The sequence below is a fragment of the Clarias gariepinus genome, chromosome 15 (assembly GCF_024256425.1).
Source record: "Clarias gariepinus isolate MV-2021 ecotype Netherlands chromosome 15, CGAR_prim_01v2, whole genome shotgun sequence".
NCBI classification, from domain to species: domain Eukaryota; kingdom Metazoa; phylum Chordata; class Actinopteri; order Siluriformes; family Clariidae; genus Clarias; species Clarias gariepinus.
The window spans coordinates 13,274,277-13,346,365 of NC_071114.1; the positions used below are offsets into that span (position 1 = coordinate 13,274,277).

At 37.5% G+C, this 72,089-nt stretch overlaps 2 protein-coding genes across 2 annotated transcripts; one reads left to right on the forward strand and one right to left on the reverse strand.

The window, feature by feature from the left end:
- Positions 1–1,069: 1,069 nt before the first annotated feature.
- Positions 1,070–32,583, reverse strand: LOC128542703 (guanine nucleotide-binding protein G(q) subunit alpha-like). Its single transcript, XM_053512664.1, has 7 exons — positions 31,404–32,583; positions 12,858–13,042; positions 10,251–10,405; positions 9,659–9,787; positions 7,035–7,164; positions 6,616–6,769; positions 1,070–5,112 (listed from the first exon to the last, which is right to left on the reverse strand). Exons 1-7 carry the CDS (start codon positions 31,537–31,539, stop codon positions 4,922–4,924), a joined length of 1,080 nt encoding a protein of 359 aa, XP_053368639.1. The 5' UTR covers positions 31,540–32,583; the 3' UTR covers positions 1,070–4,921.
- Positions 32,584–37,390: 4,807 nt separating this feature from the next.
- LOC128542948 (guanine nucleotide-binding protein subunit alpha-11-like) lies at positions 37,391–51,396 on the forward strand. The gene is made up of 8 exons (XM_053513164.1): positions 37,391–37,742; positions 38,883–39,038; positions 40,093–40,277; positions 41,479–41,633; positions 43,840–43,968; positions 45,119–45,248; positions 48,130–48,283; positions 49,288–51,396. The coding sequence occupies exons 2-8, from the start codon at positions 38,888–38,890 to the stop codon at positions 49,488–49,490; spliced, it is 1,107 nt and encodes a 368-aa protein (XP_053369139.1). The 5' UTR covers positions 37,391–37,742; positions 38,883–38,887; the 3' UTR covers positions 49,491–51,396.
- Positions 51,397–72,089: the final 20,693 nt, after the last annotated feature.

Genomic DNA, 72,089 nt, shown 5'->3' on the forward strand with positions numbered 1-72,089 from the left:
TATAGTAACTACTGTATGGAAATTAGTTGCTTCAAAAGCGCACACATTTCCAACATTTGGCTGTTTTAATTAACTTTAAGGTATTTACCCTATAACAAAAACTTTGCATAAAGTAGCCTGTAGTCATGATTATGCAATTTCATTATACAGTGTACAAACATTTTGATTTCACTGTCTGTTCTTATATCATATATTCTATTTTCACAAGGATCGCATTTTAAAACCTTTGCAAATTCAAAAAAAAAATAAATAAAAAATCAACCAATCACAGTCCTTGAATTGCTGCATCATCCCTAGCAACGGGATCAACCACACCTCCTCACTAAGATAAAGGTTTTTGTACTTTCCTTACTTAGAATTCCTCTCAGAAGTTTCCTAAATCACTTTTAGTCTAATACTCTCAACTGAGACTTTTTGGGTTAAGATAGGCGCTCTCTGAGTGAATTCTAAGAAACATTGTAAATACAGGCCCCGATATGTAAGCTGGAAAGGCAAAAAGTCTCACAGGGCTCCAAAACCACTTCCTAAAAGTTTATCTACAGTACTTAACGTTTGGTGAACTGATTTCGAATTGGCACCAATGTAATACAGATATTTAAGCACAGGGCTAGCACCACTGACATCTTTCATACATCCATCATCGACACCACTTATCCCGTGTTGTGGAGTCTATTCACTGGCAGTCGGTTATGCATTCAGTGATAAATAATATGCAACACACCAAGCTTTATTTTTAAAAGACCAAGTTTTTAAAAACTGCAAATATTATTGTAGTTGTTGTTTCCGACACAGCTAATGTTAGCCTTTTAAGCTCTTCACCCTGGTCAGGGCTGGGAAAGATCCAGAGTCCATACCAGGAACACAGGGCACAAAGTGGGTACACACCTCTAATGGGATGCCAATCCACTGCAGGGCACAATGCACAAACACCTAGTGGTAATTTCTGTTTATTTTCCAAGTGAAACTTAAAAGTGCAGTATGGTCTGTCACATATATATTGCACATTATATATCTGAGGAATTAAGACCAAGTAAAAAAAAAAAAAAAAAAGTAGACAAAGCACACCAAATATAGGAACAAAGTTTATTCCAATTTAAAACAGATAGGTTTTTTTTCTTTTAAGGAGAAGGTTATGAAAATTGTTTCCATGTTTGAATGAGCTTCAGGCAACAGTGGCTGAAATGAACCATAGAAAAGAGAAATATGGCTAAAACACTGTAAATGAGCAAGAATTAGGCCCCCCATGTTTCCTCACCCACCAAACCCCAGCAAATCAGACACACATGCATTTAAGATGGAATTTCAGTTAAAAGAAGTTTAGCGTCTTTCACCTTAAATATGCAATAGAAGTGTCCTTTATCTGTTTAACTTAATCACATACTTGGTGTTTGTTTCAAAAACAGGACCATAAAATACATTGACCAAGTCCTTTTTTTTATGGTTTTACACAATATTGGCACTTGTTAAAAGTCTGGCTCTACAAAGAAAGGGGATTGGCACACATTATAGTACATCATTTACATTTGGTATGCTTAAAAAAAAAAAAAAAAAAAAGCTAATCGAACAAACAAACAAATTACTTCAATTTTATACACCGCTTCATTTTTTTAACCTGTTATCAAAAAAGCAACAACAACATAAAGTCATTTCTAATAAGTGGTCCTACGTACAGGTAAATTATTTGAAATAGGAAAAAAAAAAAAAGTTAGCTTCATATTTCCTGTATCCGTCACTTCAGTATGGACCTCAAGCAAAAGCATCCATTCCGTTAATTAGTGTTCACATCTCCAAGTACCAGGAATGTGCTTGACCAAACAGAAACGGCAGCCATTAGTGCTAAGCAGGTTTGTTGCACTGACCCAAGGAGAAACAACTCAACATCGAAAACTCGGCAGATGGACCAAATGTCCCTGCTGCCCTTTGGACAATTATGAAAGAATAATGCTTACATGTGATAGAAAATCTGTTTTTGCAATACATGACCTACAAGAATATCTGTAGTGTTTCCTGTTAGTGAGAAATGACAGGATCTAGTGTATGCAGCTTCCATATAATGCAGTCAAACCTTAGCGTTCATATCGATATAAACAAGTACAAGTACATTTCATATAATCAGAGATGCATGGCTAAATATGGTGGGTCTTGATATTACCGTTATGTTGGCACAAAATGCCCATACACGTAAGAAGTACAACTGATAGAGTTTGAGTGAGCTAAAAGTTTAATCTTATCATAAACCGCACATTTTATGGAAGTTAAAAATAAAAATACAGCAGCAGTGGCCTGGCACCTGATTCCATCACCCACCCATGTGATGTTAAAGTATTCGATGAACATGGTCATCGTTAGCCTTTTAGGTCTAAATGCAAGTCAAACGTAGACAGGGTTTACAATCTATAAATACTCAAAGAACAGCATGTGCAGTGCAAAACTGAAAGACTGAAGTATTCTGTAATACAGGTGAAATAATAATAATTATTTTAAAAAAAAAGCATCGTGTGATTTGTGGCACCAAAAAAAAAAATAAAATAAATTGCACTGATGCTGTTCTCAAACTGCACAACCTTTGTTTTGGTAACAAATATAAAAAAAAACATGTACATCACAGATGATAGGGAATATAATACAAAGCAAGATGTTTTGGTAATGGCACATACATCTCCACTATATAATTATCAAAGAAAGGTGCCACCACTGGGGAAAACAAAAGGGGGGAAAATGTTCGTCCTAACAGGGCCCGAGCATGATGCAGAGATCAGAGTTTTATTGTTGTACCAAACCAAAAAAAAATTGCATAAATATGCCAGATGCTTGTGAAAAATCTAATGGTGTAGCATGCTCCTCTATGCAACTTGAACACATCCTACACTAATCCCACAATTCATCCTACATCACACCACAGCACATGAAGCAGAGGGGGACAGGAGGGGAATAATGAAATAACTTTTCTCTCAAGTCTAGAATTACCCAAAGCTTTCCAATGCATGTAGTCGAACATATGATTTCTCAGATGTACCCCTGGCACATTTTAAACGCTAAATCTGCAGTCGCGATAATCATCCCATCATCCACACATGAACACACCGTCACCCCGATTCAGCTACTCGCTTCATTGCACCTATTGCTGTTTCAGACTCAATAGCGCTCTTGCATCCCGTCAATGTCACCCATAATTAGCCCTTATAATGAAAGTATGAAAACTCACCTGAATTACATGGCAAAGAAAAAAAAAATCAACTTAATCAGCTCCTTACCACAACAGGTATGACACCTAGAGTTGACAAGCAACAACTAGGAAATGGTACTAAAACTGATACCGATCGTAAACCTCTAAGGCTACAACTGACAGCTGACTAAGGATTTCCTATTTGCATAAAGCATATCTTTGAAATGGCAATTCAACTTTACCAATCTTACAAAAAAAAAAAAAGTGACAAGCATGTACAAAATACTGAAAGAAAAGTATATCAATAGCCTATAGATTTTACAGCAGTATGGACTCCTCCCCTTTCATTTCAAACAATCATTTGAGGGGAAACAAGTCCTATTAACATTATTTATATATCTGGTCCATAAATTACATAAATAGAAAAGATTGATTTCACGTTTGTACAGCACGCTTGTGTAGTAGAACAATGTCGGCCAAAGAAACATTCTTCATGGAACCAGCAGTTTGAACACTACGGAATCGTACTGCTTTTAGAGTCTACTTCAAACCAAACTGTTGTCACACAAACATCACCTATTGAAATGATCTTGGATTTTACCATGAAGTAAGCATGATGCACTCCATAACAACAGTATTTAGTTACCATATCACATTGTTGAAATAAAAGATACTATGTGGCAAAATAACACCTGGGTTATACTGAAACTAATGATTCGTAACAATGCATGTAAACATACAGAAAATACAATTTAGTTTTGCAAACTTCTAAATACATCGTTGTAGATTATTTCTTTTTAAATCCCTTCAAACTGTACCAAGTAGGCAACCAATACTGGCAAAAACGTAGCAAACAAATCAACTTCAACGTAGCTGAATAATAATTTGTTAAACGGTACAGACGGAGAAGGAAACCCACTGCGAGTTATGCTGTTTTGTTTACAGAGGACCTCTAAATCTACATATGAAATCATGGCAAGGTATCGACACGCACTGATCTAGCCCATTCATTTGGAAGGAATCTATTTTCACATAACTCACCACTAACCTTTTGTTTGCTACAGCAGTAGGGCTGTGTGAAATGTTTAAATTACTCCTAATATACAAAAAAAAAAAAAATCAAATCCACACGGTCTCTGCCGTTCTGCAAGAAATGTCTTAACAACTGGTTAGATGTTAATCAAACCAAGTTACATTCAAATATGTAAGGTGAGGTTCAGCCTTGGTGAGGCACACAGAAAAAAAAAAAAAAAAAAACCTGCACTCAATGCCCTGCTAGAACGTTGCCGTGTCAAGAGCTCGGCATTTCACATTGAGCTACCAGTTAGACCTCCATACAGATCAAGGACAGGTTCTCCTCTACTAAGGTCTTACATCAATTCTTACTCATCTGGAGCAACTCTGCTGCCCCTTTTGAGCACCACCACACGCAGACTAAGTGCCCTAACTCTCTCATTTGAGAGGCAATCAGGAGGGACAAGCAGTGGAGTTATCAGCTGATGGGATAAGGCAAGACACTGCCTGCAGCAACTGATAACGCCGTCAGAAATTAAACAAAAACGAAAACCTGGTCGAGTAATAATAATAATAAGAAGGAAAAACAACAAACAAATATCTGTGCCTGAAAAAGAGCAGAGCTGTGTCAGTCTAAATCTTGATTATGTTATGAGCGTGGATGTATGTGGGATACATTAAAAACTGTTGTGCCTGGGCTGCAGGTGTCCCTCTTTCTCACTCCTCCTCTCCCTCCCTCCCTCACACCAGGTTGTACTCTTTGAGGTTCAGCTGCAGAATGGTGTCTTTGACGGCGGCAAAAACGAAGCGGATATTCTCGGTGTCCGTGGCGCAAGTGAAGTGAGAGTAGATGATCTTGTCACTGTCAGGGTTCAGCTCCACAAACATCTTCAGAATGAACTCTCGTCCTGCCTGGGCATCTCTCTGTGGACCTGGAAGACAGACCAGGTTGGTCATTTTTTTATTTTTTATTTTTTTTTATTAAATGCTGACTTACAGAAATATCAAACAAGATACATCATAAAACCAGAGGTTAAGGCCAACATCCTGCAATTATCAGCAATTATTCAGCTCTGAGTAATAACGGCTTATCATTTAGGAAAAGACCGCAATACATTTTATATTAAACACCATATTATATTGTAATAGTCACCGAAAGGCTCATTAGATGTTCGCTGTATTCATACATCTTGCCTAATTAGCTGGAACATTATATAAAAAATTTGATGTTTTTAATGGAGTCAGTATTAATTGTCCTTTTAAAAAGCATACAAGTCGCTGATGGAAATTGTAATTGAACATAAAATACAGAATCTTTGCACATCCTTGTATTACAAAAGGAAATAAAAAGATTGAATCCTTCAACTGTTCTTAAGATTGCCTTTTCCATAAAATCTCTTACATAATCATTGTTTACCGTTAGCTACTTCGCCAAAAATACAATTGTTTTATTTAGTTCTGGGTAGCAATGTCTCGTTAATTTGTGTTCTATGGCCTTTATTTACAATAAAGTTACTAGTAGAAATATTAATCTAACATCAAGTTCCAATGTTGGCTATTGAGTATTTTTTATACAGGTGCAATTATTAATCAGTAAATGATCAGTTGGCCCTCTAGTCCATAAATACATTTAGAACACTTAAGCCCAATCCCAATTCTATTTTCTACCCCTTTCCCTACCCCTCGCCCCTTCCCCTTGTCCCTTTAAATAAAGTGGAAAGGGAAAGGGTTAAAATATTTCCCCTAAGAAATGCGACATCACTACAACACTGTTGTACGTCATAATACGTATCCGTTAATTTACATGTACACATACATACGTAAGCAAAACAATGCGTTATCAAATGCTCGGCAAACTGCCATGCTACTGAACTTTCATATTTGTTTGTAGCATGCAGTAAAGTGTATATGACATAAAAATATATTTTTGTAATATCGTGCAATCTGTGCTATCCGCTAGCAAATTTTAGCGTTTTTTTTGAAAACATTTCTTTACAGATCACCATAAACACAAACAAGACTAAAGGTAATATACATATAATGAAAACTTGTCATAAAAATCCTTATTAATGGCAAAAATTAGTTACATTTATGGGTCTGCTTGCTCGACTGACAGCCATGTTGAAAATTTCGCTTAGCCCTTCGTTTAAAGTGAGGTCCCGAAAAATCTTCATTTGAAGGGCTATCTGGCCCTTCCACTTCCAACCAAAAGAGAAATGAGACACACCTACCCCTTCACGTGCACGCGCCAAACGGAGGGGTAGGGCTAAGTGTAGGGGTAAGGGGTAGAATTGGGATTGGGCTTAAATCACACACAGACCTTTAAACACTTGAATTATGTGGGTTGATAAGTTGTAATACACATCTTTACCACTTAGTGTCTCCTTTTTCAACTCAAATTATTAAATTCAAAGGGGGAGAGAAAGAGAATTTACCATCAAACTCTGGGAAGTAGTCAACCAGGTGAGAATACATGATCTTTTCCTCCAGCAGGTCCTTTTTATTGAGGAACAGAATGACAGAGGAGTTCTGGAACCAGGGGTAGGTGATTATTGTCCGGAAAAGGGCTTTGCTCTCCTCCATTCGGTTCTGGAGTGGCAGATTCAAATAAATAAATAAATAAATAAATAAATAAAGTTAAAAAGCATTTTCCAATAAAGGGTTCACCACTAGGAGTTAAGGTTTACTGGAAGTTATTTAACACACCAAATGATAATTAAAAATCCCTCAAAGGAACACATACGAAACAGGGTTGTTAATTTGTTAAAGAATTTTTTTTTTTTAAGAATATGTGTTTTACACAGACAAGTTAAGCTAATTCACATCACTGAGATTATTTTTTTTTTGCGTGTACCTCATTGTCTGACTCCACCAGGACCTGGTCATACTCGCTCAGGGCAACAAGGAACATGATGGAGGTCACATTCTCAAAGCAGTGAATCCACTTCCTGCGTTCTGAACGCTGGCCCCCCACATCCACCATCCTGAAATGGTTTTAAAAAAGAAAAAAAAAGGACAAGGTGAAGGAGAATAGGATATGATGGCAGACAATGGCACCTTACAAATTGCACCTGAGGTTTGATCAGGAAAATTTCCAGAGAATCTACATATTCACAAATTTTACTTTCATTACCCTACTTCCTGACTAGTTGACCAAGGGACTCTTACTTATTTAAAAGCTTGATAATACAAAATATAGGTCAATATTTGCTGCCTATTACATCAACGCAATACTATATCCATTTCACTAGAGATATTAGCAGGTCACATTTTTCATTGTGTTGATGCAAAGCAAGGATACTTCACTGAAAAATAAATTCATATCTATCTCTCTCTCTCTAGATATATATATATATATATATATATATATATATATATATATATATATATATATATATATATATATATATAGAGAGAGAGAGAGAGAGAGAGAGAGATGATGAAATTTATTGCCATCTATGTTCACTAAATTTTATGGATTTTGTGTATTAGTTGCTGCAGGCCTGGATGTGACATTCTGCTATTCTGGCAGCAGCCAGTACACGGAAAAAAAAGTACATCATGCTGGAAGGAAGGACCTTGAAAAACCTGCCAATCTGGGTGCATGATATGAGCCAAGAAAGAGCCAAGCAAGAGCGTGAACAAACCTTGGGAGTAATGAATGAACAGTGGATGGGAGAAAGGATGAAGGATACAGGAGAGATGGTAACCATGAAGGCCTCCAAACACCTATGGCTATAATCGAACAGTAAAGCCAAATTTGCTTTAATTATCTACATTTTGAACCAAACCCAAACAGCCCCCAATTTCTCATCCAATTTAAAGAAAATCCAGCAAATTAAAACAGTGCCAAAGAAGTTTTTTTTTTTTTTTGTTAAAACCACCCCTCCATCTTTCCACCGTCTCCCTGGTGAGAAGGCATACACAGGCTGATAAATGACTCCTCTAGGAGCATTAGCCTAAAATTAAAGCTCCATCATGTCAACCAACCTCCTTCCCAGCAGCTAGGATGACCGTCTGACCTACTTACAAATATAAGTGCTCCCAAGTAGATGAAGCTGTGGGAGACCGACAATTTCATCTGCTTCTAAACTACCTGCATCTCTGAGGCATTTTGGCATAATACGGTATAACCATTACAGGGTTCGAAACGGGCTTTGTTTTTAAATCAAAAGCTAGTATAAAGAAAATACCCTACGTACATTTAGAATTCTAAACAATGTTAAAATTAAATATCCAGTTTTTGCCTAGATTGGGGAAAGCATCAATGTTTTCTACCATGTATCTTAAGGACTGCTGCAGTAAAGAACGTTCATTCTGTGAGCATAGCGAGATGAGAAGGAACCTCTCGAGTCCAACCTCTTTGGGAGCCGAGCTATTTCTGTCGCTGGTCTGCGTAGGTGGGCTCAACACACTGGCTTCCTGTCGATCTGCTTGCTTTCGTAATGACTCCTGTTCAACGGCATCCTCTCTCTCCATCTCTCTCCCCTTCCTCTAATAGCAGGAGGATAAGTGTGTGCAGAGGGCTGCTGTACCCATCACAAAGCTACAGTTCTTAACAGAACACCTCTGCATGACCAAGCTTAGGCGACGGCTTTGTCAAATGCTGTAATGCTGTAGTGATCCTGGTAACTTAGCAATGGTATTGCATTAGTGGCAAATCCTGCTCTGCCGCATTTCATAGCCTGCCGGCGAGTGAGTCATACTCCACATTCCAATGGTTCTTGGTTCCGGTTAGGATCATGCCAACATTGCAAAATACTATACTTGAAAGGTAGGTTTGTACAACTTATTTTAAATAAAGCTTTTTGAATAGACACTGGCACCTGACCCTACCTGTTTAAGTTCAATGGAACAAAACCTTCATGCAATCATCTACCCATTCAAATCTTCAACCATGTGGGGAAAGGAAAATCCTGCAAATACAGGTCAAGAGCTTCGAGTACTACCACCAAACATAGGACTGAAGAAAAAAATGTGATCTATGTAATTTTGATCATGGATGTGGTAAAAGACAGGGTAGTCCAATTATTTTAGAAACTGCTGATTCTCCTGGGAATTTCACAGAACAATCTCTAGACTGTACACAGGCATAAACGTAACATTAAGTTGGCAAAATTCTGTGGGTAGAAACACCCTGTTGATAAATACAGGAAGAAGGAAAATTGGTTTGAGTTGCCAGGAAGGGTATAATAGATACATGCTGAGATGCTTTTCTGTTCGGGATGGCTGTAAAAATGGATTCCTATTGGATTTAGACCAGGTGGGTCATTCCACTTTAATAGTTAGTAGTATAATATTTGGAAATATATCAAAATATCAGAATGTTCATATAAATGTCAAATTATCTTAAAATAATTTCTTAGATACGAGACCTCAGATATAAAAAGCAAATAAAAGCAAACAAATATAATCGTAACCAAAAGATTAACCTGCATAATAAAAATTTTCCCCAAAAAACAACAAGAATAGTTGTACCTGAAAATTATGCTTTGCAAGTCAAAAGGGTATTCAATGATGCCTGTAGTTGGAACACGGACCCTAAGGACATCTTGTTGGGTTGGTAGATAGGATGAGTCTGCGATACGATCCAGATCACTTAGATAGCTAGATTTAAAAAAAAAAAAAAAAAAGAAGAAAAAAGGAAATTGAAACATGAGAGCAGATAATCAAATCCTTAATCTGTGAGTGAAGCAGGCCTTCTGAACAACAACAAATCTGGAATAGGAGCAGATATCCTCCAGCCTTCATCTGGTCTTCACCATATCTCAATTATCCAGAGCTCTGATAGCGTCCCACTGACCTTTATAAAATCTAGTTATTACAAAATAATGAAATATTTTATTCTGGGGCATTACACCATGAGCCAGTAGTATTAGCAGAGACTACAAGACATTTTATATATATATATATATATATATATATATATATATATATATATATACATATACATATATATATATATATATATATATATATATATATATATATATATATAAACCATAATACACAAGACAAAACAAATTACAGAAAAGAAACAATGGTTTCTGGTCAACATGGGTACACTCACTATTTTGTGGAGTCAGACAGCTGATACTCTCTCCTGCGATCGTAGGACTCCTGAATCCCTGGGTCGGCCCACAGCATCTTTATTGCGTTGATGTACGGCTGGTCAAAAGAGCACACTTTCTCCACATCTACCTCCCTCACCAGGAGAGCGTTGGCCTGTGGATGAACAGCAAATATAGGTGACTTCCATTTAGGGCTGGGCGATATGGCTAAAAACTATCACGATATCAGTGTTTTATATCGGTCGATATCGATAATTATTGATATTTTTTATGACCCATTTAAAATAGGGAGCAGGAGAAAAATATTACATTTAAACATTTTTATTTTAAACTTAACCTTCCTCTGATCATAGTCCCCTCAGTTATTAAGACAGGAATGTCAATAACCATGGAAAATAATTAAAATGTAAACATAAGTCTAAAGTCACAATGTAAACAATTATCACAATGTTAACAATTATCTCTTAACATTTAAGGTGCAAAATGAAAGAAAATGTAAGAAATGCTTCACAGGTAGAGATGCTCCGATCAGCATTCTTAGGGCCAATCATCAGGATCATGATTTGCCGATTGCCGATCACAGAATGGCAGGGGAATGGGAATCTTATCTACAATCTAGCAGAGTTTGCATCATTTGTAGAAATGAAACTAACACTAAATTAACTATATTGAAAAAAGAACTGTAGAAATAGGCTACAGTCAAGATCTTGAAGAACCACCAAGTGTTTATTTTAGAAAATTAGAACTTAAAGCTACTGTAGACCATCTTTCCCAAATAAGGCAGAGTAACTTAAAATTATAATTAAAAAAAAAAAAAAAAAAAAAGGGGTCAGGCAGACCAACACACATCAGATCAGCCTAATGGGATGTAGCCTCTTAATACACAGATTACATTTTATAATTGGCAGCAAAATGTAAAACTTGTTACACCAAAACTGGCTACTGCCACAAAGGACAAAACTATGGCATGCGTTTTTTTTTCTGTTATTATTATGAACGTCTGATGTAGTAGAGGAACAACTACATCAGCGAGCTGGGAAGATATTGCACGCGCATAGAGTGCTTTGTCTGCTCTTGTAGTGTAGACGGTAAACCGAAACGCGGAAATAGCTCAAACAGGCAGGATAACCACGAGAGTTATTGTAAGAACTTTCACACACCGAGAGCAAGAGTTTACACAATCCCGCATTCTAGCAACTCGCACTCAATTAGGAATTGGACCCAAAATTGTGAGTACTCTCATAAGATCCGGCGAAGCGTCGGAAACGGCATGGGCAGACTGAGCGATGTGAAGCGCCATCTTGTCTCCTTTTATGCTTCCTGAATCGTGACCGTACTACTTCAGAGTCCTAGTGCCGGTCACGGAGCGAGTGCGCATGACAGCAACGAAACTAGCTTCGCGACCTCTGTTTTCTTCCAACAAAAAATAAAAATTATTGAACGTTTAATCGAACACATTTTTTATTGATATCGATCATGTGTCTATCGCGATACATATCGTTATATCGCCCAGGCCTACTTCCACTTCCAATTTAATTTTTAAAATGGACAATGTCCTACAGAAGAAAATCGACTCAAACGATTGTCCGTTTCCGATTCTGGTGATAACCCCGGGTAAGGGTACGGATTAACGGTTTTCTCCACAGAGAATATTTGAAATTATTATGAACACTGGCACTGCTTTAACAGCAGCAAAGTCACATTACAGTAACTCTACAGTCATTGAGACATGATTGAACATTCAGATTTAATCCAATTTGGGCTCTTTTATGGCCATATCAGAGGACATTTGCTTCTAAAGCCTAGGGTTTATGGCTGTACAATTAAATTATCTAAATTGTGATCATAATTGTTGGCTCCAACAATTACACAAAACAGACTGCATACCAAGATTTAGACACTAGTTTTGTTGACTGTGGTGTGTTAAATCATACTTACCATTTTTATGGTCTAACCATATGATTGGGTAGTGTTGAGCATTTCATTTCACTTGATTATAACTGATGATCTTACTCAGTTTGACTATTTTCCCATTTCCACTAACTAAGTAGTACTAATAAAATTTTTATTCCAGGTAACAAATTTCTTTTAATTGCCCATGACCAAGTTATATTGATTAAAAAGAAAGTCAAAAACTAGAGTTTATAGAGATAAATCAGCCATTCTCAAAGCTTCAATATACACTAATCTGAGTTATTATCACTTAATTGAATTCTCAATTAATGTACTAGACTTAATACTAATTTAGCCATTGTTCTTTACATGCCCTAAACCTTGACCATCAACTTTACCAGCTAATGCTTAACACTAGCAAATTACATTACATGGTGGAATTATTGAAAATATTATCGATAATTTTATTTTTTAAAATTAACTAAATAAAAATCTAAATGATTGTTTTCTCACCATTTAATAAGATACATGCCACTTGAGGGTGTGCTATAGTGCTTTGCTCATGGGTGAAGAACAACGCCCTGTGATAAACTCACTGTAATAGATGTCCATAATTGTTTTATTGATTTACATCATTTCCCACTAGTCACATTTGTCTTTTTTTTTTTTTTTTTAACAACAGGTCTATGGGATAGTATGATCAAAGCCCGCACCTTATTCTGCTCGTACTTGTACAGGATCTTGAGGTGGTCCATGGCACGGATCATTGCCTGCATGGAGGTGAATATATTTTGGTAGACGAGCTTGGTGTAACTGCGCTTGTCCTCGTCGGTGTAGCCCGAGCCATGAATGATGCGCATCTGTTTGATGAAGGTGCTCTTGCCACTCTCACCTGTGCCTGGAGGGGGAAAACAAAAACACACACATAAGTAAGGTAGAAAACATAACACATGCAAAAGTATATGCAAATCGTACCATTATAAAGAAATAATAAATATATTTATATATATATATATATATATATATATATATATATATATATATATATATATATATATATATATATAAACGTTTATTGTGCCAAGCCAATAGCAGAATATTATTAGTGAGTGGTATTTTGCACCGCAGTTTTTTTCTTTTTGTAATTATTTCCTATAAATATTTTTATGACACTACATAGTGTATAGTGTATTTCATATAAATATTTTTATTTTTACTACACTACATAAGACTGAAACTCTAAACTATTATTTTCTGATTACTAATTTTATATCCAGTCTAAAGACATTTGGTCTGACATAAAATTACCCGCCTCTTCAAGAAATCTTCACTATAACCTGACAACACTAAATGACTTTGAATGGTACATGTAAAAAAAAAAAAAAAAAATAAAAAAAAAAAAACTCACATTGCAAAATGTCAGAGGTCCTTTAAGACCGTACGTTCCACATTTCAGTGGAAGCAAGTCGAACTACTGTTGTGATAAATGGGACGACTAAAATAAAAGGAGAAAAAACAGGTTGTCAAGCTGCACGCCATGCTGACCTCACCATCTCTCTCTCTCTCCCTCTCTCTCTCTCACACACACACACACACACAGCTGGCAGAAAGCTGATCAGGGAAACCCATTAAACAGCTAGGTTGCATAACCTTACTCATTTATAGAGCCATGTGGTGACTGCGAGTGAGAAATCCAACAATCTATGAAGTCATCACAGTCAATATCTAGTCCTTATCATCCACTACTTAGGTCAAACTACATTAATTTCCTGCTGAAATGGCATGTTAACTTGATGACCTGGGTATAGAGTAAATATAGATGGAGTAAATACAATAAGCAAACAGATGGGACCAAATGTGTTATCGTTTTTTGTGACTTATCTGAATTATTAGCCTTCCACAATTAAACTGCTAGTTTTTATTCTTTATTGCCATCAAGATTATTAAGCTACCTCATAAGTGTCGCTTAATCAAACTACTTCAAGGATAATCGTCTCTAGACTCTAACAGAAAATGGTTTAACTCAAATACATTATAAATAAAATAAAACATCCAGTGAGCGGCAGTCCCTTGCTGATGGCGACGTCAGAAGAGAACAATGAACAACATGTTTGTTTGTTTTTTAAATCTGCAGCTTTCCAATTTCAGCAAGCGTGCGTCCAATGCAGATTGCTGTTCTTGGACGACACGAGTCAGGGTTTCCCATAGTATTTGCTACTATTTTTGGGGGGTGGGTATTCAGACAAATTTGCACTCAGAGTTGAAACCAATTTAAAACTCTACTATTCACAAAGTATTTGAGTCTACGTACCGATCCGATAACATTTTCCTAAACATAACCTAGTTATGCCCGCTAGCTTTGCCTAACGCGGAAATCAATTCTTCTTCGCTGCTCAGAATGCAAACACAGGAAGTTGTGTCGTGTTGCCACAAGCAACCACTGTTTACGACAGTGAAGAAGTACAAACGTGCAAGAAGTATGTCCGCTGTTTGGCAGTATTTCAGGCTTGATCAACCAGCCAGTAAAACAGCGACATGTATTATGTCAAGCTGCAACTTTAACACAGCTATATATACAGATAAACACCCAGGTATCGGATCAGTACTCGGTATCGGCCGATACCCTAAGCCCAAGTATCGGAATCGGTATCGGAAAATGGTATCGGAACATCTCCATTGTTTTGAAAGATTTTAAAGTGTGAAAAATAGAATGCAAACAGGAGTGCATAATTTTCTGAAATACTCAATCCAGCATATCTGGAAAAGTTCCTGCAGAACAAAAAGTACATGGGAACGAGTAATCCCTGATCTAGTTCCTCCAATCTGCACAGAGTTAAGCCAAAACAGCTTGTATGTTTCAGACCAAGTGTATTAATTGCAGAGTTTCATGTTGTAAAGTGCTGGGTAAGTTCACCTTACAGAAAGATTTAGATGGATTTTGTTTATACTCTACTGATAGTTTGGGTAACCAAATTATTAGAAAGCCAACATTGAGGTTTTTTTTTTTTTTTGCTTTTATAAATAGATTTGACTGAACTAAATAAATTTATCATATGTAGCCATAAAGTTGTTGTTTTTTCATGATGATGATTATTAAGATCAATAAGATTACTAAAAGACTCTTGACCACACAAACATTTGTGTATTTTGCAGACCTTTTAATATTACTACAGTTTTTTAAGCAACACTAATTGTTTTTTAAACAATTAAAGTTTTAAAAAAAAGAAAAAAAAAACCAGACTTTTCTAGTGGAGAAAATTATACTTAGAATGCATCAATTAAAAAATGAAGCATAAATTATGCATCTCATTAGGTTGAGTACTCACTCATCGTCATTACCACTTTATCCTGTATTCAGGGTCGCGAGGGGGCCTGGAGCATATCACAAAAGGACAGGGTGCCAATCTATTGCAGGGCACACACACACTCACTCACACTACGGGCAATTTGGGAACACCAATTAACCTAATCTGTCTGCATGTCTTTGGATTGTGGAAGGAAACAGAGCGAACATGCAAACCCCATGCACAAGGAGACAGAAATCGAGCCTAGCTGGGAATCGAACCCGGACCCTGAAGGTGCAAGGCTACTTTTTTTGGCTATTTTGATCAAAATATGTTCACTAAAGACTAAACCTGGCTACATCTACATATTTTTCAATGGTGATTTCATGTGTTAAAAATACAGTCATTGGATGTTAATAAAAACTAATTAGCTATTAGGTAAAAAGCCCTGGTCTTTTATATCTATCCCTGAAACACTCCTCATTCAAATAAACCTTTAATGTGATGGAATGATGGATGTGACTAAACGTAGCATCAAAATACAATTTTATAAGACACATTTAAACACTCCCATAAATGTTAGTCTGCATAGCAAAGGTTTTATTTGCCATATAGTGATTGAACTGAATGTTACGAGTAGTTTTTATGCTTTCGATGAGGCATAAGCAAATAGTGACCTATTGTATAGTGTACACAGTGTATAGATTCAGACATTAAACAGGAATAAGCCTGCACCCTGTATAATGTGCACTGCAGTGCTTTCTCTAGTAACAATCCATCAGTGTGATCTTGTGCAATAAAGTCTAGCAACATACTTGCACAATAAAACTCCTTTGAGTAATTGACTCGAACTTGCAAAAAATTTACTTTGTCAGGTGTACTGACAAAGTGAACAGTCCCTGAATCTTTGTGTTTGAAGAAATTTTTTTTTTTAATGCTGATGACTTTCCTTCTGAACAGGTCATGCAATGTAGGCTGGGCTACATTTCTCTATGAGAGTCGTGACCAGTACAAAGCATCTTGAAAGATGTATAAAAATAAATAAATAAATAAATAAATAAAAAGGCACATGTACTTTATAGCAGAAGTTATTCTAATCTCTTCAGCAGACTTTCCTTTTTCCTCAGCAATGTGAGAGAGAGAAACTGGGCTATGCTTACTGTCACACAGTCCCTGTGCAACCATGGTCGCCATGGTAACCATTTAAAGCATTTAGTGCACACTAAACTGGATTTCAAAGAGTAGGCCAACAGTGGTACAGCACATCCCCCAAATAAGGATTGTCCACAAACAAGTACGTTTAGAAAAAAAGGAAAAAAACAATTTTTGTTACTTGTTAGAGCACTGGTGCATGAACATTATACCTAAATATAAATATGCGATGAAGCACGGTGTTGCTGCGCTCTGCTCAGTGTTTTTTTTTTTCAAATCAATCTAATGCAACTAAAAGGCTAAAAATGGATCAAATGCTTAGGAAACAGTGGCACAGAGAAAATAAACCTTAATTTTAGATGAATGGATTACAGTTATTTTAGTCAAGGTTAAAAGGGGGAAAGTGTCACAGATCAATGTGAAAGAAAAATGTTTAAAACTGGGGATGTCTAGCCATTTGACTTTCCGTAAAACCTGAATAAAATGTCACATGTACATGTTTTAATACGAATTATATGACGATATTGTCACTTCTTAGAACACATTCAAAAGGTAGAGTGCCTAAGCTTAGGATAGCTGCTTAATATCACCTATTAGGCCAGCCCACAGCTGTTTCAGACAACTGTGGGCCCCCCATGGAAAAGCTAATCATTTATTTTGGTCTCCCTGTACTTTGCCTACTCTCACTCTGGCAGCCAGGCATCTTGTTGCCTGGGACAACAATGTGACTGACATTACAAAAACCCTGCCAGTGCATTTTCATTGGTTCACTGGGCAGCTGAGATTCTGACTATGAATGGATTGCAAGAACATGAAGCAAAATGGCATAAGAATTTAATTGTGGGGCCTGCTGGAAGGAAAATCAGATACATGGCAAGATACCAGTCATGTAATAAGACACTCTGTGTGTGCAGCCCTGTTCTGATTTTATGAGCATTCTTGACATTCCTTGCCTTGTAATGGACTTGTATGAGCACCCAAAAGCCAAGCATATTTCGGTCTCTGTTCAGTCAAAACTCTTATTTTTAGTACAACACAATAAAATGGCAATCTACAATATCAATAAAGCAACAAACCATTCTAGTAACAGCATCACAGAGTAGCTGTGCAAATAACAGTAGCGCATAATTTAAATGGTGGATGGAGTTTGGTCCAAATTTCACCAGAAGTAGAAGCACTGATTTTTTTTTTAAATACATATTCGCCTTTATTTATTTATTTCTTTACACAGCAATAAAAACTATTAATAAATTTTAGCTGCCAGCAGCAGTTAAAAAAACTCATTCATTTTTGTGCCCACATAACAGAGATGGAAGTCATTGAAACTTTCAGTACTTGTTTCCAAGATATACTCAATTTAAAAAACCTTTGCTGAGATCTTGCCTCATGCTCGGTTTCCATGAGCAAATGAATGAAATGAAGTTTGTTGCAGACGAGCTATGACTCAATATATGACTTTTTCCTCCTTTAGATCATGGAACATTACATTATTTCAGTGAGCTAGAAGACAAAGTATGCATGCTTCAGTGCACTCACTCAGTCTCTCTGAATGCTCACCTCACTGCTCATCAATAAACATGCAATTCATTTTTCACAATCATGTTCAATGATGTATAAAGTTCTTGTCACGTAACCTAGGAATACTGAAGACCACAACCCCCATATCTAGGTTAGACGGGATATCAAACACACAAAGCTACACGTTTTGTATGGGAATACTAATGCTTTCCTATTTATTAAATAAAAGGGTTTTTTTTAACTAGTCGTTTTGAACCATTGATTTTTTTTGTCGACTGTTATTAGGGACCTTCCTACAGCAACATCCTAATGCAATCGCAAAATGTGCAAACATAGCATTTATGTACCATATATGATCCATGCCTCTGTGTAGGATGTAGGCTCATCTTAGGCATACAACTGGTTTCAAAAGGTAAATCATGATGAAAGAGTTTGCATGGCATTAAACTGCATGCAAATATACAGACAGCTTATCATTCTGTGGTCGAAATATGTGGTGAATAATATAAACGTTGCCAACAGCTGGCTTGACAAGCACTGTAAAGTCAGATTTAAGTTCTGTTCGTATTCCTATTACCCTGACTGATTGATAAATAATGATAAGAGCCAAGCAATCATTTAACTTTTAACTTATTAGGCACAATACACAGCGATATTTTTATTTTAGGATGCACTCCTAGGATTTTAAATTGGCCACATTCGAGGTTTCTAATCACCAGGTAGTCTTTCGCTTGAACGAGCATGACGCGGACTCAGTTTGCATGTGTATATAAGGGCTGGCTGATATGACATGATAATGGTAATCACAATATCAGCCAGGGGTAGCTCAGTGGTTAAGGCATTGGACTACGGTTCGGAAGATCCCAGGTTCAAACCCCACAACCACCAAGTTGCCACTGTTGGGCCCTTGAGCAAGGCCCTTAACCCTCAACTGCTCAGATGTGTAATGAGATAAAAATGTAAGTCGCTCTGGATAAGAGCGTCTGCCAAATGCCTAAATGTAAATGTAAATGTAAATATCAATATTATCCATTTTACTTAAATTTGTACAAGTGATCGGAAATCAGTTTAATATATAATTATATATAAAAATCTTCACAACTTGAATAATATTTTTTTAAAGATTATTTTTACATTATCACACCTGCTGAAAATCCTACACAAATTTGTCACACACCACTAGCAACCAAATTCTGCCGCTATCCCTCTTGTGATAATTTGCATAAGGTGCTAACAGAACCTTACAAACGCACCTTTCAGCTACTGTGAAAATGTTGGTATGAATACACTTCACTCTTATATCATGCCCTATGGTGTTTAGCTTATGTTGTGAAAAGCAGGCATTCAGAACTGTACAAGCTAAAGTGTTTTTTACTTTTAATGACTTTAGGTTATTAAATAACAAAATTTGAGCAAAAATAAAAATTGAGAAAAACTTATTGCCTTAAATTTTGTTTCCTTATTATATGGACATTTGACATTTTTATTCATTCTAATTTATGCAATAAAAATCACATGAAATCTAAAAAAAAAAAAAATCTAAACTTAAAAAAAAAAAAAAAACGCTGTTGCTAGCAATATAATAAAAAAAAAATGTTTTGCACCATTTGCTATAAATGGTGGTGCTACTGTTTTTGCACAAGTAATGAAGCCGTCTCCCGGCCAAGTAAGTGGGAACATTCCAGCACATTAATTTCGATCCACTGGGGCTCTTCTAGTCATATGAAACAGTGCTAGAACATGTTTAAGCAAGCACATGTGTTCAGCTTGAGGTTGCAACTTGCAATTCCTGAGCTCATTCTTCATTGATGTCAAAAATAAACACAGCAGAGACTTCAACATTTAAATGAGTTCTATTGTATACACAATTTTTTACCTTAGATCAATCAATATACACACATTTATTAAATCAATAACATCTATACAATATACTGGCACTGTGTTAAAGAGAAAAATCTCTGTTTGCAGTGTTGTGTAGTGCTGGATGGGCCATATTATACCTTTCACAGTAATACCGGTACAATGTTAGGCAATGATAAGAAAATGAAATATCGCAATAGAATATGGGTAAAACGCGCATTTTTTTTATTTTGTCTCGTGTCAATCATATTGTCAGTTATATCGTTATCGAAAATTTTCAAATATATATCGTGATAAATATTTTTGGCCATATTGCCCTGCCCTAGTGCTGGAGCAGTGAATCAAATTCTGACGCCTTCACATAGGGGGGTAACAATAAAATAAAATGGACTTAAATTAACTTACAAGCACATCATGGGGGAAGGGATTTGGGGCACGTGACGGCTGAAATGCTCGGAGTAACACTGACATCAGCTCTTGCTAAAACATTTTTGGTAAAAAAGTTTCCTTTTCCGTGACACCATGTGGATGGGAGGCTCCAAACTGCATTTGAAAACGCCATCTTCATATTCATACACAGGGAAACATTGGACTGCGAGTAAGTTTTTAAAAATAAATTGTAACTTGATAAACTAGTGCGCGGTGAACAGCATGGACGAAGAAAATGTCACAGACAAAGAGAAACTTCTTCCGAAAAGAGGAGCCATGTCGGTTATGTGAAAATACTTCGGCTTTAAAAAATCTGAAGTTGATCAAACAACCATCATATGTAAATGTTGTCGGGCTAAAATTCTAGCTGCAGGAGGCAACAAGCAATTTGCTTCACCACCTCCGCCACAAACATGTCCTTAAATATGAAGAATGCATGAAACTAAGATCTGCATCCTCTTCCACATCTGCAGGTAACGATAAAGTTGGCACTGCAACACAAAACGCGACTCAGACGTCACTCAAAGACGCGTTTACTCAGGGGACTGCCTACGACAAGAAAAGAAAACGGTGGAACGACATTACCAACGCTATTACTTTCCACTTAGCTAAAGACGTGGTACCGCTTAATACGGTTAAGAAAGTTGGCTGGCTTCAAGGAGATGATTAAAGTACTGGATCCCAGATATGTTTTACCAAGTCAAAATTACTTTAGACAAACAGCAATCCCTAACTTGTACACCTAATCATGCATGGGGGGGGGGGGGGTGACATACCGTGATATAATTTTGAAAAATACCGCGATATAAATTTTTGGTCATACCACCCAGCTCAATGTTCCCTCCCTCTCGTGCCGTGGGATTGTGGGTAATCGTTTCCCATGCACGTTCTCAGTCCACATACGTCACTTGTATAGTCAACATCCGTGTGCGAGTGTACTGTTTACTGAAACATGGTGACCACGTGTGTATGTGCGCATTTAAAGCTTTTTTTTGTGCATGTTCAAGTGTAGTGACTGTACTGCAACAATGGGCTCTGTGAAGAAAGAAAGAAAGAAAGAAAGAAAGAAAGGGGAAAAAAAGGATAAAAAGGCTGTAGCAGTGCGGGAGATGAATCTGTTTGACGACGATGCAACGTCACACTGAGGGCTAAGCTCATGTTAAGATTGCCTGGAAGACTATTAATGTCTAGGATTTAGGAACTTGAAGGAAGATGGTCATCCACAACCACAGACCTTATCTCAACATGAGATTATTAATCATTAGATGAATTGGGCAAGGACTGTAATCCTTAAAGTACCACTAAATTTTAAGGCATTGTCAGAGTTGATACACTAACAGGTATTAGAAGCAGTGCACTCATTCACCCTCTATACTGCTTATCCTGTACAAGGTCGCAGGAAGACTGGAGCTCTCAGGGCACAAATCCATCACAGGGAGCGCAGACAAAAGCTTAAGGGAATTTGGAAATACCAATTAGCCTACTTTGCATGTCTTTGCAATCTTGCAAAGACCATGCACATAAGACCCCAAACCCTCTGTAATAACTGAACCTCGACCTCGGAGATGCGAGGCCACTGTGCTAATCACTACACCACCACATGCCACGCCGCCACCACCCAAAGGCAGCAGATGCAGTATGCAATATACAAACCCTTCATATTTCTCCATAAAACAATGAATCAATCAAAAATATACCACTGTTGCTATCACCATGCTAACTGACAGACAGCCAGTTGAATAACTACATAATTTAGGGCGCGTAAAACCGATCCTCAGTGCTCTTTCTTACTTCATGAGCATCATGTGACACAGCAACAGTGTGCATTCATATGTGCAGCAGTAGTGTGGGCTGATATGGGGAGCGGCTGTGGAAGACGCCAACACACTTTCTCCCTCTCACGCGCACACAGCTCAGCTTCATTCTCACAGCCTAGCCTCTCTCACTGCACAAGAGTGTGCGCGCACGCAAAATACACAGTGTGAGAACAAGAGAATAAAACAGCAAAGCAAACATGAACTTGAACCAAACACACAACTGGCAGCCTGAGCTATAAACTCATTACATTCAGATGAAACCGGATGCAATTGTTCTTAACAGGCAGATGACTGAAAAATCTGAAGGAACAAACACAAACGTGTATATTGAAAATTTTTAAAGCTCCGTCATAGCAGTATAAAAACAGCTCCAGGGCCCTCGGTAAGTCAAACTGACAACATGGCCACGCTGACAAAGCGCTCCGTGATGATCCATTAAAGTGCCATCATTCAGAGACTAATGTTACCAAGTCCAAACACCTCATATATAACCTTGCTGTTTCCACACACACACCACTCATGACAGATGAGCTCAGTAATCACATAAGATCACAAACTACCAAAGACCTTTTTTTTTTTTTGTTTGTTTTGCTGCTTTTGGAAAAAAGGAAAACCACACAGGGGTAGCATGGAAAAATCACTTCAAAGCATCTCCAACTACAAAAACATGGATGCTGGAGTGTGATTATATAAAGTAGTCCTCGAGTCACAATTGTTAAGTGTTCGAGTACTCCTGAAATCAATGTTATGCAAACTAATACAAAGAACATCTGAGAGAAGAATTGTTCTGGAAATATACAGATTCAAATGAAAGTTTGCTGCTTCTGGAAAAACACCTGAAACTTCTTAGATGACTGATCCTCTACTAGAGTTTTGCGTTTGTCCTAACAAATGCTCTGTAACACGTGCATGTTGGTGTGTTTTTCCTGTACACTATTACACAGACAACGTACAAATTTTGCTAGATTAATAAACTCTCGCCAAGTATACCTGAATACACTTCCTGACCAGTATACGAGACAATTCCAGATCTACAAATACAATTTTTTTGTATTCTGTACCAACAGAAAGCTTTAGTATGGCTTTATCTCATTTTACATTCTGCTCAGCTGTCTGCCTCTAGCTCATCTCCACTGCTATAAGCCATCACTCATCCCTCAGTGCTAGGCCCGACCAATAAGCACAGTTTATTTCTATACTTTTTTAAAAGAGTTTGACTGCAGCCCCATGACCAATATGGCACTACTGAAAACTGCAACTGCAGACCTTGATGAAAAGGAATATATTCACAGAATATGCATAACCTTACGACTACTGACAGGTGAAGTGAACGTTAATCGTATTGTTACAGTGCCACCTGGAAGCAGGTGGGATGTATTAGGCATTAAGTTAGCATTATGTCCTCGAAGTTGATGCAAAGCAAAAAAAAAAAAAAAAAAAAAAAAAAAAGGGCAAGCTTAAGGATTTGAGTGTCTGACAAGAGGGAAATTGTGATAGCTAGATTTATTTCAAGAACAGTTGGGTCAGAGAAACAAATGTGCCTAGAATAGGCACATGAGCATCGATGAAAGACCCTAGCCTGGTCTGACAAATCACATTTTCTTTTAGATTATGTGTATGGCCAGATGCATACGTTACCTGGCGTAGAAATAGCACCAGAATGCACTACATTTACATTTGGCAGACGCTCTTATCCAGAGTGACTTACATTTTCTCTCATTACACATCTGAGCAGGTGAGAGTTAAGGGGCCTTGCTCAAGGGCCCAACAGTGGCAACTTGGTGGTTGTGGGGTTTTAACCTGGGATCTTCCACTACGAGTGTGATGCTTCTGGGTCCTGCCATTCACATGGATGTTACACTTTGACACTTTCCATTTACCTAAACACTGTTGCTGACCAAGAACCCCCTTTCATGGAACCAGGATTCCCTAATGGCAGTGGCCTTTTTCAGCATGATAACGCATCCTGACATACCACAACAGTTTGAGCACCATAAAGTGTTTGAGGTGTTGTCTTGGCCTCCAAACGATCCAAATCCAATTAAACATCTGTGGGATGTGCAGGGAAATGTCTGACCATGGAGGCCCCACCTTGCACCTAAATCCTAGAAGACTTAAAGGATCTGATACTGGCGGATGGTCAATGTCTTGACAAGGTTTGGCAGCAATGGGAGCTTCTCGGTATATATATTACTTTCACACATACATATTGTAAGCAGCACAATATTTCTATGAGAAATTTGGTATTTATTCAGGTGAATACAAAGCAAATAAGTGAAGCTACGACAATGAAATTTTACTAAATGACAGATATAGGACACAGCCAGAGTATGGAACATACTATATGACAAACTCCACATTGGAGTTACCCCAATGTTACCCCAGTTTACATTTATCAACAGTTTTGAGCTTTGGTTAACTGCACAATTCCACATAGCTTGTAAAATGAAAAACATTTTGTTAGTCTGTTTATTTTCATTCTGTACCAACATTAAAACTGCAAAATATTTTTATTACCAGCATTTTACTTTGTAGGAATACCTGCAAACAAGAAATCACTCTCATTTAAGAAGACAACTCTTGTTATTCATCACAACACAGGCATTTTTTTTTTCATTGCTCTCTGTGCAAGCACTTACACCACAAAAGGTGTGCCAACTGCAGCTGTCCTTATTAAATGCAACCATCCTAGAGTCCAGAAAAAAAGTTTGTATCCACAAAAAAAAAAAAAGGCAGTCAGTCATTTCCATGGGCCTGGCTGTAGCAGTAAAACCCCAAGGTGAAAGACTAACAATATGCGATAAACAAGGCATAACGCATTCCAACATTTAGACCATGATCATAGGTACATTTTGTTTTCACTCTTTTAGGTGAGAGAGGTTAATGATGCACTAAAAGTCAAATCCTTCTCTTGGACCATCATGGTGAGGGGGCCCCACGGGGCCATCTCCAACTACCCAGACAGCTAGGCCAAAAAAGGATAATTTGACATACACCAAATTCACTTTTGTGAGAAAAATTCATACACTATTCATACTTTTCTTGATTGACAAATCCTTGCAGCCAGCAGGAAACCTAGTGATTATGTAGACTGGTTTGACATTGAGGTCAAGGTTAACCTGAAAATAGCATGACAAGTGAGGTACCCTTTTTCTGTCATAGTTCTGCTGGTGTGGTCTGATTGTAAGTGTTAAAGGATTTTTTTTTCTTACCCATCGTTATGTTCTTCTGTCTATAAAAATTTACTTAAACTTAACTTAAAGTAAATCCTGACAAATCAAAAAATGATTTCTATTGACTTTCTGTTGTACAGAGTGCAACATGCTTAAATTGTACACCAAACTTGGATCCTACAGGGCCATACAATAACAATTAGTGGGAGCAAGTGTTTATTTTTTTTGCTTTCATGCTGGTGGGAGCAAGGAGTTAGATTCAAAGCTCAGTCACAAAAGATTAACTTGCACATTTGTCTGTTTTGGGATGAGATGGTTGAATTTTACATTTTTCAAACTCTGACTGGTGCTTAACAGGTCAGTAAGTTAAAATGTAATAACCTGGTTTATTGTCAAAATATCTTCTCTTCAATTAGTAGTTTAGGTCTATCAATATTGATCATCTAATGATCTCCCGAGGCGGTGTTATTTGGGAAACTGGCAACCATAGTTGGCCATGATGCAGAAAGACCTGGAAACCGAATCTCTGGAGAATCACACCATGCCATAAACAGCTGGAACTGTTTGCTGTTCTTTTGCAGTGGTTTCGAATTAATCATCTAATCATTATTTTTATATATATATATATATATATATATATATATATATATATATATATATATATATATATATATATATATATATATATATAGTGTGAGATTTGCAGGATGTCTGTTTTAGTAATAAAAGAAGTCTTTGACATGCAGGGTGATCAACCCGAGTGGCAATGACATTTTCGTTATTTAGTTGCTAATAGATCTGTTTAGTTGTTTAGATCTGTTTAATTCACTGTTCACTAAAAACAAAAAAAGGTACGTATTCACTGAATGGTGCTTTTAGCATTTTTATGGAACAGTGGAGTTGTTAAAGTAAATCAGATTAAAGCAGGATTAGATTTTAAGAAATGGCCTGTTGTGTAAGCAAGGCAGCCCACCATTCCTGTACTATTATAGGGAAAACACTGCTAATAATGCCTGTTATATCTGTGTCCAAAAGTCAGATTGGAGAGACCCAACAATCTCCAGCATACCAGATCAGCATTAGGCACTCGCCATTGATGAGGACAAGTACATAGTAATGTAATTGATTTTACACAGTAAACTACCAATCGCAATAATACTCCTCACTTCCAGACAGCATACCACATCCCGAAAGCCCAAATGAAGACTGGGATGAATAACTGTTACTGAGTGGTCAAAAGCTTCCTGCCTTGTTTCCTTAATGCATATCTTTTTTTTTTCTTTTACTTTCCAAAAGGCCTCATAAAAGCTACTTGTGTTTTCTGTGGCTGGGTATGGATTCACTGAGCACACAGGCTGCACAAGGCAGGGCTTTTATTGATGCTTTTAACACCACAGCACAAGATCAGGCTCATGGCGATGTGCTGAACTGCGTTATACTACACAGGCGTGCTAACATTTGCACAAAACCATCAACCAAATCAACAACAAACCAAAAAAAAAAATCTCAAATATTTGTAAATAAGCCCGTTATACTACTTTAAAACAATTAAAAGTAATTAAATACATGTGTGCATGCTTAGGGGACAACCTTGTGTTTTGTGATAAATTGGCGATATTTTTTTTTTGGTATGCGTCATCCATTTTTTGCTACGTCCTATGCTGACGTTCAACCCAATATTCGAAATCAAGTCTTAAATCTAATTAGGTGCATCATTTCTAAATCCTTCAGTGTAACTTAAAGGAACGATAAAAAAAAATAAAAAAAATAAAAAGTCCATAAAGTCACATCACATGGCAACCTCACTTATTAACTTGTCTATTCGATTTTCAGCTATTAACTTGCTTATGTATTCATAATAGCATTCCTTAAGGTCTTTGAAAGCAAAGCACAACCAAGACTGAAGTAATGCACAATGGTTCGGATTGTAAAGAAAGGAGTAACTGTTTTATAGGGAAAAAAAAAAAAAAAAAAAAAAACACATGTTCATGTTTCATGAAAGACAGAAGAGTGGTCAAGCGAGTCAAAGCCACATTTAAAACAAGGCTTGCCACAACATTTGCAACACGAAATAATTTTAGATATATTTTCCATAAAGAAAGCTTTTCAAGTAGTCTAAACATCAAAGGAAAAAAACTAATTCTAAACTGATGTGGTTTTTAATCCAACTAAAATGAGTTTAAAAGACAGCCAGATTGACTGGTCATTCACTGATTTTACCGAACATGCTGTGTCAAATGTGGCATGTGGCACTCTTTAGCTCATGACTATGTTCTAAACCAAATCGCTGCCTTGGCTGGACACTGACCTTAGAATATAATACACACAAAACCGCCATGTGGGTAGTTAGTTAACAATCTGAACAAATTTCTTCCAATCGCAGGCTCTGAATTTACCCCTTGTGTGTACTGAACTGTACACATTGTTTTAAAACCTGTCATTGTAACAATGTTCTAACTAACCTAATACAAAAGTTATATGCATCTGAAAAAAAGGGGGGGGGGGGGTTCTGGTGTTAATGTTACCAAAATCCATGCCTCTCTACAGACCTGACAGCTAATTAACATGTCGGTCTTGTGTGCACCATGCTCAATTTTCCAGGTTCATACATTTCCCCACAACACAGTACTGCATACTGCATTCATGGAGTTGTGGGCATCATCCATGGCTCCCCACAATAAAATAATCATTTACATATAAATTTTATGCATTCATATTAAATTATTTTCATGTACACAACTGTTTTTAGATGCTCTGTTATTAGCATCACTTCATTAACATGGCATAACCCAGTTTCTCACACTCATTAGAAGATACATGCAGCAAACTGCCAGGTGGCATCGGTGCACTCAAACTGCCATCCTCACTTTTTCATAAAAAAAAAAAAAAAAAGAAAACAATTGTCTCAAAGATTGCAACATATCGCCTTCAACATGGCACAAATCTGAAAGGCATGCAGTCATTTTAACGAATAAGCATGCACACAGTTATGGCATACCTATGACAAGGTTACATATGGTGACCCATCAAAACAGTCTAGCAAGTGATATTTAAAATGCTGCGAGCCAGAACGGCCAGTTTTCCACCCACTTGGGCGACTGTTTATAATCTCGGGCTGAGAATAAACATCTCGGGCAGGCAATTAGCATCGGGGTAATTTAAATTTTCCCAGCAGGTTTTTGCAGATAAGTAAACAACTGCTCAAGTTTCACCGTCAACTCTTAAGAATCATGAACAGGTTTTCAGTACCACCTAGGCAGGATGTTATCAGTGTGGCCTAATCCCAGAAACTCCCCGCAAGCTGCCAGTGTGACTGCAATGAAGAATCATTTTGTTGGACAAATACAAAAATGTCTGGAAAACAGGTCCACGCTTATAAATTAAGGTTACATGTATAGTGGAATAAAGCCATAAGAAACATTACCATTTATAATTAAAGTTAACCCAATAAATGTTAAATATTATAAATGTAAACCCATGTCTGAATGATGGAAAGCCATCGCTTCAACAGTTAAACAAAGCCAGAAACTTTACAAATCCCATGTCTATAACCTCATGAGTGTCTCTAATCAGGGCCAAGATGGATTAAGCGTCTCAAATTAAGAAATCGCTCCTTAAAACATATGCTCTTTAAAGATCTGTTTGGACCAAAAAAAATGTATTATTATTATTTTTTTTTTAAACAGTGTGCGGTATGTAACTGGTCCATTAACATGTATGCCGTCTCCGCAGGTGACCAATTTTTTTTTTTTAGAAATGATGAACATGGAGCTTTGAAACAGTGACACAGCCGACAATTTCGAAAATAATAAATCTAATATTGCTCTTACAGCTACACAGATCATGTGCAGATTCATATATTTCTCCACCACGCAGTGTCAAATCAACGAAAAACAAGTTGCGTTCATAGAGTTCTGGGCGTCAACCGTGGCAACCATGTTTAAAATAATTATATGTACATTTTAGGTTTTGATATTATTTAAGTATACACAACTGGTTTTTTTTTAGACTTTGTTACACACTTTAGACTCTTTGTTACACACTATTCCGGGAGAGGTACATGCAGCAAACTGAAAGGTGGAACTGATGCAAACTGCTGTTTGCTCACTCTTTATCTTTAGAGGAAAGAGTAGGGCAGTATTTTGCTGTAAGTATTCCTTTTCTCCAGTTTCGCCTTCTTTTAGAAATCATTTATCAGGATAACATCATGCAACCATGTCATGTATAAATTTGTCTATATGAATAAAGCTTTAAGGCAACTGCCACCAATTTCACCATTTTACTTTTCCATTGTTTAAAAATATAAAAACGCAGTGCATTTGCAGCCCTCTTTAAAAGAACGTTCATGTCCTACTCTGAGCTAGGAATATTTTCAGTCCTAAATGAACTTTGAGGCCGATTCCTAGAAGTGATTGAGATGATGAGTTAACATGGGCCCAGATGTGTAATTTCAAGTATAATCAGAAAGAGAAAGCGTTTGTTACTACAGAAAAGTTGCTCAGCAGTTTACATTTGCTCCTCATTCAGGAATAATGAAGCTCTGATTATATAAAAATAACATGAAATACACAGAACCACAGATATAACAACCTTAATTATCTGCTAATGTTGCTACCATTACAAGCCACAGTTCAAGAACAACTGCTATATATGTATTTATGGTTTCCAATTAAGGTCTGGAAACCCAGAGAGATCAGTGAAGCAAATCTCATGTCCCCCCCCTATTTTCTTTCTCATCTTGGTCGTGTCAATTGCCCTTGACCAGTCAGCTCTCCAGTGTTATGAGTGCCACTGCCAACCTGAAAAGGCAAAGACTAATATGTGCTTACTATGAGACATACAAAACCTACTACAAGGTTCCCCCCCACAAACAGCTCCTCAAGCTGTAAATATATATATATATAAATAAAGCAGAATTATATGTTCTGAGAAAAGTGCTTTCTGCCCACATCTCCTTACATCCCCAGTGTTGCTGAGATTGAGTGATCATGCTGTACCTTCCACCCTGAGAGTATGGCCAATTTAGACACCTATATAGTATAGGATTTTAACTTGCAAGCACACAACTACACAAAAATTGCTTTTTCTATCATTCCACTATGTAACAAGTCAACGATCAACCCATTTTATTACACAAAATAATCTAAACTTTTCCCAACCGATTTTCACAACCAAACATGAGAAAGGACAAAAGTGGCATAAATACATGTCATACTCTGTAACTTTTTTTTGGAGGCTTCTGTTGGACCAGCATGGGTGGAGAGGGTTTGGCTTTTAAGGTTAACTTACTCCCTTTTGGGTTGGCATGCACTTGACTGCATCTTTTTCGCATTTTCATACAGATACATATGTGTACTAGGCTTTATTTCTCATGTATTCGCTATACGTACCTTTTCTATTACATTTAGAAATACAAAATGGCTGAAATGTGAAGTTTTAGCAAAACATAACAGATAAGTAAATTTAATCAGTCACATGATAGACATTACTTTTACTTGTTATTTGCACACATAACTAATCACTAAACCGCTACTTGGACTGTACAGCAAAGCAGGCCAGCACTCATCATTCATCGTCTTCAATCTAGTTTTATCATGCATACAGGGGCCTGAAGCCTATCCCTGAGGACTTATGGCACAAGGAGTGGTACAGCATGGACAGGGCACCAATCCATCACAGGGTGTGTGCACACACTACAGACAATCCGGGAACGCCAATTAGCCTAACCTCCATGTCTTTGAACTGTGGGAGGAAACCAGAGTACCCAGATTAAACCCACGAAGAGGGGGAGGGAGGGGTGGAGGGGCATGCAAACCACCCGAGGCGGGATTCGAAGCCTCGACCCTGGAGGTCGCCAATAGGCAACCGCCCATCATTCAATTCGATCTAATCTTTGCTTCCTGAAACAAAATGTCTCCATAAGCAAAATGTACATGGGATGGGATGGGATGATGGGAGCTCGTTTGCATGCACAGCCAGAAGACGACATTTCAGCAGCTTTGTGTCTCATTGCTTGTCTTACATACCCAGGAGGAGAAGTTTCAGCTCCCTCCTTGCGTCTCGCTTGTCTCGGCGAAGCTGTTTATCGATCTCAGCGTTGATCCTCTTCGACTCCTTGGCCTCCTCACTCAGGCAGCAGGCCATCATCGACTCCAGCGTCATCGCCGCAGTGGTTCAGAAAAAGAGCCGACTTTTCTCAAAGAAGTACCAAGCCTGTAGCCTCTGACTGCTATAGCAGGTGGTTTCCTTTATTCAGCGTTTAGGTGCGGGAAAAAAACACGACGTGAAATGTTGTTAGATGATAAAAATGATGCACATCGCGTAGGCCTGTCGATGTAGATATAGATATTAAAGCACAAAAAAAACACGGTGCCCTGCTGCAGAGTAGCTGAGCAGATAAAAGTGAATGAGCAGAAGAGCTAGGATTTGGGCCCTGAATCCTGAAATATTAGGCTAAAAAACAAACAATCCTGACTATTATACAGCGAAATGACACAAGGCGACAACACTCGAATCTGGTTTAGTTAGCATAAAAGCTAACGTGGTCTGTGTGTAGACATCCGAGACCAGCTGTGTAATTACCACGTATTGCTAACTGCTTGCTAAAGCCTGTACCACGGACACTCCTTCACTGCAGTTTGATATGCTGCCTAACAACTCGAGTTGTCCCAGTGACTGCGGGACAAAGCTGTCTGCCGAGACATCCGTGCTGGATTCCTGCTAACTAGCCTAGCTAACCGCCCCAGTACCGAAACCGAACAACGCACAGAGCGCCCGCAAAACCGTCCATCAGCTAACGGACACGCCAGCGAGCTAAAAGACTAGCTCATCGAAGGTGAACAGCGGCAGAATGACAACCATTACCGCGCCATGCAGTGCTGTCTCCTGCAGCTGTGTGCGGTGGATTAGCGGGCTAGTTACCGTTAGCAAATGCCTGCGTTACAGCGCAGCAGCTAACCCACCTAACAACCCCGATAGCCAGCAAGCTAAAAAAAAAAACTGGTTACGGTAACTAGCTAGCTATGCCTTTTTGTACCTCAAAGCGTAACCCTGATAATTCATTTCTTTTTACGACATCCTATGTACACTTTAGTATTTTTCAGTATATTTATGCTAAACCTAAAAGCCACCGGGGTCTTCTAATTAATCAACGAATTATTTGAAGCTCATCGCGCACCAGCCCCGTACGCTTTCTGTAGCCTATGAACTGCACATTACCGATAACGCTTGAAATAATTGGTGATTGACAAACGAGAAAAACCAATCAGGATAAAGAGAGCTCCTTAAGGCGGGCTTTCGGATGACTAAAGGTTGGTGGAGAAAGAGCGAAGGCCCGAGGGGCGTGGCTCACCGCGGAACTCGCGGTCTGAGTGGACGGGCATCGCCCCTGAGCTTGGTCAATACTGCACAAAGTGGTAAACATGGGTGGATCCACCTGAGTGAAGAGTGTGTGTGTGTGTGTGTGTTCTCACATCTAACTGTCCCACAAAGAAGGATATACCCATAAGTTGTTTTTGTTACACTGTGATGTGGGGGTGGGTGTGTTTGTTAGTTGATTTTATAATCTTCTAATTTAATGTTTACAATTTGTTAGACTATAAATATTTGCATACTTTTTTATTATTACTACTATTAATATTATTTTTGTTGATGGTGGTGGTGGTCTTGTATTGCTGAGATTTATAATCATTTAACAATTTTATCATTGAATGTTCTGTAAATTAAACCTTCATTTTAACTTTGTTTCAAAATATTGCAGTTGTTTTACTGATATTAGAAGCCTGATTAATTTAGAATATGACTTTCTGTTGCAAATATATAAATAAATAAAAAGGTATCATTCATTTATTAATTTTCCATACCGCTTATCCTGGAGAACTTTGGGAATAAGGTTGGCTACGCCCTGAACGGGTTGCCAATACATCACAGGGCATACACACAATGGGTAACATGGGAATGCCAATTAACCTAATCTGCATGTCTTTGGATTGTAGGAGAAAACCGGGGTACCCAGAGGAAACTTGCCAAGCACAGGGAAAACATGCAAACTCCACGCACACAGACGTAGGAGGTGGGAATAAAACTTTGACCCTGGAGGTGCAAGGCAACAGTGCAAACCACTATGCCACTTTGCTGCCTGGGAGTTGTTTTGGGTTTGTTTGTTTATTTGTTTTTTTATAATCAATGTTTACAATTTGAGTTAGAATATTTGTATTCTTGATTCTTGTACAACTACTATTATTATTATTGGTGGTGATGGTGGGGGTGTTTTATTGCTAAAATTTATAATAATTTAACAATTTTATCATTAAATGTTCTGTGAATTTAAAATTTCATTACTGTAACTAAAACTCTAATTAAAGTCATTAAAATGTTCAGTTATCAGATATATAATTATTTTAAATCATCTAAGCTCATTAATGTTACCATAACGATACAATATGCTGTAATATATGTTCTCTGAAGGTTTCTTTCTTTTTACACACACGTGCACACATACAGGCAATAAGGGAGAGAGATAGAGAGAGAGATACTTTGCTATGCTTACTCATACTTTTCCCATTCTAATAGGCCTACAGAATCTATACAGCATCGTAAATCTCAGCATGCATTAAAATCCCTACTGTGGGATTCATTCTTCATTCTAGATTCATTCTTGCTGATCTATTAGTGTCCAGCTGCACTTATATTAACTTTGTGGATGTTAATTCAACACTAAAGATTTTGCTGAACTCTAGCAACATCAGCTTGATGAACTGGTTTTGCTTATGGGGACAAAAGACTGACATCCAAAAATTTGGAATGAAAAGGAGTGCCAAATACCAGTCAATGTGTTTACAAAAGACTCAAATGCATCTCTATAGGTCTAGAGTGACTTTCTTCCCAACATAAATGTGTATGCCCAATAAAAGGTGGAAGCTGCTTTCCAATAATTCTACTCAAATAAATGGCTACAACGTAATTAAAGTGACGGTGCTTATCAGTTATAATACATCAATTTTATACACAAGTCTTCACGGTCACAACGATTTAACGATGTTAAACTATATCTGCGCACATAATGTTAAAAACTCTTTATTGAGAACAGGTCTTCATTAAACTGGTGCCCAGAAAGATGATTTTTAGTTTTAACTGTGTACACATAAACCACTGTTATCAAACTCTACTGACACCTTGACAACCAGAAAACAGAAAGAAGAGCAACTCGTGTTTGGGAATTCCAGAAATAACCTCATTAGTTAAATAACTGCAGTGTACAAATAACAAAAGGGCAAATAACAAAATATCTAAATAATCTAATGTTAACCCACCAGGACTCTTATTCATACAGCACAATACAGACACTAAAGGAAAAGAACAAGAAGTGTTGGAAATGTCAACAGTAAAAAAATCAGAAGCCCTCAAGGAAATAATTAAAGGTCCTCAAAGGCATTACATATCTAATCATTGTTCGTTTCAACCTTATATGTCTTAAAGCTATGTAGTTAAAAAAATTAGGAATGTACTGTACATGTATATATGAACCCATGCACTCCTGGGACATTAAGGGGTTAAACTAACTTAACTCACATAATCATGCCAAGTTCTGGTCAGTCTCCTATCCTGAAATACATAAATACCCAGTGTTGAGTTATAACTGTTCAATTCAACATTAGGCGTCATTGTGTACACACATCAGCACAGGTGATTATGAACATACTGTAGTTTTTATAGTCATAAAATTGTAAACCTCATTTTTAGTAGCTCCTCCATGGAGTAAGCATTCTAGTCCAGGTTAACATTTTAATGCTTTAAAGTGAGAAATGGCAAAATAAACCATACAAAAGTTTTTTTGGCTTTGTCCCAAATGGCTTACCATGCTAAGTAAAAGTGGGTGTGACTAAAGCATACCTGTTATAAATTAGCAATAATTTACTAGTTTGACAAGTTTAATAAATTATGTCCATGTGGCATCTGTTTTATGTCGCACTGGAGATTTGAAGCCACTTGTGGAAGACATGGCCCTAGTAAGTTGCACATGCACAATATTTCTTTTGACCACCAAAAGCTTTGATTATAGTGTGCAATATGATGCCCAATTCAGATGCGAAAATGATTTCTCAAGCTGCTAGGACCACTGTTTCACATTTTAAGTCCGGGAATATCTATGTGCCATCAGTGGACAAAAAATCTATTCATGTAATAACCTGGTCATTAAGTATGTAAGTTATCACCTGACTTCATTTTATTGCCACATAACATTGCTGAGCCTAGACCTGAGCAACTGAAGCAACCCAAGGACACAACATTGCCTCCAGAGGCTTGTGCAGTGGGCACTATGAATGATGGGTGCATCGCTTCATGCACTTTCTTTCTTACCCTGACTCGCCCATCACCTGGAATAGGGTCAATCAAATAGCTTCAAAGTCCAATCTTTATGCTCCCTAGAAAGTTGAAGCTTTTCTGATTATTTTTATGAGTCACCAAGCCTTTTAGTGATCTGGGATCACAGTCATTCATAATTTTATTTCACAAAGATGATAATCCCTACATGTTTTAATAATAAGTTGGATAGTTCCAGTAATTTTTATGATTTCTTTGGTTAAGGCAGGGCAATAGTTTGATGCTTCTAAAATAGTAACTTTTTATTTGGCATGCCAGAGTACATTCTGAAAGATTTTGGGCATTGCTATCATACCAAGTCCACATGTTGGCCAATCTTGTCACTGTGACACTGGGCTGTCAGTTATTTGCTATGGGAAGTGATAAAACTCACTTATGAATATGTTGTTCAGCATATATAGGATAGGTCTTAAGACTTATAAGCTGTATGGGCAAGGGTAGATATGCTAGGTCAGTATATTTCTACTCCAGTCCACTCAAAAAGTGTCTCCTCAAGGACATGTTCTTGGACCATTATGGTCTCACACTTGCAAATACACAACAATTTGCATGACAGAAATTATGGTAAAATGTTAATAGGGTGTACAAGTACTTATGCTTTTTCTTACTTGTTCATTTATATGAAATAAAAATCAAATGGAAACACACTGCCCTCACTTATTTATACAGAGTATGTCTCATTATTTACAAAATCAGTTTTGATTCAATCAAAAATTCCAGCACTGCTTGCATTTGGAACAGATCCTAAATGCTGTAAAATCCTTATATGCTTAAAAAAAAAAAAAATTGTACACTTTCTACTAATCCAGGGCTGCATGATGGTGCAGATATCCCATAGCTCCAGGGTCTGTGGTTTGTTTCAGGGTTTGAATGTCCTTTGCATATTCATGTCGGTTCTTGCTAAATCTTTTGGTTTATTCCTATCTCATGCCAGTAGGTGGACTGGTAACTGTATATTGTCTCTAGTTGTGAATGTGTACGAAAGGTTTCGATTGCCACCTCATGCCTAGCATTTCTGGGATAGGCTGTGGATCTACCATAATCACGATCAGGATAAGGTTGTTAGTGAAGATAAATAATGTCAATCTCCTTTAGCAATCCACTGCCGATCTATTTTCTTTTTCCCCCTCCCTGGTCTGTGCAATGATATTCATAACTCCTTCTGCTTGAGTAGAGACTGTATATTATATATTTTCTGGATGCTAAACTAAGAACCATGTAATCAAAACAAAGGGGGGGCTTCATTTCCTAGAAAGCAGCTCGTTAGAATCTTTCAGGAACACTTTCATCCCAGAAGCATCATCATCATCATCATCATCTGAGGTTACATGGTTCTTGATTTTTCGATTTCATAGATAAATTACGAATTATATAGTCCCATATAAGATATAGTCTTCTTCTTCTTCTTCTTCAAAAAAAAAAAGAAGTGATTATGACTATCATTGCACACAAAAATAGACTTTGATGAATTCATGAAATGTTCGGCTTCCACACCAAAGAAAATCTTGAACCTGGCTGCTTGCAGGTGGACCACCTTTGGCCCACAATATAATTACTAAGGCGTTATCTACACCACTAAGGCGGTGGCCTGAGTAAAGCCAGGAGGATCTAAACACAGCCGTGATCCGAGTGAGAACGGCGTAGGCAGAAGTCGGGACTAGCACTGAGTCAAGCTCACTCCCTCACTCCCTCACTCCCTTCTCTCACTCCCTCGAGTCGCATTCCTCTGATAGGCATCGGGAGCAGCCGCTCGCATACCTGTCGTATTCCTCACCAAAGCTGCACTTCCGTAAGTCATGTCGGTCGGGTGGCCGAAAAACAATGCGAACGATCTCGGCTGATCTTGGCGTTTTCGGACTTTTCGATGAAGACAGAAAGTTTTTGACACAACTCCAGTTGACCTGAGCGAAAGATGGATCGTGTTTCCCACCGAAAGTCTCAGACCGTGTAAGCTCCCGGAACAGGTGTGACAGCGAATGAAGGTGAGTGATTTTGTTACATGTGTTTGTCGCACCAGGTCTATTCTTCACTCTTACTATAACAGATAGAAGTCATTTATTTACTCACAAGTACTACCGTGGAGTTTGTAGCGTGTTCTTCCTTGTTGTGGGGGAAAAGCCTACCATCGATACAAACGATTCAGAAGCTGCTTGTTTGTTTGTTGTTATTTTTTTCTCCCCCTTTCACATCAAAATGGCACCCAACAGGATCCCTGCGTGTATACACACTTAACCATCAACAATATCCGCAAGCCTTGATGCAGATTTACACGTCAACAACCTGGAAAATCACTGTCCACTGTCCATACATGCTAGACTACCATATCTGCCTCTAGTGTTGAGTAAACACCTCGAATGCAGAGGTAACACCTATAGTCTTAATAATACATGTCTAAGTGGAAACAAACACTCTGGGCACTGATTATTGAAAGCACACACACATTCATTGGCTCTAAAGTGTTTAATGAACACCGTATGAAGATACTTTTTTACACCGTCTTAAGCTGTGGGGGACTTTTTCAGCCACCCTCTGATCTAATCAGCTTTTTTTTTTTTTTTTTAATTCAGAAACTCTAATTTACCAACAAAAAAAATTTTTTTGCATAAAATTATCGACCCGATGATGTGATGACAGTGCCACACTCATAAAGAGAAAGTGAAAATATTTCAGCAGTGCCAATGAAAATATTAAGAAAATGAAATCAATAATAAGAAACTCATAAAGTCTTATTATGATAAGCTTATGGAAATCCCAGTCACATTTAAACGTAGAGAAGAATAGCAAAGAGAACCTCTCTAAATTGGCCAAGTTAACCAAATCAGATCATTTTACACCAAGTTTACTTAATACTTAATTTTATGAAATGAATCTGGACAAAATCGTGCAAAGAAAGAGGTAAAACCTTAAACACTCAAGTTGATTTTCCCCCCAGGTAATCTATGTAAAGATTTATCCAATAACAACAGTGAAAAGGATGGGAAAGGTGTGTAATTATAGGTCTGAGCTTGGACTCCCTGTCAGCTGAGACTTTAAGTTCATTCATTCAACATTGTAGGTTTTCAGCCCCAGCTCAGCACTGGAGACATGCACTTTTCACATCACAGCTGTCCTGTGTGTTTTAGGGAAGATGGGGGGCTGCTTGAAATGGTGCTACCAGACCTGCACCTGCTGTCTGAGCGAAGAAGAACGAAATTCTATCGCTATAGACAAGGAAATCAAAAAAATTCTTGCTGACCAGAAGAAGCGAGAACGCAGAGAAATAAAAGTGCTCCTGCTAGGTAAGAAGAAATCCACTGATGATTATTCATTTTACACATGACAGCTGGAACTCAGAGACTTGTATGAATGTTACTGTAGGTTTTTTTTTTACACTAAATCTGTCACTCAGAATGCATAGAATGCATAGTTCATGTCTAAAAGTGTGAGCGATGCGGCAGTGAATACATTTTAAGCCAAAGTGTCTCATATACACAGTACTTTTCTTCATTTAAACACAACTGGAAGGTTACAAACCTTTATTAATTAGCTATTAGCATTCAGACGATGGGAATACATTGATTTTAGGAGCAAATATTTAAATGTGATCTCACAAGAAGCCGGAAGTGTGGTTAGCACAGAATTTTTAAGTATGAGGCAACTGAGAGAGTGTCCTTTACCTGATAAACATCCAGTTTCTCATAAACTGATAAGATCGGCACATAGCATGAACAAGTAGCTGAAACTAGGAAGCCGATCGTCTGTTTTTGTAAGTACTCTGATGGTCCTGTCATTATGCCATGACGCTGTGGCTTATTTGATATGATAGAAGTTGCTCACTCATGTCATTAGCAAATATTTGCTCGTTGAAAAACAGTGATTAAAATGAGGACAGCTTCGACAGCTGTGATTCCTCCAAAACACACGTGAGTTAAGTGTTTGTGTGCATCAGTAAAGGTTATTACACAAGCAGTAGATTAATGATATAAATTGTGGTGAAATATAAACAAGTGCTTATATACTTGTACAGGGAAACGTCAAGGGGTGGTATTGGGTTTTTCAACACCCCAAACTCTTGGTGTAAAACTGCCCCTACGCAACACACCCAGCGACAGGCTTTTTCAGTTCCTCTGCTCATGAGTAAAACACCTTGACTGTTCAGCTGCCTCATTCTTAACAGGATAGTTAGCATTCCACTGTGTACACTATGTGGGCCTGCAGCCAGCTGATGAAAATTAACATTACTATTTATTTTTTTTAAATGCTGGATCACTTTTATCCTGGTATCTTTTTTTTTTTATACACAGCTTCTCGATACCTTTTTTTCTTACTTACTTTACTGTTGTACATCTTTAGGCACGGGAGAGAGTGGAAAAACAACGTTTATCAAGCAGATGAGGATCATTCATGGGAATGGATACACTGAAGAAGACAGACGCGCCTTCACCAAACAGGTTTTCCAGAACATCTTTACAGCAATTAAGGCCATGACGACAGCCATGTCAGCCCTCAGGATTCCATACACCAACCAAAAGAATGAGGTTAGATGATCACATGTTACAAACTAAATCAGAATTTATGCCATGGTAGATTAAAAGAATTTGAATAAAGTTTTGTGTAACTGTGAAAGTTGCTAAAATATATACAAGTATGTATATTGGCAGGTATACAAGTGGTTGTGCAATAATAATAATAATAAAAAAAGAAGATGATGAAGATAGATAGATAGATAGATAGATAGATAGATAGATAGATAGATAGATAGATAGATAAGTTATTGATCTCTACGAAAATACCAGATGTCCAGCAGCAATAGAGACAGTAAAAGAAAGCATAATTTAATAATACTAATAAGTGAACAATATTAATAAATCACAAATCCAGGGTCAGCTTCTATTTTTATTTAACCAGATATTTTCAGTCAAGCAAAACATATATTTAATTTTCTCTAATGATTAATAATTTGGTTAACTTAAAATCTAAAAAAAAAAAAAAGGCACAGAAGCATCAACACTTTTATTTAAGAAATCAGTACATGAAAAAAACATTTTAGAAAGCCCCCTCATACACATATGCCCACCTCCTTGTATATCCATTTTAAGCTGAAACTGCTAATTGCAATACTTGCCTATTATGTGTAATACAGTAGGAAAAAGCTCACATTTCCTTAGTTCCTCACAAAAATCAGATTTCCTTCGAACACAAGCTAGCTTTCCCCTATCATATGACAGCTACCAAGCCGGGTGGGTAAAGGCTAACATATTTATCTTCTGAGACACTTGAAGCTCCAAGTGTGGCACAGGGCAGTGTAATGCGCTTGAGGAAAGGACTATCTGCTCACTTCTGCAGCTCAAACACTCACAACTGGCTAGTGTCTCTGTGACCGACAAGAGAGAGAGTATTATACCCTTTCCACCTCAAATAGCATGGCCAGTGAGCAGTTTTTTTCTTGCATCACTTAGGAGACTTCAGAGCTCAAAACGAGTCAAATATAGTCAAAAGTATTTTGAGGGCTAAAATAAGTTTGGGGCTGCTTTAAACACATCATGCTTGTGTATTTGCCAATGAAATCCCAACTCACCCCTTTGTGCTCCCCGGATAGGCTCCAGATCCATCGTGACACTACTTAGTGCAATTTCTAAGGATAAATGAATAGATTACAGATATAAATGAAGTATGAAGGGAGTACAGACTGTTAATGTACCTTCTCTATTTATATTTTTCTTTTCTCAATATCAATAGACATATGCTCAGCTCATTCAAGCTGTAGATATCCATCAGGTGACCCACCTGGAGCATATATATGTGGATGCTATTCAGTCTTTGTGGGTTGATGCTGGAGTCAAAATCTGCTACAGTCGTAGGCGAGAGTACCAACTACTGGACTCCACTGAATAGTAAGTTGCAGTCAAACTCAACAGTGCCATTTTTGTACAATAGCTTTAAAGATACAGATCAGTATGTATTAGGTGGTTTATGTAGGCTCATCTGAGCTCCAGACAGAATTAATTTAATGCAATTCCTTATTCATGTATTTAAATTATTTTTGTTTAATAGGAGAAAGTAATGATAATCAGTCTGTTCTCAGGCAGTTTTGTTTGAAAGTACTGGGAACATTAAAGAAATATAAAATATAACTTTATTCAACACGGTTTTCTTTTGATTCCTTTTTTTCCTTTTATCCTTGCTATATCAGATCTTTTTGACCCACAAGGTCTTTTGTTTTATACTGCTTTTATATAATGCCTGAGCTTCAAATGCCTCAAATGATTTTGCTCAAATTTAAAAGCTGCAGAATAAAAGATTTCCACCAGATGGTGCCACATAGTTGGTCATGAAATGAAGGACATGAGATAACTCCACTGAATATCACAGGAGCAGTTTATCATATTCAGTGCAATGAGGAGATCATTAGATGCATTTTATATGCACTGTAGGAGTTGATATGTTTATTTTATTTTGGATGTCAAATGTTCAATCATACATTTAGTTTTGTATTATATTTCTGCATTCAGATTTGATTAATGTAACCAGTTTTTTTTTTGTTTGTTTGTTTTTATAGAACCACAGAGCTAGATCATATTTTGATCAATGCAAAGCCATAAACAATAATGTTAACAAAGAATGAGGCGATCATTTAAATGCTGTCATCAGCAAACGTCTAAATGTGATGGCAAAATTACATAGTATAAAATGATGTCATTACTTTTAGTTTTGTTAGGTTCAGTACAACAACAGATTAAAGGAATTATGCCCATTATTGGCTTAATTATTGGAGTAAGTAAAGAACAGAAAAAAAGGATATTCTAAAGATAAACTTTTTGATAAATGCTTAACTATATTATTATAGTTACTATACAATAATATAATATATGCATAATGTTATGAATTATGCCATGAGTATAATGAATACAGAGTTCATTAGGTTCATACATTTTATTTAACATTTTAGTTTTGAGCGCATGTTAAACTGGCACTGGCTCCTGACTTACATTTCTCACATCCATAACTTAACACATCCTGGTTTTGTTTTAGGAAAAAGGTGCAGCGCTCTATAGAACATGATATGCAGTTAATAATAGGATTAGTACTTCTACACGGAAACTATATAAAATCCTTTTATAGAAAAAAAATTCTAACAGGAAGAGATGAGTTTTGTGGATTTACCCCTAATAAGGTTAATACATTTCCTTGTTAATTTTTAAAACACACACACACACACACACACACACACACACACACACGCAATTACTTATCATTAAACCAATACACATGCTTGCAAATAGAATTGTTTATCAATTAATTAAACTCCACATTACTGATTATCATCTAATATCCTGTAATGGGCAGAGCGAGGCATACTGCTGTTAGATTTTAGTGCTATTGTAGGTCGTTCATAGTCATTCCTAGACTTATTTCCTTCCTCTCTCTCTCTCTCTCTCTCTCTCTCTCTCTCTATCCTGTCTTTCTATCAGCCAGTTCTTAGAACGCATTTGTGATAAGAAACACAAACAAATCCTGGCCAAGATTTAATTAAGGCATACTGGCTAAGCTCACCATACCATTATAACACAACATACATCTTTAAAGAAAACGGCTTTCATGTGTTCTGTCTAATTAACAGTGTTTTATATTTATGGGACATGATGTTAATGTCAGATGTGACTTTGTGATTATGACAGTATCTTTTCATAAGAGTGTTTCTCAGTCCAACCCATTTCCTACACATTGTTTTGTTTTCACTAAAGGCACCTGGTATAATTGAGCTAGCAATTTAAATTCACAGTTTTCAAAGACAGTTGAAAATTTAATTTTTTTTGTGGGTTATTTAGAACATTTTGTGGAACTGTGCATGAGTGCAACATCACCAAAGAAAGTCACATAAAGCATTTATGAAATCCATACTAAACCAGACTGTAGAATTCATGCAGGCTATAACTGACTAGGTAAATTTAAGTAATTGTAATAATAGTAATTGCTTTATTACAGAGCTACTGACATATATAAAAGCATAGCTCTCACATATCTCAAATATTGTAGCTGGCTCTGATTTCCAAGCTTGAGAATCATTCATTCATGTGTTATAACATCTATCAATTTCAGCTTCATGACAAACCTGATGCGCATCGCGGCTAATGACTACATCCCCACTGCTCAGGATGTGCTGCGGGTGCGTTTCCCAACCACTGGCATTAACGACTACTCCTTCGTAGTGGAGAAGATAACACTCAGGTAATAGTCCTACAACACACAGTAACACCAGTTTTACTTAGGGCAAAATTATTTGTGTGACCTACAGCGGTGTGGGTTCTAATGACGCTCAGCAGAATCGGAGTGTCTGCTCTGCTGACTGTTTACCTGTCACGCTTGATTTATTCTAATTATTTGCGACAGCATTAGAATTTCTCGGACACGGCATCGTGTCCAAAGGCATTAATGTTTTCTGTCTAGCCCATTTCCCCTGTTTAAATGGATGACATGATCATACAGTGTCATTTCTTTGCAAATCAATTCCAAAACCTTTGGAGAAAAAAAAACATAACAAAACAAAAAACTACATTGAGTGGCATACATCAACCATTTTAATTGTTAATATTTGATGCCTAATGTGGTGCTTATCTTATTTGCCTATGCTTTTTAAATTTCTTACAATGAGGGACAGCATGAGAAAAATTTTTTGGTTTGATTGCGACCTGTCAGCTCTTTTTGTACTAAAGCATTTACTGTAATTAGCAGAGTGAGTAACTTGTTTCAGGTTGACTAGCTTAGTCATAGTGACGTTAGCTAACTAGCAGTATGCTAGCGGAATGCAATTTATCTAAAAGTTAATAGATGGTACAAATGGCTACATGACTAAAGGTAGCTGTTTGAGATTCACTAGTTTAGCTAGCTAACAGTGAATGAAGCATCAGCTAACTAGCAACATATTAGCTTAATTCAGAATGTGAATTTGAGTGTTCATGTTTGCTAGCAGAGAAAAAAAGAGCAGTTTGTAAATTGCAGTCTGTTTACCTGTATATAAGCAAGAAAGCTATTCACTACCTTGGTAAAAGCTGTAGTGATAGTAGGTAAAGTTACAGCTGCATTAGCAGCTAACAGTGAAAGAGACATTAGCTCAGTAGCAAGATATTAGCTGCATTTATGGTCTACATTTGTGTGTTCTTTTTGCAAACAGGGAAAAAACTTTGTCAGGTTTTTTTGCATTTAAGTATTAGAATGATCAGTTTGATAGAGAACTGTGTAAAAAGACACCCGTCTCAGATTAAAACATTTTGATGTACAGTATATATTCATTGTGATGTATACAACAATAGAAAAGATTCTGCTTCTGTCTGTTTCCCAATTTACATCTGTATCACAAATATAAATATATCTAACACAGGATTGTGGATGTTGGGGGACAGAAATCAGAGAGGAGGAAATGGATCCACTGCTTCGAGAATGTGACGTCGCTCATCTTCTTGGCTTCGCTTAGCGAGTACGATCAGGTCCTGGAGGAGAACCAGAAAGATGTAAGTGAAGCATAGTTTTTTTTTTTTTTTGGGGGGGGGGTCTTCCTTTTATTTTACTTTCTTTCTTTTTTTCTTTATTACTGTACTGGTAAACAGGGATGCACACATCCTGTAGTGTATACTGGCTTTTCCACTAGAAAACACAAACACACAACTGTAAACTGGATGTTTCCTGCAAAGAAAAGTGTCTGTACAGGAAACATCTATGCTAGTTTATACAGTATACTCTCAAATCTCCTCAGAACGGCAAATCTGACTTCACAGAGTAAACACATGGGACATAATTTGAACAATATGATGGTATAGACAATAAGGGTAAGTGTGTGAATTATTTACTACATAAAAATAGCATTTTATCAAGTGGAATATATCTGGAATGTAGTCGCATTTAGCGACGACTGCTGATGACCTAAAAATTCAAACAGAAAACATTCAGTATAAAATAAGAGAATTTTACAAATTAGAATATAGAGAAATAGACTTTTAAATTTACATTATGTACACATAATAAAATAATAAAAATAAAATAGTAGAATGAAAACAGGAATATAGAAATGGAGCGCAAGAGAGAGGACAGTCCGTTGTTGGGGTGGCTGAGGTCTGATTTTCCTGGCCTTGGTCCAGCACCGCTTGTTATAAATTGAGTATAGGTCAGGGAGCTTGGTGCAGATGATGCGCTTAGCTGATCACACCACCCTCTGTAGAGCTCGTCTGTCTTGCATGGTGCTGTTCCCGAACCAGGTTGTTATGCTTCCAGTCAGGATGCTCTCTATGGTGCAGAAGTAGAAGTTCCTACAGTAAGTCTAAAGTCTCTCAAACGTCTGAGGTGGTAAAGACACTGCTGAGCCTTTTTCACCACAGTGTTGATGTGATAGGACCATGACAGGTCCTGCGTGTTGTGAACACTGAGGTATCTGAAGCATGTTGATGATGGGGGTCTGTTAGTTTTTCTCTTGCTTAGTACTAAAGTCCACTATCAGCTCCTTTGTCAGTTCTCGAGATTCCTTAATTCCTCCAGGTAGGCCATCTCGTCATTGTCAGAGATCAGGCCCACCATGACGTTGTCGTCAACAAACTTGATGATGGTGGTGGAGTTGGTAGTAGCTACGCAGTTATAGGTGTACAATGAGCAAGCGAGGGGCTCAGAACACAACCTTGGGGGGCTCCGGTGCTGAGGATGGAAATTCAGTGACACATGGATGGGCTGAGGCCCAGGTGCTCCAGCTTGGTGGTGAGTGTGAAGGGAATTATAGTGTTAAATGCTGAGCTGTAGTCGACAAAGAGCATTTTAACATAATTCCTCTTTTTAGTGTCCAGGTGAGTTCCTGGGATAGAGTCTACACAGGATAAGCAGTATAGATAATGGACGGATTAATGGTAAAACCTTATAGTTGATTATATTTGTGACCTTATGCTTTACACTGCCTGGTCAAAGAAAATCTCACACTTTTAAATTTCTATGGACCATCTTTAGCTTTGATTACAGTGAACGTTCGCTGTGGCATTGTTTCAACCTTATTCAATATCACAACATTTCATTTTTGGCTGAGATCTTGTATGGTTGACGAAAAGGTCAAAACATTTCAAGTCTTTTCTAGCACATGACTTTCAAATGGGTTAAGGTCAAGTCATAAATAATTCTTTATGGTTCCATGGTTCTTTTACACAATTTGAGTTCTTTAATATGCTTGTGCCATTAGGGGAAGAAAAAGTCAATTGATGTGATACCCTGGTCATTCAGTACATTACATTCAGGCAGTGTTGCTGAGCCTAAACCTGTCCAACTGAAGTAACCACAGTTCAAAACACTGTTTCCAGAGGCTTTTACAGTGGGCACTATCCATGATGGGTGTATCGCTTCACGTGCTTCTCTCTTTGTCCTCAGGCACCACTGACTCTTGAAAATGGTCAATCTGAAATCATCTGCCCATGTGTTGACCTTTTCCATTGCTCCAGAGTCCAGTCTTTATGCTGCCTAGTATTTTTTTTTTCAGCCTTACTAACAAGTTGAGTACCTGTGGCAACACAGGTGTTTAATCCCAGTCCTTTAAGTTCTTACAGTATCACATTGTGCATGTGGAAATGCTATTTCGCTATTAAACATAGATGTGATTGCTACCGTCCATATTTTTTATGATGCAACTTTACATCATGAATTTTTCCTGCACAAAGTAGACAGTTGTGAGTTTTCATTGAAATGTGTAGGTAAAATGTTCTTACATACTGTATAAGACAGAGAGCTATAATTTCCACTTTAATTTATTTTACCATGCAACTTGATCTCAGATTATTTTCATTAATGATTTTCTCTTTTCTGACCACATTTTTTCCATGAAGTTGGCAGTTCAACACTTATAATGTGTTGGACAGTTCTTGGCCCAATTTAAGTAATTGCAACAATTTTATAATCTGTTTTCTTTCCTTAATGAAGGCCAATTATTTTACTTGTTTAAGGAAGTCCCTTATTTTACTACAGTATATTTTTTAAGACGTTCACCGAGGTCTCAGATGCAAAGAGAAGGTTTGTTAATGCTCCACCCCTCAGATACTGCATTTTTCATTACCCAGACTCTCTTTATTTGAATCCTCCTCCAAATCCTCTGTTTCAGGCTCTGTATAATGGAGCTCATACTGGGCAGTAACCATTGACTCTCAGCCAATATGCAGTTTTAATTTGATTATTATCAGTGAATGAATCAGATTTTTGTTTCCATAGTGAATTACAAATCTAGCCTATTAAACTAAGACATGCTTCTTTCTGCGTTTTTATTTATTGTTGTCATAATCCTGTTTTTCACATTTTCATCCTTTTCTCCACTTTTTCACCACTTCCTCTGAAATGATAATCATTATTCCGTTCTGTATTTTTCCTACATTTCAGAACCGTATGCAGGAGAGTCTGACGCTTTTCTACACTACCATCCACTCACCCTGGTTCGCCAATTCCTCTATCATCCTCTTTCTAAATAAAATGGACATTCTAGCTGAGAAGATCAAGATATCCGACCTGCAGAACTACTTCCCTAGGTTTCATGGTATGACGAGCTAGAATTACACACACCTACAGTTCATACCATTTTAGCTGATAAGGAATGCCCTGGCAAAGATTGTGCTCTCTTGTGTTTGTGAAAGTGCTCTGAGTCACTTTATATCTCTGTAAATCCAAACCTTCAGTTTCCAATTTCTGTCTGTTACTCATGGCAACCATGAAATTCCCAGTGTTTTGCATCAGCAAGCAGGCAGGTAGACTGACAGCCTGTATTTATGATGGAACTGGGTAGAATTTCCAGCTCTCACCTATGATAGCTGTATGTATGTTAGGATTTGTGATGCACATTTTAAACTCAGGACGAAGGAAGCCATCAGATAACACGAGCGTTCCCGACTCCGGTCGTAGAGGACCTCACGCTCAGCTTTCTCAGCTCCTAGCATACCTGATTTAAATAATTAGCTAATTAACACACTTTACTGAGTGGAAGTGAGTATGGTAGAGCACGGAAAACACTTCAATATGCAGAGCAGGGGGTACTCCACGACCAGGGTTAGGAACCACTGAACTATTACAAAGAGCATTGCATTAAATAGACTAAAAGGTTCATTTTTTAGAGCCCTCTTATGCCTATGATGTGAACCGAAATTGCAATAAAAACTTTCCTTGATGAGCTTTCCTCCTTTTTCATATAAAACCAGTCCCTCTAAAGAAACTTTACATGCTTTGTGAGGTAGCGTTTAATAGAAATGGGTCTGGTCTTAGCAGTGCTGTTTTAGCTGGACGTGGAGCTAGGCCAGAATTAATTATTAAGAATTAAGCAAAAAATAGGCCCATGCATGGCAAACAATCATAGTTCTTTTTTTAGTACCTTCGAATTAATGTTGTTTATGAAATCTTACACATAAAAAATATACACACTATATTTTAGTACTGCATTAGCGCACATACGCAAATTAAATAATGTATTCAGAACTCCACTCCATTTGTTTTTAAGCTAACTCCTAACTTTCATGGCATTGACCATCTCTAATTGGACTTGATTTGTAGGCAAGAAACGGGACCCCGAAGCAGCCATGGACTTCATCCGTGAGATGTATAAGCTACAGGCACAGAACCCTGATAAGAAGGAAAACAAGACCATTTACCCACATTTCACCTGTGCCACAGACACCAACAACATCCGCATGGTGTTCAGTGATGTGAAAGACACAGTGCTCATTAAGTCTCTGCAGGAATATGGTGTGCTGTGACCAGACCATGTCATGACTGCTTCTGAAGATTGTGGATAAACCCACCTCACCCCTTCATGTGTTTTCAGTGTCACAGTTCGTCTAATTGTTTTGGGTGGTAGACAGACATTGCAGTTGGCTTAGCTGAAGAAATCATTATGGCTTCACAGTCACATGCAACAATGAAAACTGATATTTTTGCGTTTATTTTCTCTTCCTACTTGTGTGCAAGGCAGCAATGCTGTGGTGAAAATGAAAACGCTTTGCATTTTGGGTCCTTCTGTGCAGTGCCTGCTGGAGGAACTCGCTGTACACACACAAGTGATCCACCAAGTTCACGAGAAATCTGAATTCTCCCAGTGAGAACATTAGAATGAAGGAAACTTTTTTAGACGGAGTGTTTTCACTTCTCTTAAAAGGATGCTGCGTATTTGTTCTTTATTTCTGGGGTTCTGTAATTAGTTGGTGTTGCGGTAAAAATAGAACACAAATTGTAGTTTGATGTTTCAACATCTTTACAGTCAAATATAAGGGCTCAATTTCTTCCTTTGGTACTATGTTTTATGTCCTATCTAGGGATAATTTTCATATTTTTGTTTTTCACTCTGTCCTTTCCTGCTCAATATGCAACTGTATTTTGCTTTAATAAGAGAATAGATGTTCTCAGTGAAATTTATATTTATCATGTGGTTATAGTACTGTGTCCAGCAAATGTTATGAATATAGGTGCTTTGTAACATATAGAATAAGCTCAATTCGTAGTTTTAAACAACTGAAGATAAAATGTCCCAAAGTATTGAAAGTTAAAAAACTCACTTTTTAACCTACCTACATTTTTTTAATTGCATTTGGGATATAAGTTTTCAATGAACAAACAGCACATATGTGTTGGCTAAGCCTAAACTCAATCCAAGGTTATATATCCACTGATGCTACTTATTAGTTATTTTTATAATTGTGAAAACATTTTGGACAAGACATGGCAAAATTACACGCCTAAAACCTAATTAAATTGTCATTTGTCATCAGAAAAGTTTAGTAACTCATTCACTCAGTTATGTTTAGTTTATTTTTATCCTAGTCGGGGTTGAAGTGTGTCTGAAGCTTGTTCCAGGAAAACAGGACGTGAGGCAGGAATACATCCTAGGTGAGACACCGTCATGTAACATTGACGCTGTGCACTGTCAATATTTTATACAGACAGTTCACATATTGTTGGGTTTTAAGCAGGTGAGAGGAAACAAGAAATGTAACCCTCAGAGAACACAGAAACTCAAGGCACACAGAAACCCAAGCTCCAGATAGAGACAGAGATTCCTACACTGTGAGGTGGCAATGCTACTGTAGCAATTTCACCATCTTTATGTATGTCATTCATAATACAAATCATAATTATTACTTAGCATATGATTATATATGAGCATAGTAATTATTCGTCCTGCTCACAAACAATGTCAACTGTTTGCAGTAATTACCAATATTATATGGTTGAGCTTTTTGTTGTCATGGTGCATGATTTATGAGGAAAAAGGGAAAGTACCAAAAGGCATCTTGACTGATTTTTGTCCCCTAAATGCTCACTTCCTTTTCTGTTTAAAATTCTGTAGATTTATTTTTATGTTGCATGTGTCAAAGAACAGCTGCTGCTTTAACTCTAACCAGGTAGCCTAACTTTAATTCATGGTTATATATTCACCAAACCCGTTCATGCCTACTTTTATTCTGTTGAAAATTTTGTAGGTTGTTCTCCGTTTTTACCTAACGATTTTAAAGTGTTAGCATTTGCTGTTTACTTCTGACCACTTAACTGCCAGTTCATTTAAACTTGTCCACCACGGTTAGAAATAATAAAATATTACCACACACACACACACACACACATTCCCTCCAAAGTCTTTTCAATTCTAGTGTACTTTAATAAAGTAAAATGTGCATTAAGAATGAATGCAGTTTTTCAATACTCTTATTTAAACAGTTTTTTTTATGGCAGAACACATTAATGCTTCAGTATTTTAGCATACAGATATTTAAGTATTGCATTGTTGCAAATATTACATAATGTCACACAAGTGGAGGATTTTCCATGGAGAAGGTACTGGAGAAGGCACTGCTGTCCTTACTGAGGCTGAATGGAAGATTTTCACCATGAATCATAGTGAATTATATATATATATATATACAGGTGAAACTTGAGAAATTAGAATACAGTGTAAAAGTTCATTTATTTTAGTAAAGCAACCTAAAAGGTGAAACTAATATACTGTATGAGATAGACTTACTACATGCAAAGCAAGATAGTTCAAGTCGTGATTTGTCATAATTGAGATGATTATGGCTTACAGCTTATGAAAACCCCAAATCCACAATCTCAGATAATTACAATATTGTAAAAAGGTTCAATATTCTAGACTCAAAGTGTCCAACTCTAATCAGCCAATTAAGCCATAACACCTGCAAAGGGTTGCTGAGCCTTTACATGGTCTCTCAGTCTGGTTCAGTAGGAAGCACAATCATGGGAAAGACTGCTGACCTGACAGTTGTGCAGAAAACCATCACTGACATCCTCCATAAGGAGGGAAAGCCTCAAAAGGTAATTGCAAAAGAACTTGGATGTTAACAAAGTGCACATTAATAAAAAGTTATGTAGAAGGGAAAAGTGTGGAAGAAAAAGGTGCACAAGCAGCAGGGATGACCGCAGCCTGGAGACGATTGTCAGGAAAAGGCCATTTAAAAGTGTTGGGGACTTTCACAATGAGTGGACTGAGGCTGGAGTCAGTGCATCAAGAGCCACCACACACAGACGGATCCTGGACATGGGTAATTCCCATTTTTACTGTGATTATTATAATATGTAAGTATAGTAGTTGATGGTTCCATACAAGAGAGCCGAAATTTCTGAGTTTATTTTCCAGAACAGTAAGAGAACTACATTTGAATCCTCAACTTTTTAACTCCAGGTTTAGCCAGGCTCCTGTTTTATTTATAGCCTATAATTAAATTGATCTCTAAAGAGTTTAGTTCATTACAAGTTTAGTTCAAGTGCCTCCTCATTCGCAGTTTGATCGCAGTTTGATCGAGAGCTTGGATTACTGTATAGTAGTTGATGGTTCCTATTCTATCAACTACTATAGAGTGTGCAGTTTGACCATAAACTTGGATTACTGTCTGTCTGGGGTCCTGTGCATGTTCTCCCTGTGTCCCTGTACACGTGTCTACTAAATTTCCCTTAGATATGAATAAGTGTGTTAATGTATGTGTCCTGTAATAGACTGAGATCGCATTCAGGATGTGGCCCTGTCTTGTACTCAGACTCTGAATCCACCTTGACCAGAATAGACAGTTAATGAATGAAAATGTAATAGTTTGAGAAAGATTGATGAGGTCACGTGATAGATCTGGGTGCTTTGTAACATATATGCTGAGCTCAATTTTGCAGTTTATACACTTTGTAGGAATTAACTTTGAATAAGTAGCTTAAGTCATGAAATATATATATTTTTCGTTTGTTTTGTCACTTTAAATGAAATGGATTGCGAAAATATATAGGTTAATTGGTACAATGTTTTATCATTTTGCCCCATATTTCTGAGCTCCATCTGCATATTCAATTCAATTCAGTTTTACTTGCATGTGCTATATGGTAATTGTTTAAAGCATCTTTACAGAATAAACTAAATCTGGAATTAAATTAAAGAAGTATAAGGGAAAAGGTACAAATTGTAATTATCATTTTGTCTCTGATGAGAAACCTGGAGTTGACATTGGCAAGGTAACTCCATGCTATAACAATAAGAAGAAACATTCAGAAGTTTCATGGTTATCAGCTGCAACCGTTCTCAGTCACCACATGCATCCCAAGCAGGCCATATGCATCCATCCCCATCAGAGAGCCAGAGGCCTTTATGCAATGAGAACAAAAAGAGAGAGATCATTATACTGTACAAACCCCATTCTAGTCTCCTTTTATTTCCTCTCTTAACCTCGTAAAAATGAGAGGAGGACAGTAAAACCCACTGGCTTCCATGAGTGAAAGTGAGTTTCACCTCCTACTTCCTCTTAAAGCAGCACCATCAACACCATCTTCAAAGTGCTTATCAAAAGTCCGAACGCCGCTCGAGTCACGGTCTAAACATCCACAAGGTCAAACTAATTCCCTAGAAGTCTCAGAGTCACACAGACTCATATCATCCCTCTACCGTTCCATAACTGCAACAAGTACAGCTACTGCATTTCTGTCTTCTGCTTGTACTCCCTCTCTACAAAAGCTAAAGCCTTTCAGAAAATGTCCTTTGTACACTAGAGAGAAGGCTCTTAAGGTGTCCGTTACAACTCATTTGTTAATCTGGAGTGTGCTACAGGTGAGCAATCTAGCAGATGTAATCCGTAATGCGCAGAGATTATTTTCACGGTTATACCCTTGATCCAGAGTTATGCTTTCCACATAAATAAAGCCGTAATACAGCACTGGCTGGTAAAATAAAGGTCCATCAGAAATGTCAGTCCAAACCAGATCTTGATCTTAGTCACAGATCATGACTAAACCAGACAGACTTTTCTATTTTGTTTTGCAAAGCCTGTATGCATCAGAGCACTCCAGGCTGCATATTGAGCCTATTAAACTCTCCGGAAATATAATTACACCGCTCACTGTGGCATTTTTGAAGTGCGCTGATTACCTCAGCGGATAGAAACACTATTAAAAACTCTAAAAGATGAATTCCAGTGCCTGCAGAGAAGCACGATGGAGGCAGTTTGCACCTGCTGCTGCGGTATGAGCTTGCCAAATTCTTAATTAAACATACAGTAAGGCGTGTGAATGAATGTACAGACATCTGGGGTGAAATAATGTGCATGGAGAGAAAAGTCTTAATGTTTGCAAGTAACAAAGTATATGTGGCAACCCTGTATTTAAGGAAATACTACCGATTTTAGCAATCCAATCATGATCTCTTGCAATATATAAGCAACCAGCACTGATAGGAATTACAGCATTGCTTCTTGTATTAAGAAATAAACAGAAACAGAGCGGTTTACTTGAACGTTACTTTTAATCGAAGTTTAGGTGGAATTCTGTCAAAAAAAAAGTTGTCAAATATGTGACGTTGTAAGATCTTACAATGGATGAGGCATGACATTTTTTACACTTTTTAACAAAAGAGCAATACAACAGCGAAAAAAAAAACCTTTGCTGTTATGTATATCCTTATGGTATCCATACACCATCTGCCCCACATTACTACAGTATGTAACACAACCATGACATTCACAGTTCACATGCAATATTCCATAAGCTAATTTTAGCTTATCTAAGGGGTGGTCAGGTCGGTACAGTATCATTATATTGACTGTAAACTTGCCCAGTGTACTTACTGCAGTTTTGCCACTTCTAGTCTCATCATCCTCATTTCAAAGGACTTTTTTCAAAGCATGCACTATACACCATAACATTAAAAACATTCAAAACGCCTTTGTTTTCTGTTCCCCTTGTGCCCCTAGACTGGCTCTTGCCTCTGAGGGTGTGGCTCTACACCTCTACAGGGCCTCTTTGTATTGATACAATATTATAGAAATGTTTGTGTTGAAAAAGGGATGAATGGTGAGACCTGTATTTGGTTTGTACCATTATCAAACCTATAACTATAACTTAGACTTTATTCAGAATACTAAATACTTTTTTTGAACTTACTTGAATTTGCTAATGTGGAATATTGAGGAATAAAGTCAGAGAGAGAGAGAGAGAGAGAGAGAGAGAGAGCTATGGTGATTCAGCAGCCCCAGTAACTGTCACTCTCTGTTAATGCATGTGACTTTCATCCCACTGGAGTTTATGATCGTGCCTCTCAGCTACCCACCGGTTAGTGCAGTTTTATTTCTCGTGCTGTCCCTGTCTCGAGAGTCGCATCATTTGCTGTGCCTGCCAATCTCTTTACCAGCTGCTGTTTCCCTTGAAGTATTATTTTTAATAGCACACCAAAGTGAACATAATTTTGAGTCTCAAAATGGAACAGAAAATGTAACGTGCAAGCCATTAACATACGTGATTTCTTTTTAAGTAGAAATTTTCCCATTATATTTTTTTTATTTACAGAACTAGAATAAATATCCAAAATCACACTGACACATATTTATGCAGACAGTCTGTCTGACATTTAGAAAGATGGATTTGTCTAGGACTTCTCATTCCAGCTGTCCGCTTTGCATGAGAGGTGACTTAATTATTGTTGTAGATCTTTGTTAGTGAATGTAAAATGTTGGAGCAATCCAAGCTCAGAATTTTTCATTCAGAGCTCTCACTGATACATTCTTCCAACTTTATCAATGTTGCCCAGGCTGGTGGTTTATCCAACATCCTCCCACGCTGGCAGACATATAAAAGACATGACAAGTTATGCTCTGCTGAGAGCAGGCTGCTTTATGTGCATTTAACACATGTAGCATTGGAGTCCGGATGCTGAGAAGATAGCAGCATATGCTTTGAGGTTTCGCCTCGGCCTGCCACTGGCACACACTGCACTTACTGATAAGAGACTGCCAAAGCAAGTCATTCATTTTCATTACTGTCTTGTGTCAGGAAAAAAAAGCCTCTGTAGGCCTATGATGTGATGCATACACAAAATTTTTAGATTTTTTTCCCCCCCATCTCATCCTGCTGAGGCTGCGTTGTTGTTTTTAATGCATTGCCTCCTTGTCTAAATCTGTGTAATCCAGGAAAGGAAAATAAGCCACTAATAGACATAAGTACATCAAGATGGCAGAACCTATCTTATCATAAACTCCAAGCTAAATATAGTCACATTGTAATGAGTTTATAGCAAAACTAAGATTAAAAAGTTTACTTTGTCCACAATTGCATCTTTAAATTTCTTACTCAGGATGGAGCAATTCTCCAAGGGGTGTTCAAGTCAAACTGGGACTTTTGATTGTGCAGAATAACAGAACCACCTTTATATCTCTGTACAATCCACTAACACACTAATGCACTTATCCCAGCTTTTACCAGTGCTTGGATACCACTGAGATAAAAAAAAATATATAAAATACTTAGTACTCCGGACCCAGGACTGGACTGCCTGCTTCACATCTGAAATGCTCCCAGGATCTTTAACTCATGTGAAAATCACTTGAAGCAAGGGGGGGGTGTGGCAATAACTCCCTGGCGAGTTCCTGTAATCTGCAAGTGTTTGGTGAATGATTGTGTAAACACTTTCCACAGACCCACGTGTCTCTACCACAAGTTGCCAACAAGTTATTCATCAGTGAGTGCATTGTAATGGTTGATGTGACCATAGCCCAAAGTCACAGTCCTGTTTCTGCATCGAGAGCTCCAAGATTAGATAATTGCACAAATGTGTAGGTGTGCAGGCGTTCCTTATAGATCTCACTGAGCGTGTATTTGGACAAAGCATTTCAAAATCGCATCTGCTAGCAACAGGACTAACATCTGTTACTGTGCGTCTCTCTTGTTCGAAATAATAATGCTGGATAACAAAAACATTAGGTTTGAAATGACCATTTCCAAACACCTGTTGTAATCTTGGTTTTGGAACTGAAGAGGTGCTCGAAGACCATGTCACAGTGACCCAACATTGGCTCGAGCATTCTCTAAAAAGAACAGACAGTAAGCCTGAAAGAGCAGAAAGAACATTTTCAGTTATCATAAGTCAGCATTTGGGTTTGACAGTGTTTGTTGGTGAACCAGCTTAAACTGTAAAGACGGAATAAACCCGACCGCCACAGGTCACAACCACACGTGATCTATGCATATATATAGCATTTGCATACACAAAATACTGTTATAAAATGAAACAAAAAAAAAATGTAATCTAAAAAACTGCATTAAACGATGTGCCGAGCACCACTGAACAAGCCCTGCGTGTGACTAACAATAGTAGAATTTGGTGTTCTTTTCTAACAGCTGCTTGCAACATGAAAGTCTTTGTGCATCTTGTGAAGGTTGGATAAACACAGCAGAGTCCTGAGGAGGAACAGAGTGTTCGCTACACCCAACTGAATATGAGATTTCAGTAATTCATCTCTGGAAGCAGCAAGTGGAGAAGGGTCTTCAGATGTCCGGCTCTGATTGATCCCTGCTGACAAAGATGATTAAATTATCCCATTTGGAAACAAAACCAAAGGTTGTGAGACACCTCGAAGAAGACATACTTGTTTATAGTCGGATGAGTTTATGTCAACATAGAGTGCTCTCTCTCTCTCTCTCTCTCTCTCTGCCTGACACACCTGGTTTACCATCAATTAGATTTATACCAAACACCTTAGGGGTTGATCTTTATTAATGCTGTGAAACACCAAACACAAAATGTTTTCAATTAAAATGAAGATGAATTGCAGAGTGCAGCCCCCTGTCGAGCGTCAGCGTGTGAATTATTGCCAGGCAGACAGACTATTAAGCACTGGCTCTCCCACAGTGCCCCATTCACTTCCCTAGCTGTCTCTTCTCGATTTATATAGGGGAAAAGGGATTAAAAAAAAGAAGAAGCAAACAAGACATGCATTTAAATACCAAGTATGTGCCTTATCAAATGTTCCCAAATCAAGAGTTTTTTTCTGCTGCTATTATCTAATTAGTACTTATGCATAACATGGATGCATTATACATAATAAAGAGCTACATGACGTTCTTACTGCTTATTCTCACAATGCAGATTGATAAAAGATTGGTTTTAATAATAAACAACTTGTTCCAGTACTATCATTCTAATTTGAGCAGACTAAAGCTCCAGATCCACCCACTACTAGAGAAGTGGAACATCAGAATACAACATGAAGTGAACAGTGGTATACCATGGAGAACTTGTTTACTTCATCTGCTGAAGTTCACACACTGAGTGCCTGGTGATGGCTGTGATAGGAGACCTGACTTCGCAACAGCGAGACACGACCAGACGCAGAGCGAGATTTTGATCTGCAGCACCCATGCCTTCAGGGAAGTGGTCTGTTTCTGTGGTATTAGCCCAAACATTACCAACAGCGCTCTCCTTCATCCTGGGAGAAACAGAGTGAAATGAGGTTGAGTCACTTGATTGTTTAATGTCGTTCAGATATGGTGGTGCACTCAATTCCAGTTTATGACCTGCTGGTTGATTGATTTGCACTTTTGCAATGCAAGTCAGACATTTTAATGAGTCAACAACTTGTAAAACAAGCATAACAAGCAACCGAACACAAACATAAACACGAACATTTTAAGATATCCTATATATACTGTATATATATATACTGGACAGTGGGGCAAAAAAGAGTATTTAGTCAGCCACCAATTGTGCAAGTTCTCTCACTTAAAAAGAAGCTATACCTCAATAAGAAAAATCACATTGTAGGATTTTAAAATAATTTATTTACAAATTATGGTAGAAAATAAGTATTTGGTCACCTACAAACAAACAAGATTTCTGGCTCTCACAGACCTGTAACTTCTTCTTTAAGAGGCTCCTCTGTCCTCCACTCGTTACCTCGTTGTTTTGCAGCATTTTTCAATTATAATATTTCATATTGTTATATACAGCCACATTAAAAAATATATAAATAAATAAATGCAGAATTTCACATTGCATTGCATTCTGTCCGAGAGCGGTATCAAACAGGGGCAGTAGTCAGAGAGATTAGGCTCTCTTATTTTCATATTGTATATTAATGAGGGTCTGATTCGAAGGCGTGAATGAGTCTGACCTTTTCTGCCATACTCAAGCAGCCATGAGGATCACACATGCTGAGCCAAAATCATGCACATAAATTTCAAAGACAAAAACTTAGACACACACACACACACATGGTCACATACAAACCCATACTTCAGTTTATAGCAGCAGTAATAGAAGTACATTTAGAAGTATAATACAGAAGTGTATTATAAAATGCACCTGTGGCCCCAAAAAGAAGGCAACAAAATACTCACACATACACAAACAGATAGCAAAGCGGACATCAGGAAGGACTGTCATTTTCTCCTTGATGGAACTGCAAGGTGAACTGAGACTTCTTTAACGAAATAGCTATAACAAAAATTAAAACATCAGGCAAAAAAATTATAAATGTAATAAAAAATGTATATAGATGATGATCTAACTATATCAGGTCAACACTTATATATATATTTTACAATCCTTCAAGAGACTGAACTAATTTCCCACATCTCTTCAATTTAATCATCAATCTGTGTACTAGATCATCTACAAGTTTATTTAAACAGATAATACCAAAAATAACTGAATGCCTTTTACAGTAAAATACTCAGCAGTGGCTAGGTACCTAAACATCACAGTTAATAAAGTCTTAAAACCTGACCTTGTCCCCGTTCATCTGTCTAATAGGCTAATATAAAACCTAATCTTTATCTCCAAGATCCTAAAAAAGTTTATAGTTTGTATCATTCCGGATTTAGGATCTGTTGAGATCTGTTGAGTCTGGTGCCTCTCAAGGTTCCTTCCTATTGTCACCTCGGAGACTTTCTCCCGGCCACCATCAGCCCTGGCTTGCTCGTCAGGGACAAACTGATAACTATCATTTTATACATAGTTTATTTATTTATTTTTCTAATTTATTTCAATATTTTGTGACATTGACCCTTGGTAAAAGAGCTACACAATTCAAAATAAATGTAATTATATAGTTCATAAGCCCAAGATGACTTCTGCTATCAGTACACCTGGGATTTCTAAAATAATGCTTGAACTTTCCTAAGGGAAACTGGACAACACTTACCATCATATTTGGCAATAACTAGAGATTTTATAGGTGGAGAGGGAAAACAGCTCACTTAGCCTCAGGGAGCTGACAGACAGCATGTGACTTGAATGTGTTTAGTGCTTGCACTGAGAGGACAATGGGCTGCTGGTTCTTTTTAAAGTCAGAAATAGACTTTGTAGGAAGATAATAATGCAGGATTCAAATACTATAAGCAAAACCACAGAAGTCTAAGGCCACAAGTAGGGGGTTTCATTTAAGTTCTTCCTGAAATGAAAAAATAAAGTTAAGGTTAGAGAACCCCTTATTTAGTAATTTTAAAAATGAATATTGTTCCAAAAAATCTGTTCCTTTGAGCAGGAGTACTGAGTGGGAGAACATAAAGCTGTAAAGTAGAGTGAAACAGTTTGTAAATTAGGACATCAGAGGAAAATGGCCAGATATGTTCACCAGGAAGGATATACAAACTCATATCATCACTATTTACAACCGTGGTGAGCAGAAAAGCATCCCAGCAGGCATAAAACATTAAATCTTGAGATGGATCGGCTACAAAAGCAGAAGCATCAGGTTTCATTCCTATCAGCCAAGAACAGGAATCTCAAGCTATCTTTGTCACAGACTCACCGAAACCGGACAGGTAAAGACTTAAGTCTTAGACATAAGGGTATCCTGGAAAAGACCGCTTCAATCAGGAGAAGAATCTTTTATCCTAGGACAAATATGATCAAACAAAGAGCTGAGTACCCTCCTTCCTCTAAATGGACACATGGGCTCACAGCACGCCAGCGAAAAGCCCCTAATGCAATATATATTATATATTATTATATCGCTCTGTATCCTGTCATGCCTTAAAAAAAAATTATTATGTATCCAGGATAAGATGTTTTTGATCAGGTATATGATCTGTAATGAAGATTATATAAATATTTCAAATGAAGTTGAATTTCCAGAGCTGATCTTTCCTCATTAGTCATCTTTTTTAGACATAGGCGAGGCACAACAGTGAGTTAATGATCTTGCACACACACACACACACACACCTTCTCATTGCCTGCAATCTAATTACCTATTTAAGAAGTGAATTGCAAGGACCAAGATACCCTTCTCACACATGGAATTGTTAATGATGCACATTTATTTTTAGATTAGAATTAGGGGTAGAATATTACCAATTAAAATGAAAAATGTCTTAAGCATAAACATTTAAGTGAAATGGCACAAAGCAGGTCAGCAAAAAAAAAAGAAAGAGCAAGCATTTACAACAGCAATTTCCAGATCACTATTCCAGATATATTTATATAATTTACAGAATATTTTTTATACTATCTCTCTCTCTCTCTCTGTCTCTCTCTCTCTCTCTCTCTCTCTCCGTCTCTCTGTGTGCTGTTGAGTGCACTGAAGCACACAGAGCTGTCTGGAGCTTTGACATCCTTCACTAGTAAATAAGCCAAGCTGAAACACGCAACTAAAGAGGCAGAATGAACAGAAATGAAAGTAATTCTCGCTTTTTATTTATGAACATTCCCTTCTATGCTTCCAAACTCAATCAAGCACTCCCTTTTAATTAATTAAGCAATTAAATTCGGATTTACATATCATTAACTAAAGGATAGGGTTCGAAATGCGCGTGGTTTGTTGTAAAATAACTGCTAAAACAAAGCATCGTAATTATCTTGTACTGATTTGCATATAAAGGCATATGTAAGAACAGATTTCCTGTATATCCTTGTATATGCATTTAAACTTGCATTTCTAATCACCATCTAAAATGCAGAGCTTTGAATCCATGTCCTGAAAGGTGATACTATTCTTCATCACAAGACGGGTTATGGAGCCCCTGGAGCCCCCGTGGCTGCTCTCTCCCCGACTGCTCATTAGACAGGCGCTTGGTGGTGTAAGCCAGACCCTCGGTAACTTTATTAGATAGATCTATCAACCTGTGCTGACCCCTGTTCTGCACAAACAAGCCAACCAAGCGCAACATGTTCTCGGAGCTCAAAAAGCTACATCTTTCTCTACCTTTCATTTAAGCCAGATTCCTCCAATAGCTGAGACAAAACGGGAGAAAGAAAATCACACTTCAGTAACAAAAGACTCTCCTCTTTCTCTTGCGGCTAAACTTTGCGTGTGATGGCAGAAGGGTGGAATGGCACTCAGCTATCAAGCTACAGAAGAGGAGCTGAGGGAGGAACGAAATTAAACCCAGTCCTAACGTCCCTGAGGAGTCCTGACGAACTGACAGAGAGGCTGGAGTGAGAGGACATAAAATAGCCTAAATTGTTCCCATTTTAGTATGTGGAACTAGAAGCCTGTAACAAACCTGTCCAAGCAGTTAAAGCAAGTTTATATGTTACGTGCTGAAAACAAGGGTAGAAGCTGATGTCAGAAGTCTTGAGCTGCTTTTCATTTCTTCAGATTAAATGAAATGCTGTAGATGAATTGAAAGAGATATGAACAAATATTTTACTGCAACAGTCAAACTCCAATCTGTCCAGGGGAAATGTTGGGGATTTAATGATTACATGAAAATTGTGTACATGTTAAAACTAAAAAAAAAAGGTGATGTGATTAATATTTCCTATAAATTAAAATTGTAAGTTTCTAATCCCAGCGCTAGCCCTAACGTATAATAACATTTATATGAGTTCTGCAAATTGGTATGGCTTTGCCAGAGTGAGATCTTGATGGTTCTTCCACTCCCAATTAAGTTCATTAGTTAATGATTATGCCTAGGAAGTGCGTTGTCTTGTAGTCAAGAGAAAGGGAGACATTTTTAATGAGCAGTGCCATGGTTGTCCATGACAGCCATTTAATTTGTAGTCAACTGAATGATGAACTGCTACGATCGTGATTTACTGCACCAAACCACAATGTTTCTGCCTTGTAGACAGGCGGAGGGGTGGGCTGGGGTGACTGGACATTATTGATTGGAGGAAAACAGACTCAGATTCTAACCATGAGAAACTCCCTCAGCTTTTAACAATCAAACCAACAAAGCAAAAAGTCTCATCTACCACAAAAAGCATCCTAAACTTTAATAAATGAGGTCTCGTCTCATGCTTCTTCTTTTTCCCTTAGGAACACTGAAAAACCCGAGTCATAATTAGCCATTAGGACATCGCAGAGAGACTTAGTCTGATGAAATGGAAATCAATAGAAGTGTCAGCAGGAATCTCAGGACACCAGAGGAAGGGAGACAAAATAAAGCTAATCCGCTCATATCCTCCCCAAAGTTGCTAATTCTGGCTGGAAGATTTTGGAGCAAGATTAGAGTCGTGAACAAGGACAGCAGTGATGAGAGAGACAGATTAGAAAAAGAGAAGAAGAAAAAAGAAAAAGTTTGAAACTGATTGGGTGATTGGATTCATTACTTTTGAAGATAGAAGGTGATAAGGGAATGATAGCATGAGAGGGCTGGATATAACCCAGGCTTCACATCACGATCCATTTAGAGATTCCTTTCAGTCCCCCAGCATCTCATGGGTTTTAAGTGACTGAAGTATAACAATTGAATGTTATTGAAACAGAAAAAAAACCCTCCAGTTTTATTTGTAAAATACAACAACTGAAAAGAAATTTGAGCCTAGTGTGGTCTCGGGTTAAAGGAATACTTTTAACAATCTATTCTACTGCATCGGTGGCTTCGGTAAGAAAACACACAAGAGACTTCAGAAGGGTCAAATCACTGGCCTGCATCAAGGAAATGAACAACTAAGCTCAGTGGTTAAGGCATTGGACTACGGTTTGGAAGATCCCAGGTTCAAACCCCACAACCACCAAGTTGCCACTATTGGGCCCTTGAGCAAGGCCCTTAACCCTCAACTGCTCAGATGTGTAATGAGATAAAAATTGTAAGTCGCTCTGGATAAAAGCATCTGCCAAATGCCTAAATGTAAATGTACATGTAAGAACCAACTATATAGAAGAAATGTAGTTAGCAAAAAAATCATAAAAGTGAGAGTCAGAGCATTTCCATACACACACAATGTGGCAAGAACACACAGGATTGGATTTAACCAGCTGTGCGGCCATAAGAAAACCACTTGTTAGTGAGAGTGATCAGAAGAAAAGACTTCAGCTCGCTAGTAATCATAATGTCTTTAAAGCAAAAGAAAAAGGTCATGTGATCTGATGAGCCCAGACTGACCCTATTCCAGAGCAATGGGCACATTAGGGTAAGAAGGGAAGCACATGAAGTGATGCACCCATCATGAATAGTGCTCACTGTACATGCCTCTGGAAGCAGTGTTATGATCTGGTGTTATGTCAGTTTGTACAAGACCAGGTTTTCACATCAATGATTGTTTTTCCTGATCACGTATTCTGTGACCCAAAGTGGTTCTGGGATCATGGGGAATCATTTTCAGACATGGAATTTCAAAACTAACAACAGTTGAATGAAATTTTAGTGTGTATGACCTTTTTACGTCAGGTACTATACATATACTACACATGCAATAGATAAAATTGGGTGGTAAAAAACAACAACACGAGCGTATTCCTTTAGCCCACTGCATCAAGTGAACGCATTATTAATTTATGATCTGTGGAAAATAGCATCAAGAGGCGTGTGCTGTGGAAGCAGCAGTGACAGATCATGCATCAGTCCCACAGGCTTTCCTCTATCTAAGCCAGTCTGGAGATTATTTAAAGCCCTTCACACATAATCAGTCAAAGTGATGGGCTAAATCAACCAAAGAAGAAGCTTGAGATTTATAGAAGCTAAGGGAAACGTTATAGAAAGACAACCCAAGACCAACTGGTTAGCTAGTTAAACCCAGCCATGAATGTGACAAGAAAGCCCTATAAATATTATTGGTATTATGAGGTAATGGAACGGCTGCAATAAGAAAATGAGATAGTGAAGGAATTATTATTATTATTATTATTATTATTATTATTATTATTATTATTATTATTATTATTATCTGCTTATAAGCTTTGATTTCCGCAGAATGAAACCATCACCATCTGAACTAGAGATTCTCACGACTTGTTTGCCCATTTTTTTTCACTATAAATAGTGCTTTGCCTTGTATGGGTCATGAGTTGGGTGTAACAAATCATTCTTTGTGTGCAAAGAGGTGCTATGAATGCTCACCTAGAGGATGCATCAGATGTCTCTCCCAATCAGTGCGGTCTTTGTTGTGGTAATCATTCTCTCAGCATAGACAACAACCACTCTCTGTCTCTCTCTCTCTCTCTCTCTCTCTCACACACACACACACACACACACACACACACACACACACACACATGTGCTTTCTCTCTCTCTCTCACTCTCTCTCTTTCTGTCTACCATAGTGCTATCAAAATTAGAAGCAAAATGATTTAGGTATAATTGGAGGAAAAATAAACTAATCATCTACCATCTAGTACAGGGACTTGCTATAGTCTTTTTTTTTTGGTTGTTTTTCTTGTGTCCCTACGGCTATTTTTATACAGGGATTAGAACCTTTTCCTTCTGATCAAGGACAGTTTTTTTTTCTCTCTCACAGTCATTACTGCTATTTACATGTCATTTAACAGATTTGATTGGTAAGTTTTGATAAATCACCTCGTTGGGCTTTAAGAACTTGGGCTTCCTCTTCTAATGACAATAATGATAGAACGTGACAATAATAACATAAACAGCTTGTCTATGTCAGCATTTACAAGCATGTAATCTGATACAACCATGACACAGCAAATAATTTTGATATTAAATGACTTATGGGATCAATAATAAAACTCTGAATGTTATGCAATTTTACTATGTTCATACATTACTATGTGCTAGGTACAGTTTTATTGTAGGTGATCTAAACCTTCAGGTAGCTATTAAATCTCTCTCTCTTTTGCTCTCTGATCACAAATGATCATACCACAGACAACAAAAAGCCTAACAGCATTAATCATAAAAAAGACTAAAAGTCATTTTATCCATACTTACTTACTGCTTTCATTGATTTCTGGATATTGAATGTTCACATACGTAAGAAGGTAATCTGTGTATGCATGTGTGTATACAGTACAGTGCAAAAGTTACTTCTATAACAAAGTATACAATTTTGTTTTTTATGGCTTTATTATTGCATCAGTACAAAATGCTGTTATTATTTTCTGGATATTGTGTGATAGAAAGAAAGCTGTTTATTATGTAAACAACCACTTTTTAGACAAAAACTGGATTCTGCATGCAAAACAGAAGGTGCAACAATCAAAGTCCTGATCCAAACAAAGTTCATAGAGATCATAGTTATGCATGTTTTCTTGTGTTTACTAGTTTATTATATGTGTTTTAATAATCCTGTCTGGATCCATTTGCTCTTAACTTTTAAATTCTTGTCAGCTGCTGCTGCATAAAAGCCTAACCCTAACAGGCTTACCAGGAACATAAAACAGCAGTGACAGAAATAAGCTTTATATTGAGAAGGAAATCTAAGAGCCAAAAACAGGACCATAACAATAGATGCATCATGACAAAAAGCAGACAAGCATTGTTTAACAAAAAAAAAAAGGAAAGAGAGAAAAAAAAGAAAAAACACAAAGTCCAGACTGTTGCTACAGACTGCTCCGAATCCCTTAATCTCCCAACAAAATGTACACCAAAGACCAGAAAACCCACCTACACCGACCGAGTCTTCCTAAGTCGAAACACCCTTTATCATTTCAGGGTTTTTTTTTCTCTTCCTCTTTAGACACCTGTTCAATTGTGCACTAATTCTCTTTGATTTTATGGAAGCAGTGCATTAAAAAGATGTGCTGGATTACACTGTGCATTATGCTTGTCCTTCTCTCTTCGCCTCCTCTCTGACTCTAATTAAAGCTGTTGCCACTCGGCGTCAGGCCGATGTTAATTCACAGGTGTCCACATCGGCCAGGTCTCCATAGTGACAGAGAGGTATCCCATTACTCCCCAACATTTTATCGATGCTGATTAATCTGGATAAAAAATTTTTTAAAAAAACACACAAAAAAAACAATGTCCATTGCCTGCAGCCCACCCAGTTTCAGATTTCGAGATTATAAAGATTGGACTGCAATTTAAGGGCATTCAAGGGGAAACCTTTGTGTGTAACAATATGTCTGTCTCCTGGTCAGACTCTGTATCAAGTTACACTTCCAACAGTCAAAAGTTGGAAAATGGAATGGTCTTGTTAGGAGCTGGATTATAGCAGACTGGGGAGAGGAAATGTAATGGTACTGTATATATGGCGAAGGAAATGCTGAAACCTGTCAAAACCTGAAAATGTGCACTTCTCTTAAACAAGTCCATAAAACAACACATCATTTCCCCCCAAAACTTTCTCCCTATTTCTAGAACCCTTGCTGCTTCGACCAGTAAAAATGTCAGCTTTGCTTATTTCAGGGTAAGGAAATAGGCTGACATTTTAAATGTCAAAACATAGACTTCCTGCTTATTAGTCAGATGTAATTACAAACCTTTCTAGACTGAACCTATAGGTCCTGAGATTTTAAATGATGATATGCACAAGGCTAAATGATGGCAATAAGGATAGAAATAACACCAACAAGTTTAGCAACTATTAGAACACATGAACAAATTGACCGTGTAATTATTACATAATCATATATGATGTAACTGGTGCATATACAGATATATTTATAACAAAGTGCAATTGAATTCCTGAAACATACGGTGTGGATTAATTTTCTATAACGGCAAGGCTCTGAAAGTACTTCCAGCTGTTATATAAATGACAGGTTTATATTAATACACTCAATCTAATATGTTACCGTTTCTATAGTAACAGCTCATTCAGTGGGACTGGTAGGGTGGACTCTCCATAGGAGTCTAATAATAAACTGTTTTGTATTTGACGTGGACATTTATGGACATTTTTTGTTTGTTTGTTTGTTTGGTAGGAGAGGTTTCTGTAAAATTTATGAAAAAACATACAATCAATAAGTTTTCTGACACCTATTTATCAACAGGCCTACACCTTAACCACAGAGTTACAATGTCCGCACTCCCCCTATAACAAAGTGTCCATCATTAATTAATTAAAAATTGCATTTGTTGGCAAATTGCTTTGGAACAGTACAACACGATGCAAATCATAGTGCAAATCTGTAAGGTAAAAACACCATGTAATTATGGATTTCTTGTAAGAAATTATGTTTTTTTATGATTTGCCAGGTGACCAATCGTATTAAGGCATGGATAAATCATAAACTAATAAATAAATAATAAATAATAAAAAAAAATAAACTCAATTTTATATAGTCATACACTTTAAAGAGTTTTGACTTGAGCCACAAATTATGTGAACTAATCCATTACTTCCCAAAAGCAATGAGTTAATCATGTGCTTTTTAGAGAAAAAGGACCAACCTCACAGCCTTTCTCTGTCAATCAAACATCAAGCACCCTGTAAAAAAAATATTATAAATGAATACGGAAAATATCCTTTATTAAATTCAGACAGGAGGAAAATCCCTCAGACTAATTTAGACATTAATGCCTGGGACTCATTATTTTACTTGAGAGTGATTATTTGTACTTACGTAATCCTGACATTCCGATTATTATTTTTTTTTAAGCTTAAAGCTAGCAGCCCACCCTGAAAAACTATTAATGAGTATATGAGCGACTAGAGTCAGTGGTGAAACCACATGAAACATGAAAAAACATGAAATATAAATGAACAGGCTCATGACAGAAATAGCTTTTTCCCCTGATTAGCTATCCCGACTCATTAGTATGTTAGCTTACTGTTAGATTTCGCAACACTGCGATCAAGAATGTTTAAACATTAAGCAAAAGAAAAAAAAAATGAGTGTATTCTGTCAGGTTTATACAAACACAGAGTTGCACCTGTCATGATATAAGACCCGAGAAGCATAGATTTGATCTTTTTCATTGTCGACTTATTCTTGCCCCTGATGCATACAGTAATTTATCATTTGTATGAACTGACAGCAGCTACCATGGCCATTTTTAATTGTATGCAAATGTCTAAAAACTATGCGATGTGGTTAATGTGGTTAATTATTATAATGTGCAATTCTCCCAGGACAATAGGAGCATGTGTGTGATGGTGTGATGTATGAACATGTCCAGAGACATTGCTGTCCCCAGCCCTACAGCTGAGCCAAAAATGATTCAGTTTCCTCCTGAACAAATAATACTTCATATCATGATACACAACACACCTCTGCTTTATTTATATCAAGAGCAATGCCTTGCTCTGGCTCTGTTTATTTTCAATTTTCTGTAGGAAGCACCACACTTTTGATAGGGGCTGCCACCATTTGACCTTGAAGGCTGACTTTTTTTTATATCAGTGCTGGGGTAATTTGTATGGAAATGAGGCAGAGAAAAGCTGAATAACCAAAATATACAGCCAGAACAGTGACACTAACATTGAGCTTAAAGAAATCTGTGTAGGTTTAAATGAAGGGCTCCTTAAATCCAATAATGCTCAGAGGTCCCCTTCAACTGTTCATAAAGAAAATGAATGTTAAATATATATAAATAGGTCCACTTTACCAACAGAGAACAGGATGAATATAATAGGGTTCTGTTCAGAGTGGTAGTATTGCTTTAAAGTGCATTGCATTAAATTGCTTTAAGATCGAGAAAATAAATAAAGGTTTATTATGTTTGTTATTCTGTAGGATTTTGCCTTGTTTGAATAACAGATCATCTATCTTCCTCAACCACTTGCATCTTGTCCCTCACCACATCCATAAACCTCTGTCTTGGCCTGCCATCCTTAGCATTCTTTTCCCATATACCTCACATCTCTATTCTGTTCATGCCCAAACCATCTCAATTTCACCTCTCTCACCTCCTCTACACACTGCTCCACCTGCTCTGTCCCTCTCATATACTCATTTCCATTAGTGTTCCGCCACATCGCTTTAATAAAAATAGTATCTTCATCTCTGCCACCTTCAGCTTTGAGTGCTGTCTTTGTTAGCACCACCGTCTCAAAACCATAAACCATAGTGGTCACATGATTGTCCTGTAAACTTTCCCAATCATTCATGTAGATACCCTTTTATCACAAATCTTTCCTTGAAACATCGGCAGGAGATGTTTCTCCATCATTCCTTGCAACCACACAGTTCTGCACCCTTCCCTCTCATTCATGAACATGTACTTTTACCTTTAGTTCCCTTCTCTTAGGGCATGCCTCCACCTCTCTCGACTTTTCCATACTCTTACTTAAGGTCACAATTTCAACCATCATAGTGTATGTAGACTCCTATTTAAACTTGTCCATCAACCTGTCAATCAAATCCACTAACAAGAAAAAATAGTCAAGAGCTGATTCTTAATGCAAGGCCACCTTTCACCTTGAACCGGTCCATCATTCATACTGCACACCTCATAGCTATAACACCGTCTTCATATGTTATTCTACACAACTACGCTACCTTTCCCAACTTCTTTATACTTCCTCTCTCAGCACACTTTATAAGCTTTCTCTAAATCCACAAATATTCAATGCATTTCCTGGCCTTCTCTACACGTCTCTATCAACACTCTTAAAGCAAACATCACATCAACTGTATAGTGCTCTTTTCTGGGATGAGCCCATATTGCTGTTTACAGATCATCACCTCTCCTCTCAACCTGTCTTCCACAACTCTTTCCCATAACATCATGCTGTGGCTAATCAACTTTACAGTATGTCTCTGTAGTTGAGGCAGCTCTGCACATTTCCCTTATTTATGACATTTGATACCAGGACAAATCTTTGCCCTTTCTCAGGCATGCTCCCTCTTTCAAATAATTAAGTCGCTTAAATTATGTTTAGGATCTCTCCTAAACATCTCTAAGCCGCCACTGGAAGGTCATCTGGACCAAACACCTTTCCATACTTTATCCTCCTCATACATGTCCTTACTTTCATACTAATCCCCTCCACTCTCTGATTCACTATCCGCATATCATCCATCCTTCTCCCTCATTGTCTACATCCATCAGCTTTTAAAGTACTCTGTCCACCTTTTCAAGACATTCTCCTGAATTGTCAACACATTTCCATCTGCATCAATTTTCCCACTAACCTGCAGTATATCCTTCTTACAGTAGCTCAGTGCTGCTTTCTCCGTCCTCCGTTTCCTACTTCTCATATACTGTAGCTCACTATGCACCTTTTCCTTAGTCTTTAACACCCTTTTTTCACCTTGCACCACATCTTCCTACACTCCTGTCTACATTTTTCATCTCCATAACTATTCCATTTTTCCCACCATCCTCTTTCTCCTTAGGTTTTCCTGTACTGTCTAATTTCACCACTTTACAGTTTCTAATCTACTTCAGGCTGCATCTGCAGGTTGTCATCTCCATTTTTTATACAGTAGTTCACCCTGTGCTTCCCCTTCTTCTTAGAATATTGTAGTTTTAACTGCTTTTAGTTATTTAGCACAGTGGATCATCCACAAGAAACATCCTGTTATCACTTACTGTATGTTGTAGTAGTTTCTTATCCAGCTGTTTTTTTTTCTGTTTTGACATTAATTAGACAAAAGAAATTTCTCCTTCTATGACAGAAGCTATATATATATATATATCCTTGTGTATGGATTCTTATTACAGAAATGGTAATGTATTAGATCTAGTCTGAACTAGCTTTTCATTTCAATCTCACAAGGTGCTGAACTTCATGAGTGTCACCAGGGATGCACATCCTGGGGTGACCATAGGAAGTGTCACTCTGATTTTGATCATGCAGGCAGTGTCTGTGGGTTCAATACTCCAGCAGGGCCTGTGATCATTGGAGCGAACTACACTGGGAATTAACTGCGGCAGACAAGCCTGGAAAAAAAAACCACTGCTGGATCAGTGGTGAAAGACACTGATGGGCTGTATAATCTCAAAAGATTTTTTGATAAATCCGGCTCCTAGCTTGATTAGCACAGCTGACAGATAAGCATGTCTTTGTGCTCATGTGGTAC

Bases quoted from the DNA above. Each gene is read 5' to 3' on its own strand.
- LOC128542703 (XM_053512664.1), bottom strand. From the start codon at position 31,539: ATGACGCTGGAGTCGATGATGGCCTGCTGCCTGAGTGAGGAGGCCAAG. The intron at 10,406-12,857 runs GTGCGGGCTTTG...GTTCATCCACAG, and splicing joins ACAAGTACGAGCAGAATAAG to GCCAACGCTCTCCTGGTGAG. The intron at 6,770-7,034 runs GTACACGCAAAA...CTGCCACTCCAG, and splicing joins TGGTGGAGTCAGACAATGAG to AACCGAATGGAGGAGAGCAA.
- LOC128542948 (XM_053513164.1), top strand. From the start codon at position 38,888: ATGGGGGGCTGCTTGAAATGGTGCTACCAGACCTGCACCTGCTGTCTG. The intron at 39,039-40,092 runs GTAAGAAGAAAT...GTACATCTTTAG, and splicing joins AATAAAAGTGCTCCTGCTAG to GCACGGGAGAGAGTGGAAAA. The intron at 48,284-49,287 runs GTATGACGAGCT...CTTGATTTGTAG, and splicing joins CTACTTCCCTAGGTTTCATG to GCAAGAAACGGGACCCCGAA.